The 62,879-nt window shown below is 36.1% G+C and overlaps 1 protein-coding gene across 1 annotated transcript; it reads right to left on the bottom strand.

Moving 5' to 3' along the window:
• Positions 1 to 6,188: 6,188 nt before the first annotated feature.
• On the bottom strand, positions 6,189 to 39,865 carry LOC141429135 (uncharacterized). The gene is made up of 4 exons (XM_074089369.1): positions 39,673 to 39,865; positions 18,708 to 18,815; positions 15,793 to 15,900; positions 6,189 to 9,890 (listed from the first exon to the last, which is right to left on the bottom strand). Exons 2-4 carry the CDS (start codon positions 18,721 to 18,723, stop codon positions 9,745 to 9,747), a joined length of 270 nt encoding a protein of 89 aa, XP_073945470.1. The 5' UTR covers positions 18,724 to 18,815; positions 39,673 to 39,865; the 3' UTR covers positions 6,189 to 9,744.
• Positions 39,866 to 62,879: the final 23,014 nt, after the last annotated feature.

The following is a 62,879-nucleotide window of genomic DNA, read 5'->3' as shown; positions in this document are numbered from 1 at the left end:
TGAAGGTATTATGATAGTGCCATGTGAGCTTGAAAAGAGAATGATCAGATAGTAAGGAAATTGAGGGTCCTAATACTAATATTCTGGTAGTATGATTGGATCATTATTGGTAGTTATAATTGAACACATTACACTTACAACTAGAATTCTGATGGAGGTGTTATGCAGGCCAGAGCAAAAATCAGTTTTGTAGACTGCGTTCAAGTATTTTTAGTACTCTACTAGTGGACAGAACTAAAAATTACACTACACATGCTCCAAGACTAGGAAGTCATTATTGAAGGCTAAAGTCTGGACTGGGAGGCAAATGGATTGGGCATTTTGACCTTCTGGTAAGTGAATAATCGAAAGGAATGCCTGGGCTTAAGAGAGGAATCGTAGTTCTACTAGGACTTGATAGTTAGACCTTGCTATCATGCTTTTATTAGAAGCTGAGATACGATTTACTACTAGAGTTATCTTGCCTCACAACAAGATCTTTCGCAGAGTCTTAGACATTCTGACTGGATTGTAACTGTGTTCAATCTGTGAGTTTTCAACACTGGTTCAAATGTGGCTAGAAATAGTGATAGTCTTAGCTTGGTTAAAAAACACACCACAAAACACATTTCAATTATAAAGACTAATAAAAATTTATTTTAAAATTTAAATATTGACATAAGTGTGATAGACCAATTCGGCGTTAAATTGTATATTAACTACTTCTTAGTCTATCAAGGAAAACCAAAGCTGTAACGGTTCGGATGTGTCACACGACCGTCACTGGGAATAAATTAGTAGAAAATTGTTAGTGGGGCCATCTATGAAGTTTGATGGAAACTCGAAACAAAAACATGTCGACAAAGACAGTTAAATAAGAGTAATTGAGATTAGAATGTCGATGTAATTAAAGCAGGGATAATTTAGCAGTCAATTTAATGAGTAAATGTTAAATTTAATTGGAGATTAGAATTGTGTTGTTCGGGTATAATAATTAATGTAAAAAACGCCATCTATGGTCAATTAAAGGAATTAATGGTAGGCGTCATGGAAAATTAGTGAACTAATGCCGAACTGGGTTTAGCGGCAGATTAACCTGGAGGCTATTTAGTTAGTTTCACGTGGGAATTATAGAGGTCGCTTTTGGTAATGGAAATGTAAATTTTATCTAAAAAACAAGAAATATGGTCACAAATTCATCAAAAATAGACTTGATATAGTAATAGAATCATTAGTATTAGTCTACAGTAGATCTTAGATACATTTGATGTTATAATTATGTTAATTTAAAGAAATATCAAGGAAGCATCATGGAAACGGCAAGTTGTCGAAATTAGCTAAATAAGTTAAGAAAAACCGAAAATGCAAGCATTACGTAATCGTAGTATAGATCATTGGTTCATTATCTATTATAAATTTAAGTTTTCATTCAAAACGGAGTAGTATTAGCAGAGTAATTACACATTTAGTTATGATGAAATTACAAGCACTCTGTCGCACTGACTTAAAGTAGGAACGTGGCGAAATTATAAGCAAATTTTGAGTAGCGTTAATACGACAAAGGGAACTATGAATAGTGGCGCAATTGGGGATACCAGTTTATAATTGTAGGCAAATTAGCTATTTTATAACGAACAATAGAAGTATGTAATTGGCTATTTATATTCAAAGAGTGTAGGGAGTAATAAGTAGAAAATTATCATTAGAAGTAAGATATTGTTAGATAGGTTAAGGAAATTAAAACGTTGAGGTAAAATTGAAGTATTTGACAATACATATAAATATTTATTGAAAATTATTGTTGTAGCACAATATAAAAATGAAACGTATTTACTAGAATAGTTAAGCTAGGATAGTGTCAAGATAAATAGGAAATTTTAGTTCAAGAATAAATTTACGATAAAATTTGGCTATTTTGAGATAAGGATTTGGCAGAAGAAAAAGCGAGAGCTGGCAATGTCAACGTTGTCGACTTTGGTAAGCTTGCGTCGTTTGGTCGCTTGGCGCGAAAATACCAGAGGTCCCGGGAGAGAAGCTATAAATAGAGGTGACACAAAAAGGGCGGGAGCCAGATGGATTAGATTTCGTAAGAGTCAACATCGTTAATTTTGCTAGTCGGGGGGTTTAGTTTCTGTGCGCCATTTTGTTAACAAATTAGAGTCAATAGTATCGGATAATTTTATCATTAATTTTAATTGGGATTTGCTTTTATTTAATTTATAAATTAATTTTAATTTACAAGAAATATGAGTATTTCTTCAGGAAGTAAAGTGTCGGGGTCTTGATCATTAATCTGCGGAATAATGATTAACTCTCTGGTTTTTTAATTATTTGTGAAATATCTAGTGCTGATTTTCATTCGGAAAATCTTTGTGTGAGGGGATCTTTGCGGTCTTGTGGCGGTGAAGTCCCTTATTTGTTCTTGTAGTGTGGAGTGATCGTTTTATAGCGTTTCATTTCAGCCTACGTATATTTTGTACTAACCCATAACTTTTCTGTGTTTTTCCCAACTTAATGGAAATGACTTTGGTTCCTCCATAACGTACCTTGGTTGAGCTTTAAGTCCGTTTATATCGTCTGATACCTAACGGTGACAACAGTAGATGATATAGGCTTCCACTTCCTGAAGCTGTGGCGGCTTCAGCGACAAATACTGTCGTACCAGCCACCAGTGGATTCTGTTTGTCTTTTGTAACGACTAAGTAGCGCTCGTCGAAGTGAATGCGTGTCTTGTTGACGCTTGGTTGTACTTAAGAAACTCAGAATTCCTGTCCCCTATTTATTTACGTATTTATGCACAACGTTAGGTATTCTGCTGTTCCGCGGGGCTCTCCGTCATAGGACTTTCCTTCGGAAAGTGGGAGCTCAGCACCATTTAGGGACCGATAGGGCTTTAGGTATACACACCATCATTGTTGATAGGAGATTAGAAGAAATTCATTGCACCGTGAATTTCTACATTACACTAAATGTACATGTGGATTAATTCTCTAGTTTTGCTAATCACAGACAGAGAGTAGGGGCCTCAGGCAAGCTTAAAGTACAATTGTAGGATTTATTAGGGCTATATATTAGATGTTCATAGGGCTTAGAAAAGAGTAAAGTTTCCTTACACGGGAAAAGGTACTATTTTAACTCACCACGCAATTAGCACCTATTGCCTATTGCGTACGCAAAGCAAATTACTTCGAATTATACTATCTAAATAAGGGAATACGACTTTGCAGGCACAGTGATTTAATATTCCGTTACACATGGTAGGTAAATAACTAAACCGTTATTCCAGGTAGGTACACATTAATTATTAACCTAAGCTTTAAGTCCCTTTACCGTGTATAACTCGTTGATTTACGACAAGTCTTTGAGATACTGCTTAACCGGGGGTCTAAATAATAAATTATAATTAAATTTAAGCGAAGTTTCCTGACTTTACACACATTTTAAAGTTAAACTGGTAGTAGAAATGCGCAGTTTTGGAAATGAAAACAAAGTTACCAAGCGGAAACGATTTAGGAACATTAATGTTCTAATGATGAATTGCCTATCATGTCACGAAGCTATTGTTCTAACATTGTGAGGTTCTGTACAAGAAATGGCAAAAACGGAACCCTTAATAAGCAAGCAGGAGGCAACTGCTAACACTGAGGCACTTCACTGCAATGAGGAACATATTGTACTTTTATTACCTATAAGATTGCTAGCTGTTGCCCGCGACTCCGTCCGCGTATAATTCGTATATCGCTATCCAGCGGGAACTATGCAATTTTCCGATATCATTCAATTTTCCCAATAAAAACTATCCTATATCTTCTCCCCCGGGACTCAAACTATCAGTCGGTATAATACCGAATTTCATCCAAATTGGTTCAATGGTTCGGACGTGATGACGTAACAAACAAACAAACAGACTCACAAACTTTAATATTTATAATATTATTGGGACTAGCTGTTGCCCGCAACTTCGTCTGTGTTATGCGGGAGCTTACAGATAGAGCGCGCGAGTTGAATGCAGACGGGGCCTGAGGTGAAGAGCGGGAGCCTCTCCCCCCGCTGTCCACACGCCTCGCCTCAGTCGCCTTTAGTGTAGTGCTGACCTTGATAGCTTTTGTACACATATTGATCGCGTTAAAACTCATATTGCATCCTGTATTTTTTTTTGTTTTTAATGATGACAGCAGGGCTACTACGAAACTCGAAACTCGAAGTTCGTGTCGTGCGGTCCCTCTGCAGGGCTACTACGAAACTCGAAACTCGAAGTTCGTTTCGTACCGTCTCTCTCGCTCTCGTATTAAATAGTGTAAGTGTCAGAGGGACCGCACAACACGAACTTCGAGTTTCGAGTTTCGGAGTTGGCCTTCTGACACGAACTATTTAATACGAGAGCGAGAGGGACGGTACGATACACAATGTCTCTTATTTTCCTCTCTTCTCTTATTTATGTTTTTACTGTGTTTTTGTTGTGATGTAGTGTGTTTTTCTTGTCAATAAATGTTGTGAGTTTGAGTTTGATACGAACTTCGAGCCTGCTGACCTGAGTCCGTTTCCGTTTTTATTTTTTGTTGACGGTTTAATCAAGTTACATCCATCGTGTTGAGTCACGTTGCGACTATGATGGATGAAATAAATAAAAGGTTAGGTGCTAAGTCCTGTTTATATGTATACATAATTATGTGTTTAAAGCGTGAAAGTTAAAAAAATAACAATAAAACGTGAAAATTAAAATAATATTTATTCTATAAAGTTATCGACATACAGTCACGATCGTTAATTTGGGACCCACTTAAGATCGAATATCTGTCATTTTGTATTTTGTATGACAATTCAAAGGACTTTTCCACGAAATGGGTCCTAAATTAACGATCGTGATCGCCCTTCTGCATGTCGATAAATTCGTCATCATTAATTCTAATAAGGTCGCAACACTATCGCATTCCTGAGCTCTGCATTCAACTCGCACGCTATCTGTAGCTTCCTCTAGAGATTGGTAAATCCGGATCTGAAGATTCAAAAGAGTCAGATCCTAGCGGATCGAACCTATTGACTCCTTTCAAATCTTATCGAGTCCGAGGAGTTACTAACTCCGAACCGACCTATTGGATCGAGCGACTCGCGATCAGCGATTCAGCACTCACTTCACTTTCGTTCAATCACGTCGGATCGGATCGGATATGTGCCGTCCCGCTCACGCTAATAGCATTCATTACAAAGACAGGTAGCTGAATCCAATTCAGAATTCAATTAGAAGCCGTTAGGTTTCGCCAGAGTAAGTATATCCGAAGTACTCAAGATTCAAAAGTTACGGATTCGGACGAATCGGTAGGTTCAATACCTCTAGACGAACCGATCTCGGCCATAGACAAATTAATAATCACTAGAAGAACCGGAGTAAGCAAAGGAGTCGTAGTCAATAAGCATTAGTTAGATAGAGCTATTTAGTAGTCATATCCATTAGGAGGCATTACCATGTCACTTTCCTCAGAACAAACAGCAGTACAAGTTTAGTATAGATAGCGAACGCGAAGTACTTTCCGTTTCACTTGGCAGATACTCTATTACTGTCTGCCCTCCCCTACAGATCACATTTCACTACCGTTTCTCGTGAAATTTTGTGGGCAGGCTTGATGATAATACGATTTTTTTTGTTGATTCCGTTATTGGAAAAAACCATTTGGGCTGTGCACGAAGAACATTTATTCAGTTTTAAGCTATGCAAAGACAAATTTGCGAGTTTCAGCTTGCAGAGCCTTTCGTAAGGAAACTCGAGGCGTTCCGCATTGAATGTTAACATTTAAAATGTTCTTGAATAATGCCACTCTAGGATGGCGTTTCAGTATTAACCATCCAACCGGCGAAGGAAAAATTTACTAGCCAGACTAATCACATCATGGGGTTCTAAGAGTGTCGGATAACAAAGGGTTCCCATAGTTTTTGTTTCTATCTGTCTCCTTTCGTGGAGAGACACAAGCCTTGCGCTGTATACCGTTCATTAGCTAGATTTGCTTTGACAATCCCTTCTAACTAGCTACTCTGTATTTAGCGCCGGCATTATTTTAACTAGGTATAAGATACAGCGGAGAATGTTAATTCATGCCATTTGTTTAAGCCGTGGTTACATAACTACTCGCATGCTAAATTTCAAACCTAAAGATAATTCGCAGAACAAACTGAAGGTAAAATAGTAAACAAACATAAGGTTTCCAATTATTTATTTCTTTCTAGAAAAACAATTCACGATAATACATTGGTCATGATAATACATATTTATTCAATTAATGTTTACCTTGTTATTTAAATACATTCGTTTAATTAGCTTATATAATTTTCATTTATTTGTATAATTTTCAAGGTAAATTTGGCACTGTAATTTTTTACATAGGTAACTTTTTTCTTAGCGGTTGCTTGTTGCAATATTCTCATTAGAGCGGCACACGACACACACGACATCGCAAAGTAATTTCGATAAAATTAAATCTTTTAAAATTTTCTTGTAATATTTCATTCGAACATCAAATTGACTAATGATAACCTAACCTAACCAAAAAGTTGGAAAACCAACGACTTTGACACTTCAAAGTTCAATATCTCAAAAACGGCTAAACCGATTTTGATGAAACATGTCTCAGAGCCATCGCTAGAAAACCTGATTTCAAATAAAAAATACCGCATTCAAATCGGTCCACCCGTTTAAGAGCTACGGTGCCACAGACACACACACACACACACACACACACACACACACACACACACACACACACACACAGACAAACAGACACACATAGCGGTCAAACTTATAACACCCCTCTTTTTGCGTCGGGACACAGAATAGATAATAGGTTAAAAAATTAACACAGCAGGTTATGTTTTTATAGGGTTCATTTTATTCAAAACGCGTGTGGGAATTAATAATAAATATATTATATTCAATTAGTCGTTGAATGTGAGTCTACTTCGTAATCCATAATATCGTTTGTCCTAAAATCAAATGCCGTAACACTTTTGCCATAAACACTTTTGACATATCATACTTTTGCCATAATGATCATTTGCCATAATTACGCATGCCCTAATACTCTAAATCCCTATATTTCTACTAATATATTAAGACATAAAACTCACGAGTACTTAATAATATTATAATCCATAATATTAAATGGCATAACACTTATTAACACTTGTTGGCAAACAGCGACTTGCGAGCCAGAAAAGTAGATTAGTTTAGAACTGCATGAGACCCCAACAGTGACGAACCGGTACCAGAAAAGTAAGTTAGGTTAGGTTAGAACTGCGACTCCTACAGAAACGATCCGCAGCCAGAAAAGTCGGTTAGGTTAGAATTGCGAATAAATATTAGGACAAAAAATATTATTATATTTACATTATGGCAAACGTTAATATGTCAGAAGATCATTATGACAAAAGTTTTGGATTTTTAAACTAGTGTAAATAAGCATTAGGATGTTCAATATTAGGACAAAATATATTATGGCATTTACATTATGGAAAACGTTATTATGGCAAAAGATCATTATGACAAAAGTTGTCATTGATTTTGAAGTTAGGGCTTCATAGGAAATTAGGATCATGGATCATGGATGCCAATAGAGACCCGTTGAATGTGTATATTATGTCATCTTAGTTTTATTGAAAAAAATACAAGTTCCACGGAAGTCGGTGAACTCGAAGTTAAATTAACCCATTGCTAACCATAATCGGTATAAAATAATAAGAAGGTAATTAACTATTATGTATGTACTTAATAGTTGTTGTTTTATAAGTTTACTATTGAATTAGGTATGAAATTGGTTAATCATTCACGAACATGCCGAGGAAAGAAAGAAACGCTGAAAGAGATTCATAATATACTTAGGTAGTGTAAAAATTAGTACCTAAGTGTGAGCATTTCAATAGAGTATGGTAGATTTAAATTTCTTTTGGTTAAAACTATTTCTATACATTTTGTGATTCCTGTATATTGTGAATGCCTCTTTAAGTGTGACGTGGGTATTTATAACAAAGTATTTATGAATAGATTATACTATACTTATTGCTTTCTGAAAAAAAAACATAATAAACATATTAAGTCCGGTAATTATATGACATTCATAAATGGATCGTCAGGTAAAAATTACAATATAAAATTAGAATTAAATAAAGAAAATATAATAACAATAATGAACAATAAGTGAAAATGTAGGTACGTAATTAAAGCTAGGTATTACTTTAACAACGTATTACATTACTTAAATGAGTACAATGTCTCACAATTTTATTGATGAATATTACCTGCTTTTCGCAGTCGGAATATATCAGTTCTAAGGATAAACCAGAACTCGTAATGTGTCTAAATATAGTAATGTTTGTTTACCCATTGTTTAAAAATAATCGAAATCACAGTACCTTTTGTGTCCCACGTCATACAGAATTATATATGTACACACAAACATTGGAGTTAATCCACAAACAACAAAAGTATATGGATACTTTTTGGATTACCAGTTAATAATAGAGGACCCTTTCCAAGTATTATTGTTGGTCAGGCTATTATTCGCGCGTCAGGGGGGCTACTACGAAATTCGAAGATCGGAGATTATATCGTACCGTCCCTCTCACTCTCGTATTAAATAATATTAGCGTCAGTGGGACGGCACGATACGAACTTCGATTTTCTAATTACGTACGTAGTAGCCCCTCTGAGGCGGACTCGGCCAGCAGCCGCGGACCGCCGCTCCCGCTACGCAATATGCCGCCGCCATTATTTTTATCCTCTACTTTTACTCCAGATTACCTATTTGAACAGAATTCAGTGGAGCACTTACTTAGTGAAATAAAAAAATTCGGTATTCTCTATCACAGTTAACAACTCCAACTTACCACAATTTCTGAATTCAATAATTTGTCTGGACAATCCTGAGAACGTTTTAATCGCGTCATACCACTAAACTTTAGTGGAAAGAGACTAGACTAGTTTCTTAAGGCAATTTCTCGTCTAGACATAGTTTCTGTCCGTGACAGATACTAAAGCTACTTGTCAATATTTTAATCAATCTAATCTATCCCAAGATTTTCAATCAGTTCACGTCTAACATTTACTAAATAGGTTGTCAATAATAAATGTTATTTACAGGACATTTGACTTTTATCTACATAATTTGAATCACCTGTTTCGTTAAAATAGTTCCACTTACGCTATACGTAGGTACATAGAGACATCATCAAAATAAATAAATAATCTAATACCCGAGAAGTGTTTACGTCACCAAAATGTACCTAGCATGAGAATAATAAAAACAAGTAGAAAATTGACACTCCTTGTGGAATATCCTTACAGATTGTGACCATTACAATTGTTTATTTGGCTGAAAAGTGTACTAAATATTATAAGTGCTATCGGTAAAAATATTTTTTAAAACTTAAAATGTACACATCACCAGTTCGCCAGTAAAATAAAGGAGTGACAAAATACAATAATATTTATTATTCTCATAACTGTAGGTACGTTAACATTAACATATTATTAAGTACCTACCATTTGGCACAAAATTTCAGACCGAACAATCACGCGTTGATATACACTTCCTCGCTATCTTTGATCGGGTAGTCTTTAGGCGGTAGTTTAAAGCTGTTTCTGAGATAGGAGAATCGGTGGAAGTTGTAGAAGTACTCTTTTCCATCAGGGGAGTACTGAGGGTAGAGAGTGTAAGGGGGAAATTCCAGGTCTGCCAGGGAGTCCGCAAGGGCGTGCCGTGCGAACTCCTGTTTATATCGTCATGACTGCTCCCTGTAGGCTTGCCGCTTCGCACACTTCTCTCGTAAGATGTAGCAAAGGGCAATCCCTATGAGTACTGCTATCGCTATCGCCATGCTTATGCTGATCCAGATAATCTCTTCATTTATACCGCTTGTAGACTTACCTGAAAAATAAAACTAAGATAAGTTATAAAAGATAAATACTTACAGACAAAGTGCACACAGTGTGTATTAGCACCTTGATATAATATTTTGTATGGCTGTAATAAACATTACTAGATAGCAGTATTACGTCAGATAGTTATTTGCAATTTATATTTATTTGATTCAAAACAACTACAAATCTGATATTGCAGTTATCCGAAAATTAATCTAGTTTACCTAACCGGTTGTATTGTTACAATACCTACTAACCGGTTAGGGACAGTACCTAACCGGTTAGTATAACCTATTACCTAATTAATGTTTAATGATGTCAGTATGGGGGAGGCCTATGTCCAACAGTGGACGCCCTATGCTGATATGATGATGATGTTGATGTTGTCAGTCAACCACCTCATTTTTCAGTACCGCGACTCCCTTTACAGGTTGTAATTGTTTTGCGACGCCCTTATGAAAAAAACAGACGTTATTTAGCTCCAGATTCTCGTGCCGAAACCTATGTGTACCAACTATCTCGCGACGTCCCGATGCGGCGTGACGCACAGTTTGGGAGCTCCTGAACTACCTTATTGACAAAATACCGTGCCCTTAGTGTAAGTCTTCGGTTACAAAATACGTCTCGATCGCGTTCGCGTTAAAACCTCAATTTATATGGAAATACGAACAGCGCCTCTAGCGGAACGTTTGCGATGTTCGTGTTTCCATACAAATTTAGATTTTAACGTGAAAGCGATCGTGACGTATTTTGTAATCGAAAACTTACACTAGGAGCACTAATCGAACGACAACATTGTAGAACAAAAACAAATATGAACTGCTACTATCTGGTATCTATTAGAATACATACGACTTAGATCTATCTATTAGACTACATACGATATTAGACGACATACAACTGAAGATTCGGTATTTTTGGTAGGTATTGTACCAATCTAGTAAATACTCCTTAATCACTAGATTGAGAAATCTGTTCTCTAAGCTTTATCAAGGCCTTACTACCCTGTGTACCCTGGGCATACCTTTTTAGTCCTTAACCCTTGCTCAAATGTTTTTGTAGAGGTATTTTTTACTTCGAAATTTTCGCTTGTAACGGCAATCATAAAATTTGTTAACGCTTGCTAAAGCTTTTTTAATGAATGGTATTTAGGGGTTGTTTTTACCGCGCCTGTTAAAATTGAGTAAAATAAAAGTATATTGACTCACGGCTCTATTCCTTCCATTACGAAGGAAGGTTTTTAAATACAAGTACGAAAAAGTAACTATAAATGAAATAAATTAAAGATTCTGTTACTGATGGTTGATGGAGGTAAAGCTAATTTAAATGATAATGGAGCATTTGCAAATGTAATAATGGGAATCACGTTCATTATTTGGTGCTTGTTGAGCTAATTGATTTTCGGTTACGGATTATCATTTTTGTGTATGAATATAACACGTTCATGGTCACTGTATGTATAAGTACTAAAGAGTATCCGAAAAATCAGGCGGCAGGCCCAATATAAAGAGAGGAGAGGAGAGGAGAGGAGGCGGAGGATATGAGGTTGTGATCCCGTTCATTTTACCTAAACAAAAACATGGCCATTATTGATTAGATGTACATACCTACACTAAACCAAATTGATTCCTGGTAAATAATTATGTTTTCACCTCAGCACCTCAAACAGGCAGGTTTTGCTATGAAAAATCTCCGTGAGACAAAGTAGCTTTTTAATTATTATTTTTTAAATGCTGAGGATAGTGCTGGGTCCACTCACTGAATGCCAAATATTTGAACTTGACTTTGATCTGTCACTTTCACTTCAATAGGAAAAAAGCGAGAGTTAGGATCAAATCGATAATAAGTTCGATTTTCAAATTCTGTAGCCCTAAAAAGAAACAAATAAACGTTCGGATACACATATTTCAACCGCAAAATTACAAAACGTCTGTATTAAGTAGGTATATAGAGCATTATTAGAGGGATTTATTATAGCACTTATTGCTCGAAGCTTGTACGGTGCTCTTCTCAAATGAAATGAAAAATGAAATGAAACTACAAAGTTAAATTAGAAAACAAAACGAGCATAAATGAACGAATATCCCGTTCAATTTTACTTTTTTCTTAGTTTTTTTTTTTTACTTTTTAATTAAGAAGCATTAGACCAACCTAATAAAAAAATACTGTGTTGACCTTTAGCATAAAAATATGTCAATAATTAATTAATTATAATAAGGACAAATTAAAGAACAAAAACACGAGCTGAAATTAAAAAAAAACATAGTGAATTATATGACAGCCAAATATTTCCGAAATGTTACAATTTTCCCACTCTTTTAATAAAGTATGCAACCTCGTTGTACGAAAGCCGCTGCTCTTGTTTTTTTTTAATAAATTCGTTCCGTCTACTGCCTATCTCTTAAAGTTGGATCAAATATTTGTCAAATTGAATGAATTTGAAAGTAATCTATATATATTCATGTTTCAAGCAATAAAAATCCAAATAAAATCATATTTAAAGGTTTATTTTTATACTGGATACTTTTTCCTTCCATGTTCAAAACCTGTCTACTTACCGGTGACTTTTGATCGTTGTCTGGCATTATTAAGTGACTTTTTAAAGATATAATGGCGACTGTATGAATCATTTTCGACAAAAAGTTTTAAATATGATTATGTAAGTAGGTACTATATTTATTTCTTAACAATCGAATTATATTTTAAAGTTTTTGATATTTTTTGTCTTCTAAATATATGTGGTTTTGTTTTAACCTTTAATTTAAATGATAAATGTTCTCGCTGCTCAGGTGAAAAGTTTTTTTGCATCTCGTGTGTTTGAAATCCCTCGCTAATCTCATGATTCTAACCTAGAATCACTCGCTATCGCTCGTGATTCAATTGTAGAATCCTTCGCTTACTCGGGATTCAAAATCAACACTCGCACCAAAAAACGACTTTGCTCTCTTGTTGCACAAATAACTATTTCACCTCAGCACCTCAAACAGGCAGGTTTTGCTATGAGAAATCAGTGAGCTAAATCGCATTTTGCTCACTCCGTGAGACAAAGTAACTTTTTTTTTTAATGCTTAGTACAGTGTTGGGTCTACCTACTTACTGAATTCCAAATATTTGAACTTTACTTTGATCTGTCATTTCACTTCAACGCGAAAAAAGCGAGAGATAGGATCAAATTTGTTAATTACAATCTTAAATTAAATTTTTGGTATTAAAAATATATCGAAATATTTCCAAAATGTAAATTTTCCCGATCTTTTAATAAAGTATGCAGCCTCGTTGCACGAAAGCCGCTTCTCTTGTTTTTTTTTTATAAAAGAATTCCGTATACTGCCTCTACAGTTGGAATAAATATTTGTTAAATTTAATGAATTTTTAACAAATCTATTTATGTTTATGTAATAGAAATCTTAATAAAATTCATATTTAAAGGTTTAATAACATTTATAATAAATTATACGTTTATTGTTCAACCTTTTTAATTACCCCAAGATGAGGCTTTTTGCAGTATTAAAAAATAAGTGTGACATCAGGACAAGAAGTTCTCAAATGCACGTTGCATGTTATGAGTATGAGATTTGTATTGTAGCTACTGGACACTTTTTTATGGTTTTAAATGTGATTATTATATTTGATTCTTAATAATCGGATTCTATTTAAAAAAAAAAAGTGTTTGTTTTGTAAACAGGTAGGTATATGTGGTTTTATTCTTATGTTCCATTTAAATTATGTTCTCGCTGCTGAGGTGAAAAATTGTATGTGTCACACGAGACCAAAGTTTTATTGCATCTCGTGTATTTGAATCCCTTGCTGCTCTCAGGATTCTAACCTAGAATCAATCGCTGACGCTCGTGATTATAGAATTCTTCACTTACTCGGGATTCAAAATCAACACTCGCAACAAAAAACAACTTTGCTCTCTTGTTGCACAAATAACTATTGTCTTTAACAAAGGTTATCGAACAACAAGAACAGCATGATGGCAAAGTCACTTCTAGTGTTCTGGGCTTTCTAGAAATCAAATTGGTCAACTGTACATTACATAGGAAGCTCTCACAGTCGTCTCAGCGTAATTCATGAATTAAATATTTCCCAACCAGTGCAAAACCAAGCGAATAACATCTGAGTTGAGTTTAGTAGGTAATCGCTTCGTTAAGCTGTTTTTATTATAGAGCTGCGCTGTGGTCCGAGGATAGGTTTCATTGGTTCCTGAAAAACAAATTCCTCGCATCGCATCCTTGCAAATCTTTGCTGGAAACTCAACCTAATGGTGTAAATTGGTTAATAAATAAAAGGCATTCCTAAAATTTCAATATTGCGTAAAATGTCCGCTTTCATAAAACAAGATCTTAAGGTTTTCGTCCCCGAACTTTGAAATTATAATCTTACATTTTTTTTATCTTCGAAACTGTCCCCAGCTACAAAATTTGCGCTTGAAAAATTACCTCGTTCCGAACTCGTTGGAACACTGATGTTTAATGTTCGAGAAACTTGCGAATTCATATATTCATTTTGTGTAAAAGTGTGTAGTTAGGAAACTAGGCACGTAACCGTGTATACTTAGGGTTTTCCGGTGTACGTACACGTACAGTTTCATATTTTAGCGGTTCAATTTTGCTGAGTGCACGACGGTACAATTTTAGATAGAAAATAAAACTTTGTTTTCGGGAAGTGGTCACACTTGTACTTACACACGTCTTACTTACATTAGGGACAAGGTGTATCCTAGTAACTAGCCTTAGGTACCTACACAATATTTTAAAGGAATACTTATAATGATTTTTTTTTTCTATTTTTAACTCACTTTTATTAGGCTCACTTGTAAAGTTGTAACTATCTATGTATGCATGTATGTATAGCTTTTCTTTATATATATGTAGGTTCGAATCTCTACAGATGTGACGGAATGTTGGAATTAAATTTTCACTCACTTTTTAAGTGTTGTATTGACACTATATTTGGCAATTATGTTTAAGTAGTTCTGATGAGATAATACAATATGATACCATCGTGCTGAACTAGTGACGGAGCGAGCCGGAAGCGCTAGACACTGAAATCCAAGCAACAACAACATAACTTAGCCGTGTTTGAGCTTGTATGTATTTAATAGTCTTAAGGGGACATTTTTGCAGGTGGTAGGACCTTGTGCAAGGTCCGCCCGGATTGCTACCACCATCTTGCTCGTTAATCCTGCCGTGAAGCAGCAGTGCTTGCACTGTTGTGTTTCGGCGTGGAGAGTAAGACAGCCGGTGAAATTACTGGCACTTGAGGTATCCCATCTTAGGCCTCTAGGTTGGCAACGCATCTGCAATACCCCTGGTGTTGCAGATGTTTATGGGCGGTGGTGATCTCTTACCATCAGGAGACCCACTTGCTCGTTTTCCATCCAGTCAAATAAAAATAAATAAAATAAATAAATTCATTTCCTGCTGAGAAACTATTTGAATGTCCGCTTTTTTGGTATCGAACCATACATAACTATCCAGTTACTTGTTAATGGGCTTCTGTCAAACGTAGCATTAGACGTAATGGAGCGCTCCAAGAGAATGGGTGATGGATTTTTCTAGCAAAATCCAATTTCACACTTAGGGTAAGATCCTAGATAACTATTTCCAGTGATGTTTCCAAGTCACATAAAAGATTAAATAAATAAAAATAAATATCATGGAACATTTAACACCAATTGACCTAATTAATATTTTTAATTGATTATTGAATGCATGTACGTTACCAAGATTTCAATTATATATTTATACACATATATATACGTCTTATGCCAGTAGCCATAAGGTTGATATACACATATACATATATATTTGACGCTATAAGGCTAAATTATATAGATATATACCCTCGACTGTATATTAAGGTTTTGAGTTACTTAATTAACACCTCGTATTTATTTCACACACCGCTCATTTTGTTGGAGTAGCCGCCGACCTTGCCGGCCACGCGCGCCGACACACCGGCGCCGCCCGCTACCACCAACACCACCGCGCCCGCTCGCGCGCTCGCGCCGCCTGCCAAAACAAAATCCCTCTCAACATCATCATCATCATCAGCATCATTAGCTGGAAGATGGCCAATGGTAACCAAAGGCCACAGAACGCCACAGTGAACGACAGCCTGCCACCTGTAGCTACTGCTTAAATCATAAAAAAATATTTGGATAAAAACATGGCATCCATTTTGATGCTGGAGAAAATTCGTTTCACGCGCTTTTTTCACAATATGAGATTTAATTTATACACTTATTTAATATGACTTTACTCTTAGTAAAATGGTCGCTCTCTCGCTCGCTTAGGTAACCTAAAAATTTCACTTTTGGTAGGTACTTACGAGTTTTTTTGCTGACTAATCTACTTGCATAGTCATTTAACCTACACTATTTACACTAAATTGCAAGTCAATCCCAATACTCGTTTTGAGTTTAATATGGTTCGTTGTTATAAGTAATTATAACGAAATATTCACAAGATTCGTCTAACTTTGTGCACCTCTAAATTGCTTATAAAATCTCTGGCTACAAAATTTGCACTAAGCACGTTTCACGGTTCACGTAATGTTAAATATATAAAATCTTTAAGTAAGTAGGTAGGTACCTACGTGCTTAAACATTTCAAAATAAAACAAGTAAAAGCTCGTCGAGCTTCCTCACAGAGATTCATGAAATTTTCTTCAAATTTGTGAGAAGACGTTAAGATGAATGTCCATAGTGACGTAAGCAGAAGCTTAGTTTATACACAGGGTAATGTTTGGATCAATTTGTCTTTGGGATAGATTAATGCCTACGTGCGCTTCCGACGAGTAAGCATATAGTATCGTGTCTTAAATTTCATAAGCCGAGAGCTACATATTTCATCGGGTAGGTACCTATGTACTCGTATAGTGCAAATGGGCGTAGCATTGAATAATTCCACCTATTTATCTGACAAATACATATAGCCAATTTCCATTTTTTTCTCCAAATATTTGAAATAAAACCAATATCAAAATGATCAAATAATTCCCTACAAAAGTAAACGTAGTGCAGGCGCCGCGGTATTTACGCATGCGATCAGCAGATTTGCACTATCTATGACGATTTGTTACCGAATTTTGATCATATCCAGTTCTCAACGTATGTCCCATGAGATTTTAGAATAATTTTCTGTAAAAATAATTACAAGACCACCACTTTTCAATTAAACAAGTTTCGAAGTCACGAAGCAATATTCAGTAACTGGCGGGACATGCCCAGAATGTAAGTGGCGTCACGCTCAAACGTTACCCTGTGGCGTCGTAGGGCGCTTCTGTAATCGTTATGGATAGCCATTTACTGATATTACTCAATGCCGATCGGTGGAGGTTTAAGACTGGTTAAATGAAGCTTTTGAGCCGTCTGCTTTTCTTAAGTACCATTTAACCAAGTTACAGTTATGGTGGTGTGGACATTATGCTGTGTCCGTGGATTAAGTGTCTAATTTTACCCTAGAGTAAGACAGCCTGTAAAATTGTTGGTCTAATTTTACCCTATAGGCTACTGCACTCCTAATAAAATATACTCAAACATAAGGGGCTGTTACACCATAATACTGGCATTCTAACCATCAATTTGGGTGGTGAAAAGCGGTAATCTATTATAATGAATATAGTATTTAATTTACTCTAGTTTGCATGCTACAATAGTGTGCACTATTTCTGCAAATAAATGACTTATGGATCCTCTGTTGTAGGTGCCCGTCGGTGGTGTGCTTTCTTACCATTAGGCGTTTGCAAATTCAAATTCCAAATGATTTATTCAGTAGGCCGCAATGGCACTTTTACACGAGCGCTTTCGGAAAGACATCATTGCCAAGAAGAATGCGCCGCAGAAACTTGGCAGAAAGTCATTTTTTCATAAAAAATAATTACAAATAATACTTAAAAACTATATTACACAATTAAGAAAAAAAAATTAATAATATTGCAACCCTATGTAGTGAAAAAATCGTCTTCAATACCTACCCACTTTCTATTTATATTTTTAAACAGGTACTCAAACATTAAGGGGCTGTTTCACCATCCATTAATTAGTGTTAACTGACGGTTAAATGAGACGGCATCACATATAACCGTCACTTAACACTAATTAATGGGTGGTGAAACAGCCCCTAAATCTATTATAATTAGTGATATAATCGGTATTGTACAAAAGTTCCTAACTTTCCACTTACTTTCCCACTAATATTATAAATGCGAAAGTTTGTGTCTGTTTATTTGTTTGTTACTTCATCACGTCTGAACCATAGAACCGATTTAGATGAAATTCGGTATACAGATAGTTTGAGTCCCGGAGAAGGACATAGGGTAGTTTAATCCCGGAAAATTGCATGGTTCCCGCGGGATAGCGATAAGTAAACGAGTTCTACGCAGACGTAGTCGCGGGTAACGGCCAGTGTATAGTATAGTACCTATACCTTATATGTAGAAGCTTTAAATCCAAAGATTCAGGGCCAAACAACAACAACTATTGTACAAATGAGGCAGCTAAGCTTATTTCCGTCAGGACAAGACTTTGGCCGAAGTCTGAAGGCACCAAATTCCAACTCAACGTTAGAAAATTGAGCAGGCAATTTCTTTGAAAGTTTGAGTTGCTGAGAAAAGATAATAAATAATATGCTGTTAAATTTTAATATATTAAATCCTCGGTAGATCTAGGTAACCAGATAGGTATGCTGGTAAAATTCTTGTTCTGTTTAAAACTATGTATCAACCATTTTTCCTCAGGAAAAGGAAGATTGATATCTTTATAATTTATAACATTAAATAAACAAATAAATACATACTTACTACAAAAACTACTTACTTATTACGATCCTCATCTTGAAAAATATTGGTCACTTCTTTAAAACCAAGTGTTCGACGAATCTGTCCTTCATACGCTGTCCAGTATTTTCTTTCTCATGACTGCCATCTGTAACAAAATATAATTACGATTCCAAGTACTGATTCGAGTAAAGAGCAAAATAAAACGAAACCCTGTACATTTACGAATTCATCTTTATGTTATGTCATCATAAAATGAAATTGAACACTGGAAAAGTACACGTTTCCGGGATAACGTAGGTATTTTTTAGCAACCGTAACGTGATCCGGAAATACAAATATAATAAAGGAGAGCTCAACCTTTGTCATAAATTACACAGTTACTGTGAAATCTCATATTTTGCAGGCAAAAGAAGCATGAGATCGCAATTCACGCTTTACCAGATTTTCGCTTGAACATGATAAGTACGTGTTGAGAATATATGGGTTAAAGTTGCTTCGTGAAGTGAAGGCTAATGTTTTATAGACTCAAGGTAGCTGAGCATAACTATATTTTCTGGTAAATTGAAAAGTAAAATACAGAAATTACCTAGCCGTTCCTTAATTAAATTTAAAATTGACTTTTAAACGCAATACAATAAAGTCGACGTGAAATTTTAGCTAGGTACCGTATTATTCGATCGTGAAAACTTCTGAAACTCGTTTCAAATTACTTTACTCCTACACGAACGGCAATCTTTTAGGAGCAAATTCACTGTCGCTCTTTGATCGCTCACACGTAAAATTTGTGAACTGAATATTACGAATACTTATAATGAAGCATTAAAAAGTGTTCAAATGAACGACTTGCGACATAATATCTAATTCGCTATTGCTTTTATTTATCTTTTAAAAGATATTGTAACATTTAATATCGTTACCTAATTGTAATATTTCTACTTGTTAAATACATGTAAGATACCTTCAAATATTTTAGCTTTACGTAAATTAAAAAACTCTCAATCAGGAAGTCTATAAAATCAAAGAAGTAACCTACGTTGGAAATACATAACTGCTAAAATCATAACTCGTCCTTTTCACTTTGCCCTTGTTGAATAAAACAAGCATTGTTTAACTCCGCCACTGTTTTGCCTATACCCACCCATGTCATGACAAAAATATAATATCGAATCTCATTTTTTGTTACTTTATTTATGTACAGCTATTGCTCGACGTACCACTTTCAGATTCTGTTAGAGCATTACGATGTTGCCTATTTTTTTCCATCTAATGTATTTTTATGTGTAAATAAATGTTTTTTCTTTCTTTCTCTCTCTCTCTCTCTCTCTCTCTCTCTCTCTATTGTAATGCTGTGGATATTCCCGTTCATTCATTGTTAGATTTGTTTATTCGTCGAAAAAAGGGAAGCTAAGGCAAAATACATTCTTTGACTGCGTCCATTTATTTTCCTCGAATACTAAATTAAGATTGGTTTTTGGAGTTGAAGTAAAAAATACAAAAAGACTCCAAAAACAAATCTTAATTTGATTGCTTTAACGACATCTCTTGTCCGGCTGAGCGGTTAGTTCCAATGGAGTGCTGAAAGTTTCTCGATGAGGGCTACAGCATAGATGTCACTAGTGTTGCTGCTTAAGTGACTAAATAAGAACCAAACAAGCTGAGATATGTGGTGCATAGGAGAAATTCGAGTCTGTATTCCTGTCCAGTAGTGGTGTAGCGGTATAGCACGCGGCACGGAATGCCGAGGGCCTGGATTCGATTCCCAGCGCTGGTCTCTTTTTCTGTTTTTTTTGTGTATCAATGTTTCAGTTTGTGTTTTCGATTCGAATACTAAAATCTGGCAATCGCTGGGACAATGGCGGATGAGGATTTGCTAAGCAAACGACACATCGTCATTTTACCAGTGCTTCATCACTCCTTACAATAAAATAGTACTTCGTATTTCCTCACCGCTTTGTTAATACTTAGTGATTTTATTTTTTGTGGTAGTTGGCACCCGAAAATGTTCTCTATGACTGCAAATAACACCGTTGGCGGTGTGTCGGCCAGGTGTCTTAAAATAACCGCAATTTATAAAAAAACATAGTCAAACTAGCCCAACCATCTGCTGATTTATTCCGGAATAATTTGAAGACATCCTACATAGTGGCTGTCAAACGCGAGTGTCGAATTTGTTCATATAACATTCTACTACTCATTTCTCATTGGGCTGGTTACCCATCCGTAAATCAGCTTAAATGTTATAGATGTCTATGGGCAGCGGTGATTGTTTTCCAACAGGTGACCCGCCTGCTCGTTCATCCCATATCATATAAAAATATCTACTCTCTCTTCTGTTCTATTTCATTTACCCATTCTATATACATATATATATATTATACCTACTCGTATTACTGGCTGAGATAAATCTACATAACTATAATTTGTGATTTTACTTTCAGTAGCATATCTAAAATGTCAAACCTAAAAATCAAAAACATAGACCTGATAGGTACTGCACAAACCTCCCATCTTTTAACAAGAACTGAATGGAGTGAATAATCAAACAAATGGCAAGCATTACTAACAGGAAAGCCAAGCCAGATTAACCGCTGTACAATTGATCTCTAAAGCAATAAAAATGAAATCAGGTGGGAATCGGCATTAAGTCGGCCTACAGCCGACCTGATTTTCAACAAAGGTTCTGCCTATGTTTATGTAGCGAGGTAGCTCCCAACGTTAGTCCCTTGCAAATTGGTTGAACATTTTTTGTCATTGATATTCAGTAGGTTACGCCTGAAGAAAATAAACAAACGCGGCTTATAAGACTCTTTCTTATTCGCCTAGCCAATATTGTAGATACCAAGCACGCAAGCAAGCACTTATTTATCCTACTAATATTATAAATGTGAAAGTTTGTGAGTGAGTGAGTATGTTTGTTACTTTTTCACGCTTAAACGGCTGGACGGATTTGAATGAAATTTGGCGGAAAGTTAGTTTATAACCTGGATTAAAACATAGGATACTTTTTATCCCGATATTCCCACGGGATAGGGATAAAATCTCGAAATAACACCGCTAGGCTTAGAGTCATGAAATTTGGTATGTAGGTAGTTGGAAGTCTGGAATAAACATAGGTGACTTTTTGACCGATATTCTTACGGGATACCTAGGGATAAAATCTTGAAATAACAACCGCTGAGCTTTGAGCAATGAAATTTAGTATTGTAGGTAGCTGGACCTCTGGAATAACACATAGGCTACTTTTTATTCCGATATTCCCACGGGATAGGGATAAAATCTCGAAATAACAACCGCTGGGTTTAGAATCATGAACATTGGTATGTAGGTAACTGGACATCTGGAATAACACTTAAGTGACTTTTTGACCCGATATTCCCACGGGATAACAAGGGATAAAATCTCGAAATAACAACCACTGGGCTTAGAGCCATGAATTTTTGGTATATAGGTAGCTGGACCTCTGGAATAACACATAGGCTATTTTTTATTCCGATATTCCCACGGGATAGGGATAAAATCTCGAAATAACAACCGCTGGGCTTAGAGGCATGAAATTTGGTATGTAGGTAGCCGGACGTCTGGAATAACACATACGCTACTTTTTATCCCGATATTTTCACGGGATAGTTTTGTAACCAAGGGACCCCATACATCCGTGTATTATTGTTATTATTATTTTGTAATTTTTTCTTGAATTGTATACTTACTGTAGTTTTTAAGTATTTTATTTGTACTTATTTTATTTTGAAAAAATGACTTTCTGCCAAGCTTCTTGCGGCGCATTCTTCTTGGCAATGATGGTCTTTCCAAAGTGCTGGTATTTAAAAAATCACGTGTAAAAGTGCCCATTGCGGCCTATTTACTGAATAAATTATATGAATTTGAATTTGGATAGGGAAAATTTTGAAATTTTAGCACTGGGTTTAGAGTCTTGAATTTTTGTACAGTTATTCACAACACAACCTCAATGAAGACCACGATATATATTTGGAATTTCCAGGGGAATTTTGTAAAATCCCGAAAATTTCAATTGCAACTACCAGACCGAATAGTTTACGCGTGCGAAGCCGCGGGTAAAAGCTAGTTTTGTATAAAAGTATTTGCTTACGGGAGGGACACAAAATTAAAACAAACTACTATCCACATATTTTCGAGCTTATTTATACGATAACAAATAGAAAAAAAAACGTGCATACAGTACAGTCACTAGCACCAATTTCTGACACAACAAGCGTGCATAAATATCAGATACGACTCATTTCTTGGGTCGGAAGAACGTGTCAGATATTTTTACACGCTCTGCTGTGGCAGATATTAATACTGGTGACTGTACCTGGCGATAAAGATTGCACATCGGTCTTCGGAAAAAGACAATTGGCTGTTCACGGCGATTTCCGAACACTGGCAACCGTCCATCAAGCATCGTATTTATTAAGTGACGTTTTATATCAAATAAATACTGCTCCTTTATGGACTTAATTAGTTTACGTCAAATTAGCTGCTACTAGAAAAAGGATATTTCCTTTTTTTTCCTAAAGATGCCATCGTACAATTTAAAGTTTTGGAGAGTTTCAACAACTCTTCATTACATATATTTATATGCAAATGCGCCCGTACTCTATTGCACCTGTACAACGACTAACAAGCGTCACGTAAGTAGTATGTGACAACGCTCTACGAAGCCGAAAATAGCAGAGTCTCTTTCCAAAGACCGATGTGCAATCTTTGGTGTACTGCCTTTTCGGCGAAATATGTTTCCAAATATGGCAAACCATTCGTTGGCATAACTTTACTTCGCATTTTTCATATTTCGCAACATTTTTATATTGCAAAATTTTACTTCATCACACTTTTATGTGGCAAATAATTATGTAGCAAATGATTGGCTTAGGCAAATAACAAATTGTCAAATAACATTTGGCCAATTTTTATATTGCAAAGTTTGACTTCAAAATTTGAGCGAGCGAGCGAAGCGAGCGAGCAAGACGGTTCGAAGCAGAAGCGACTTGGATAGTTTAGGTTCAGAAGGCTCAGGCCGGAGCGAAGCGGATCGTAGCTCCCGCCTTAGCCTTCGATGTTAGGTTTTTTTTTATAGCAGCCAGGATAACTGCCACTAGGAAAGTAGGTTGGATGCCATTCAATATGTTGCTAAGTTAAGGTATGCCAACCAAATACATTTGACCAAAACATAAATGACATCTTAAAAAACCCCAGTTAATAATTTGCATAATAATAATTTATCAAATGATTAGTTGGGAAATGACATCAGTGCGAAATGTTAAGTTGGGAAATAATATTTCGCCTAAATAAAAATATGGGACAAATAGTTTGGGAGCTAATAATTTGCTAAATAATTTTCGCCGAAACATTAGTAAACCGCAATCTTTATGGCCGGGTACTGTACCTATGGGTTGCCTATCACTAAGTGATCCTGATCGTAATCACCGCTGCTTAAATAAGTAGACAAACGCAATACAACATAATAAGTAATAGTACGCAATACCAAAAGTTCACCAAATGCGTTGTCCACCTAGTTAGGAAGATTAAATATTTTTGCTTTGAATGTCTTCTAAGCTTAAGAGATATTTACCACTTCACCACAGATAAAAAGTAAATTAATGCTGTTGCTCAACATATAGATCAAATAATTCATTTTTCTATACTAAAAAAAAACTAACTAAAAATTATTTCTGTGCATCCATGTCTCAGTTTGTATTTTCGATAACTAAAAATTAAAAACATTGGTAGTTTAAAAACAAAGCAAAAATAAAATCCTTGGTTTTTTTTTCAGACAATCTCAATTATAAGCAAGAAACTCTCCTGGTTGATCAGATTCAACCGGCTAAAACGGGGCGGAGGTGCGTGGGCGAGTGACTGACGCAAAACCACGCACCGTAATGGGCCAGTCACGTAGCAATCAGCATGTTTTTACACAGTAGGGTTGGATAATGGAAGCCATTCAGTTTATATGGACCCTAGGGACCCTAGGATGTTGCGATGAGATGGCATAATTTCTATTTTTAGGGTACCTATCCTTAGTACTGACACAGAGTACATATATAATGCACATATATAAGGTACTGATAACATAAATCAATTAAAGACGCAAGTGTTTGCAAGAACAGTACCCAGAGCAGAGCGATGTATCTACGTACAGTCACCAGCATTAATATCTGCCACAGCGGAGCGTGCAAAAATATCTGACACGTCCTTCCGGCCCTAGAAATAGAGTCGTATCAGATATTTATGCACACTTGTTGCGTCAGATATTGGTGCTGGTGACTGTACGAGTATTAGGAGAAACAAATATTTTCGTGGTATTTATCCAGGAAGAAAAGTTTTATATGCGTAAAATTGGATAATATATAAGCAAGCTAGAAATAAAATCACCATCCCAGTCTACATACGGCCCACTGCTGGGCACAGGCCTAGCAAAAAATATAACTTAGGTATTCATTGATAAATAAAAATAAAAGGTTATTTAAATTATCATTAAATAGCTAAGTTTAAATGATCTAAGACCTGAGTTATTAGTTAGTTCATTATTTTGAAAGTGCCGAAAAGCGCGAACGAGGGTTAAAATCAACATGGTCACTGCTCCTATTTTTAGTATGATTATTTTACTTCAATTGCACCGAACGAATGTAACATAATGTACACACACACACACACACACACACACACACACACACAGTCGGCAAAAGTGGAACCATTATTCTTATATCACATACGTACCTACTGTCTCGTCAAAGAACCATTAGATTAAGAGCAAAGAAGTTAATTTAATTTTAAATCTCCAGATTTCATAAAGATATAATAAAGTGACAAATGGACCTTTACACTCGTCACTTCTCAGAGAAAATATTATTTACTCACCTTAAGAAAACTTTCTGATAAAATGGAATTCTAACCGTGTGCCCGTAAATCTTGAATTTATCTTCCTTTAAATACGGGAAACAAACGAAAATGTTTTGATAGATTGCCGTATACATTATATTCTGAGAGTTTCAAGATATTTTGCCTCAAATATCTTATCTAAAATATAAACCAGTTCTCAGAATTTAATGTAATTTGGAGTAGTATTTAGAGAACGGCCCTATTTCACTGTGTTTGCCTGTTAAACTGTTTTTCTTGGTTTTTGCAATTCAATGCCATTAGAAGAAGATGCTGTTATTTTGTAAAACATGCAGATTCCTACAAATAACATCATCACAATGACAAGAAGCGAATAAAAGAAGCAATGAAATAGCAAGAGTAAATAGAAATCAAGAGCTGTTCCTAAAGTTTCACAGGCTCGATGGGGCCATTACCGCAAGGACGCAGCGACCCCGACTGTGCAAAAACGGCACTACGAGTATTAGACAGATTAACAATGTTACGAAGCTATATTTTGTGGATTCTAATCTACGACGCTTGTGTCATACATATTCATATTTGTATGAAGATTGACGTATGGTCGACCAAGAAAGTGCTTTATCAATTTTAATGACAGTACCTACTTCAGAAATAAAAAAACAGCTCCTGGCATATAAACATTATTATACTTGGCAGCCCTCATGTAAAATATTTAGGCAACTTGTGGGAGTGGAATTTAATTTCATGTTATTAAAGAAGTCTAATGTAGATTAATGGAACTCATAAAGGTTGCTTCGGAGACTAGGCCGCTCGCCCACGGCGACTTTTTGTAGCGATGCAGTAGAGATGCTGTCGCGCGTTCGCATAGATACAGTCGCGATGCGGTCGCTAGCTGTGTACCCTCGCCCACATAACCACGATTCAGTCGCGATTCAAACGCGCAACTGTCGCGCTTCACCCTCCCTCCCTTCACACCCTCCCTCCGATCTCTCCACGATGTCGTCCGAAACCGTCGCGCGTTTGCATCGATACAGTCGCGATGCTGTAGCGCATTAGTAGCGCGTTGGCATCGCTTCTGTAGCGCGTTGCCAATGCGACTAACGCGCGTCAGCATCGCTAGTGCTACAAAAAGTCGCCGTGGGCGAGGGCCCTAAAACCTATAAGCAAATGCAATGGTTATTACAATTACTTACTTAGTTTACTCGTGATAAAAACTTCTCAAAAATATTAATTAATGTGCTTAAATCAAACTGTACGATTTTATGAACGAAGTTCAATCGGCATTGCTACAGTTATAACAACCTCATAAAAATTTCCTTATTTGCAAACTATTCGGGAAAATATCGAAAGAAGATTTTTCTGTGTAATTTGATTTGAAAAACCGTGGGTGTGCCGACTAATTAAATTATTGTTACTTGATCGCTCGGAAAGCTTAGTGCTGGCTTAGTGGCCCTGAATATAAAGGCATTAGGTATCTACTAGAAGTTATTTGTTTGGGTTATCTGCAAAAGTTTGTGTGTACATTTCCTTGTTGGTATTTTACATATCTATCATAATTCCCAAGATAGCTCAGACTAAGTATTATAATTAAATTGTCTCAATAACTAGCAGGATAAATATAAATTCTTTAAAATAAGTTCTAGGAATTAAGTGTGAAGTTAATAATTAAGAGCACGTCCTACGTAACATTAGCACACACACAACGATCCAATTACGAAAGACTTCGTAGTCATCAAAATGATATTACGACATTCCATACTTACTTAATTTAATTGAGCGCGGTCCAATTTAGTACGTGACGGTTTTAACAATAACGTCTCCGTAAAAATTTGATATAAAATGAAAAATGAAACAAGACAGAGCTTTTCATTTAGTCTCACGAGCTTGGTGGAAATATTAATAGCTTTTTGAATCGCAATTGCAGTAGTATGAGCTAGCAGCGAATACAAAATGTACTAAAGAGTCGAGAGCGTATCGCTACAAGTCCTAGTTAAGAATAGCTCAAACATTATAAGGCCTTATTTTTACTTACTCCATGTTTTCTCGATAAAAAAAGTTACCTATGTAAAAATTTCCCAAGTTTTCCTGTGACACCACTATGGCACTGACTGTTAGTAGTTCAATTCGTATTATAAATAAATAAATATCATGGGACACTTGACACCAATTGACCTAGTCCCAAACTAAGCAAAGCTTGTACTATGGATACTAGGCAACAGATAAACATACTTATATAGATAAATACCTACATACTTAAATAAATATTAAACATCCAAGACCCTAGAACAAACATTCGTATTATTCATACAAATATCTGCCCCGGCCGGGAATCTAACCCGGGACCTCAAGCTTCGTAGTCAGGTCTCAAACCACTTGGCCATCCGGTCTTCGACCTCTACACGTATTAAAAGTACAGACCCGTCTTTACATTCATACTTTTAATTTATGATCTAATATCTAGGTATTGGAGTGCTTTCCTCACGTTTTGCACATTCAACTAATTTGAGCGCGTTGATCTACAAATAAGTTCTCTACCTTGCCAGGCGACTTTGACTTAAACTATATTTGAATTAAAAATACCGTGAAGTACAGATGTAATTATTAAAATCAGACACAGGTTACTCATGTATAAATAGTCGAGGTATGTCCGACATGTTTCGGGTCTTGAATAATCCATCAAATCTCATAGTCCGGTAGCCCCGCAATATCTAGCTTCTCGGATGATTTGACTTGTATTGTGATGGTTTTCACGCTTAAGCTCGCTTTCACGAGTTGTTTGGTTAACCAGCCGGCCCTCTCCATTATCTCAGCACTTTGTGGTTTTCCTAATAGAAATACTCTTTTAAATCTCGCCCAAGTATTATCATGGTCCACAATAATATTCAGTACAGAAAAAAAAACCATTCGTTTATGCCTGTTTACTAAGTACCTATTGTACATTGATTCTCAACTTTTTGAACCGTATTCACTTGAAAGTTATTTGAGACGTACAGTCACCAGCACCAATATCTGATACATACAACAAGCGTGCATAAATATCTGATACGACTCCATTTCTAGGGCCGGAAGGACGTGTGAGATATTTTTGCACGCTCCGCTGTGGCAGATATTAATGCTGGTGATTGTACCTACTTTGCTATTGATTTTCATAAAACAAAGTACCTATTATCAAAAGAGAGTTTAAGGGGCATGGTATAGGAATATTGAAATCCAACCCAAATGAATGAATGAATGATTTATTTGTATAACATAGGTAAGTTACAAAGATTTTTAAGATTTAAGGATTCTCTATGTTTTGCCGTTAGGCGTACAAATATTTGCTTATTTAACAACATTATAAAATATACTTAAATTAACTTGTTATCTCCAGGAATTCAAATTTAATATCGAGAAATAAATTAACCTATTAATCCTTAATCCAAATTAGTCCAAAACAATAGCAAGACAATATACATTATTTTCAAATCTATGCATCATCAATAAAATTTAATAATTATAAATTCAATTATTAATTTATTATAAATTAGAAATAATTATTATAAAATTAGGAAACAATAAATAAAATTAAAAAAACTAATTTATATGTCATCATTTAAAAACTATTCCACGGTATAATAACATTTATCTAATAATAAAGATGTCAATTTCTTCTTAAACTGATTAAGATTCAGTTCTTTAATATTAGCGGGAATTTTATTAAATATGTGTGGTGCCATTCCTAGTAAACTTTTTCGCATCAGCGCAGTTTTGCATCCTATATGCCTTAGGGTATTATGATACTGTGACAATAGACAATAGTCACACACAGTTGAACTATCTTACAGTTTGGAAGGCCCTTTGATGTCGGACGCTACTGCCGTCTGTGTAGGTATTTACACAATGAGTCGCAAATTTATGGGCATTTCTATCTACCGTTGTACCCGTTGTGTCCGTTTTGATACGAAAAATATAAAGAAAAATTCGTAACAAAACGGACACATCCATACAATAATTTGGGAACACATCTGGAGACTCTTTTTTTACAGATCAGAATCATGGACTGTCTTCCTCCAAAAGTTTACTTTTACTAATCCGTACCATCCGTTTAAAAATAAAATGTTGATTGGATTTAGGAAGGTAAACAATATATTACTTGAAACAATAGGTAGATTGCAATTTTTATCTACTTATCTTTGAAAAAGCTCAGTGTGGATTTGTATAATTTTGATTTAACAGACCTGGATTCTGGATTTGAAAAAAAAAACGGCCATGTGGATTTATCTGATTTTGAAAACATTTTTTGATTTTTAGCTGTATTTTTCTCAAAAACCACACAGAATTATACTTAACCGATAAAATTGTAGCAAAACTAGTTTTTAACCTTTTATTTAAAATCTTAAAAAATGACAGAATTGAATTTACTCGAGCTTGAAGTTAAGTGACTATATTCAAAATTAATTTATCTACGTAACACCAGGCGCGGCGCACTCCGCGATATAGGTAAGATTCTGTAAGTATCAAAACACCCCACGCCGGCGTGGGTTAACTCACTAGGGCTATGAGCACCGCCCGGCACGCACGCTCGCAGTCTCTCGCTCGAACTAGTTGCGTCGCGTAACGCTACGTGTAGCTGTGTGATTTTCGTGAAACTGGTTCACGATGAGTGCAAAAAAATATTGCATTCATATTTATTTTATTTATATATTCATATTCTGTACATAACATTACACTGACTAACCCAATTCTGTTTGAAACCATATCAAGTGCGACTGCGACAAAAGAACAGATAGGTAATTCGCGATTTACCAATGCCCACTGCGGCCGTTCAAAACCTTTCAGGCAGCCGACGACGCATTCGGCACGCGACCTTGTACAATTATCCATTTTGTGGCCGTCGGAGATCGTAGGCACGTCAATTTAAAAATGCTAGAAGACTAAGTATTTGTCAGAATTTACTCTTAAGTTATATGTGAGTATTTTTTTTTTTTGATTTACAACCCTATCCTAAACCAAAACGTTGGTGCTGAATAATAACGACTTTCGCGCGCAGCACTAGAGTTCAATGTTGCTTGATGGTGCGCGGTAATTTTGCTAATAAAAATTACGTAGGCATATAAAATGGCGGCTTTCGTCAATATCAAAAGAGAGAACCTTCTGTACTTGTACTATTACTTATTCTGTGGTAACACGCACATGTTTGGGCAAAAAAAAAACAGATTTTTAATGAATCGGTCCAGTAGATTCGGAACAGACTGACTCTGAAAAAACGGGCATACGTATGAGTAATCTTAAACGAATTCCGTTATTTTTTCGAAGCACGGAACCTTAAGCCTATAATTATTTTATCTCCTCCACCGAAGGGGACCGAAACTTTTATCTTGTCGGTCGCCACTAGAACATAAATAACGATGGAACGTGACATAACGTTGATTAAAAATAAGTAAGCTCAGCATTATTATTTATTACAGAAATTAGCAGATAAAATACTGAAAAACTCTTAGAATAGAGGTGCTACAAACTGAGTCCCATTATCATCCCTCGTCGCAACCAATAACAGAAATACAAGCTGATATTTAAAAGAAACGATTACAGAAATATGAACAGTGACTTCCCTATCTTAGAATGCTATTCCACGTTCACTATTCATCATTGGAAAATTCTGTTCATAAACTGCATGTGTCTTATAATATTAATTACAAATTTAGATTATGAGTTTTTGGGATGTTTTCTCTTTTTAACCGACTTCAAAAAAAAGGAGGAGGTTATCAATTCGGTTGTTTTTTTTTTAATGTTTGTTACCTCAGAACTCCGTCATTTATGAACCGATTTGAAATTTTTTTTTTTAGTTTGTCTAGGAATGCTTTCAATTAGGCCCCATAAGCAGCAAATTAGGATCTGATGATCGGATCTTAAGGAAATCGAGGGAACTCTTCAAATATTGTAAGGACACCTATGGTAATTTGGATATATTTAGCAGTAACTCGTGCATTTGCTCTTGCAAATCATAATTTGGTGAAGTGGAACTGATGATGAAGACCAGATTTGACCAACGGATCTACTACTATCAATCACAAGTATTTCACGGGTTAAATTTAAATTATCATGATTAATATACTTACCTAGATAAGCGACTAAGAAGAAGCTTTAAGTTAATGATTCTTTCGAACTGATCTGATGCTGAAGCCAGAAGGTAGGCAACGGAACTCTGTTATAAAACAACGTAACTAAGTCGTGTTTGGGCTTAATGGAATCGTTGTGAGATGTTCTTTGGCTACGAATCACTAAAAAGTGAGAAATAAAGAAATTTTTTAACAAAAAAGTAAAACCGACTCCAAAAAAATAAAAAAATAACAAAAATGGAACCGACTACAAAACCCTTGAAAATATTTTTCTAGGTAAGTAGGTAGGTACGTACTAGCTCGAAGTCGGTGACTCAGCACGACCCAGCAGGAGGGATTAAAACCCATAGTATGTAGGTGAGGTAGTAGTAATTGTCCCACTCCTGCTGGCTCGTGCTGAGGCACCGACTTCGAGCTAGTACGTACCTACTTACCTAGAAAAATATTTTCAAGGGTTTTGTAGTCGGTTCCATTTTTTGTTATTTTTTTGGAGTCGGTTTTACTTTTTTGTTAAAAGTTTTTAGAACATTATAATGAACAATGTGCTTTCAAAGAATCTTTCAAATTAAATCGGTGTACACCAAGTGTACACTGAAATAACGATAACTATAAAAAATAACTTCTTCAAAAGCTGTTTAATAATAAACAGCCAAATATTTTAAATTTATTCTCTAAATTAAAAGATACAAAAACATTCGCGTACGGAAAATGAAAACTCATTCCTTTTTCAACAATCGTATACTTCTCAAAAGCCCCTTTCCGTTTGATTTCGTAATACGCTGATTGTGATGAAATTGCCTATTACCATTGTTATCGTTATGTAGGTACCTACCGGAAAGTCCGGAAATACATAAGAATAACAATAGGAACTAATACCGCCCTTATTACCGCCAACACTGCCGAGCCGCATTTCCAATTTCGAGTCGATGCTTTGTTATTTATTCGAGCGTCATTTGTTATCGAAAGGATTCCTTCCGTGCCTAATCAATGGCAATTTATCTGGAATTCAAGACCAAAAAATCTACGACAATGTTGCCACTGAAATAAAATGTGTGTACAATAGTACATTCCTTTTACTTAAAACACACAATAGAATATTCTTTTTATTAGTAATTTCGATTCTATAATTTAAAGAAGTAATTTTGTTTACTTACTTTTTCATAAATACTAGACGCCTGAATAAAAACTTCATTATTTCGTAATTTTTGGTTGAAAAACTGGTATTGTGCTTGTATTTCTTCAGGTATTCATAACATTTGGTGCAATAATTTACAATTAAGATAAATTCAAACTAATATTTGATTTAATTTTTTACATACATTTAGCTAATCAACAAAACTGCAGAGTAATAGTGTGTAGCGCGCTTTATGGGGTTTATGGTGGCTAAACATGGTGGTTAAAACTGTTAAAAAAAATCATTTAACCTTTTCAAATTCCTTTCCTGTGATTTAATACGAGGCCTATTACTAAGACTCAGTTGTCCGTCTGTTACTAGGCTGTACTGTATCTCATAACATAAACCATGGCAGTTTAATTTTTCACAAATAATGTATTCTGTTGCAGTCTTAACAACAAATACGAAAAAACGGAATAAAATCAATATTCAGGACTAAACTGTGGTAGAACAACGCATCCTTAGAATAAAGTTGAAAATATATTTTTTCACAAAATCCTTATTTAATAACAATACAAGGAATCATATTAAAAAAGGTTATTATTATTCCCCTCAGTGGCGGCCTTAAGGCTTAGGCCAATGTCAGTTAAATAAAAGATAAATATATTCTTCTTCTTCTTCACGTTGTACGGTGATTTTAGTTTTTGCAACTTTATAGCAAAATTCCAGAAACCAAGCGGAGACAACTTGCGCATTAAAAATGTCAGACACGAGAGCAATATAGAATTTTGTGGTCACTGTTAAAAAAGGTTGGCGAAACCTGAAAAGTTTATTTGACAGTGACAGAAGTGACATTGAGAGATTTAACAGTGATATATCTGTCGTAGATTTTTTGGTCTTGAATTCCAGTTTTTAGTATACGAAGAAGAAGCCAGTGGGGTATTTTTGTGTTTTTTTTTGTCCAGCGGCAATAATTAGAAAATATATTATTGTTTAGTTGTATACTTTAGAAGGAACAGGGGGAACTTTGTTTACGTAAGCGAGATTCCAGGGCAATTGCATTTTTTTTTATTGTGTTTTTAAGGTACCATCAGCCAAATATGTGGTCTACCACCCTAAAGTTGATAATCGTTTGCATGTCATAAAACAATAATGCCAATGGACGTGTCTGTCTAGTTGAAAGTTCGACTTTACCGACATTATTATTTTGATAGGAACTTGTTTAAAAATCGAGAGACCACTTATTTGGCTGACTATTTAAGTTCAACCTTCTACGCGTAGGTATAAGTTACAAATAAATTGCTGCCTTTTTCCTCGGTATAAATATGTAGTATAAATATAAGCTGTTGCCCGCGGCTTCGCCCCCATCGTGTTTTTTCTGTATTTTCTTCCATAAAAACCTTCTCCTGACAGTAACGAACACAACAAAAAAATAATTAGCGAAATCGGACCAGTCGTTCCCGATTTTTGCGCTTAGCAACACACTTTACGATTTATTTATATTTATATAGAAGATAGATAGAAGATATAGAAGATAAAAGTTTGCTTTGATCGCAGGGCGTTAAGTCAACGCGCTATATATGGCGATTCCCATCACCACAGGGCGGACACGCATACAAAATACGCGTTCTGGAATCTACATAGGCACGACGATGTCTGTACACGCGTCAATGTGTGCGTAAGACACACAGGCTGACTATCGCAAACCCTAGTACTATAGGGTATGTAGGTATGGCTAATGTGTAAATAAATGTAATCGTTAATCATATATTTTTATTTAAACCTACTTAAAATGTGGCTGTCTATGTATTTAAGCATTATTATTTTACATTACAATAAATATATGACTACAAACTTGAACTAATTATTCGGTACCTAATTAGTTATTTCATGTCGTATTAATCGCGATACTTTTAGAAAGCATTATTATTAAGAAAAGGAAGTAGGCAGGGTAGGAACCTCAATTTCTCGCGCGCCACTGACAAGTTGGCGCTTGCTCGCGGACTCACGGCCACCGAGCCGAGCAATGAACTCCTTTTCTTATCTTTGGCTGTTGACAAACACCCATACAATGCACAGTATATCACCATTTCGCAAAGTTATTGCTCCGAACTTAGTGCCGTGCGACGGTGCGGCCGACATACATCGCGTTGCGCGCCCGACTGCTTTCCTACGGTTTTCCTACAATCTGCGCTTGAGGGGGGTAACTCGAACCGGTGCGGGGCGGAGCGTGTCCATTCTGTATGCCAGTACTATTATATATTCTGTGCCATCACGCCTCAGTAATCTTTTATTCTGACGTATACTAACATATTTCACTGTGTGTGTAACTCCTAGCAAAAAAAAACATTTTTATATTTTAAAGCACTTTACGCCTTTTTCATTTAAAAATTCTAAACATAAAAAAAAAACACATAAATATGTGAAATACTAAATATTTTACGTAAAGTCTACTCAACGTCAATACTGAAGTTGCTGTATATTTAGCTAATGACATTTCTTTCCAAAGATATCTCATTGAAAACTCAAACTATTTCAATTCCAGCGAAGTTTAAAACAAAAGTATCTACAAGTATAAGTATAAGTGGCTACCCGGTCCGAGTAAATTAGCCTACGCTACGTGAGGAGAAAAGAATTCTGAAAGTTCTTCCACAAGTTTCCGAAATCACCTCAGTTCTTTACTCTTTCTCAGTGTATTTAAGCGTACTTTGGTAACTACCGTGTATAGGTTTATCTTGTTTAGCGGGAAGTCTATACATATTAATGAACTTAGCTACATACCTATACATATTTATTTAGTTATCGGCTGTTTTATCCGTTAATAATCTGAGTATTCTCCGACTTATAGAATTGAAAATATAAGACATTTTGTTATTCTCAGTTTCGCAAACTGCTCATTAATGTCTAATGAAATGACTACCAAGGTATTAAGTAAATCTGTATTTTCAGTTGCTTGTCTTGTCTCTTTTATTACCTTTAAAGGCTTTTGAGGAATAATTAACCCTTTGCCGAGATTCATAAACAAAACTGTGATAAAATTCTGCAAAGCTGGATGGGTGGGTATAGTTAGTATACCCATTCGTACAACGCCTATATGCCTATATCTCAATATACTACTCGTACACTTTACGCAGTTCTTCTCTACCATCGGTTATATAGTCTAATTTCAGGCTATGCTATACTAATACCACACTTGATTTACCTTTGAAGAACTTACCTACCTAACTGTAATGTACCAAAATCATTATGTGACGATATTATTCTATTCTTACGATGACGTAGCTATACCGTAACGTGATGGCGTGTCACCTATACGATGGAAAACTGCAGACTACACGGTACTAATTATTTAAGTGCACCTTACAGAGCGCTCCAGAAATGTATACCTATTGTTTTTAACTTACCACTAAGAACCCCTGCCACTGTTTTTACTTCCTACTTTTGTGAAATTGTCTGATTGGAAAAACAAAAGCACGAATAAATAATTATACTTACACTGATTGGGCTCTCAAATCATGCTGAAATCAGTACAAGTACCTAATTAAAAAGAAAATAGAAAATGTAGTCATATTATTAATGATATTTGCTGCAATAAATGAAGGAAATGTACTCTGAAATAAGAGTGATGTAGTATTGCTGTATATACGCCACCGGTTAATTTGAAGGCATGGTTCTCCATCAGCGTCATTAATCATCAATTACGCAGCGACTTGACGTACATAATGAACGTATACGTGACACGATGGAAGATAATTACCACGCGATACAGCAATAACCCGCTAAATTAAACACCCTGTAGGTACGTATTACAGTTGCTGCGAACCTGTTTTGTTTTATTTTTATTTACAGAGGAACCAGGGTTATTTTGTTTAAATGATTATTAAATTAACACGCCTTTAAGGGTTCCGCAAAAGTGTAAATTAGAAGCTGCCATGTTTCTATTTATAGATAGGTAGGTACTAATATAATAATAAGTTACGTCACATCAATTTTAATAAATTAAGACCATTCTGTCCTGTCACACTTACGAAAATCGTTTTTTTTGTTTTTAACAAATAAATGCCCATACTCCCTTAATTATATTATTATGTTATTGTTGCTTTTAGTTTATGGGTGACCCACCAAGGTAACCATGTTGGCCCTACTAAAAAAATCTTAGTTATATCTTGACATGTTTAAAATGACAGTTTTTAGATAGGTAGGTATACAATAACATATTTTAAACTCATGTTCAACGGTTGTCTAAGAGTTTATGGTAACATGTTATGTTTTTTTGTGTATAGACATAGGGAACCTTTGCAAGTTCTAGACCGGTTTTAATTTTTTTACACTACTAGTTGCCCGGAAAAGTGGAAAGTTCCAACGAGACAAAGACAAAGCTGTTTGCAACAACTAAATAGTTGATTAAAAATGATGGATGATTGAAAGTGGAACTACCAAATACACTTATCTAACCACTTCTTAAAGGTCAGTCAGGATAGGTTAGATCCTCGGTAATTATTCAAGAAAAATAACGCAAATAGATATGGAAATCAAATGGATTCTACGAAGTTCGTTATTTTGCCCAAAATCCTGCGAATCTAAGTATACTTTACTTGCTGCTTTTGTTTGAATGCGAATGAAGCGGGCACCATTTTCTTTGATGTTGGCTGATTGCTTGCCATCAATTAGCTGTTAGTTATCCGACTTGTAACTGAAAATAAAAGCAATCAAATCAAAAGATCAAAGTTACTGATGTAATTTCCAAATTCATTAAGATGTACAAGTAAATTGCTCGGAATATGTTTGCAATTTTTTATTTTCTGTTTTTATATGATAGGGGGAAAACGAGCAAGTGGGTCGTGATGGATATCATGGCCGCCCATGGACATCCGTAACATAATTGCATAACTTTTGCCTTCGCTCTTTGACTTCGTCTTCGTCTGAATAGTGTTTGTTTTTAATGCCCTACGGTAACGTTAACTCTCGCACAAGGACATGGTTTACATTTGTACAATTTTAGTTATTGACACTGAGATAGACAAAGCTATTTATTATCTTTAAGTAGGTACGTAAATACATTTTAAACGTTTTTTCGTTTTCCTAAAACGTGCAGATGGTTCCTTAAGATACTTAAGCAAATCGTCACGATTCGTGATAATTAAAGTCTCAAATGCTTCTGGAAGTTTCTGTCAGCAATTATTTAAAGCCCCGGGGTTCTTTTTACACTTTTATTTTTCTTTTAACTTCCTAAGTTTATTTCCATGCATTGCTAATGGGTATTTTCATTGGTGTTAATTAATAACTCAAAACCTGAAAGGAATTTGTTCAAAATTGAGAGGATGATCGATTACACAGTGCTTTAAACCAGAGGCCTTATTATCTAAGACACTTGGAATTACAATCGTTTTCAGCACTTCTTTCCATCACACGGTATAAGACGAGGGTAGTAAGAAATAGACGGTGCATGAACGCGATCGCGAATGTCAGTGCGTTACACAATACTGTTTGCGTTTTTTAAATCCCTCTTTTATTGTGCTCATGTGATTTCAGAAATAGTTGATTGGTCTCCTGAACACTAAAACCTAACCAACAAAAAGTTGAAAAAGCCCTGACTTTGTCACTTCAAAGGCTAAACCGATTTTGATAAAACATGTCTAAGAACCATAGCTAGAAAATTTGGTTTCAAATAAAAAAACCGCATTCAAATCGGTCCACCCATATAGACACACAGACACACATAGCGGTCAAACTTATAACACCCCTCTTTTTACGTCAGGGGTTAAAAATGGAATACAAGGGCACCACACTACTCAGTGGCGTAGCTGGGCGTGGGCGGAGTGGGCCCTCGCCCACGGCCTCGCACTTAAAAGGGCCTCTCGGGCCCTGTTTAAATGCGATGCGACCATAGAAAAGGGGGCTCGCTGATACGACTTCGCCCACGTTTACATTAGTCCACGCTACGCCACTGACACTACACATACTTCGAAAGCCCTGTCTTTTTACTTAAACCATGTTTATTATACGGTGTGGCTTGTTATACCAGCAAATAATTAAAACATAGATCGTGCTCTTCAACCTGAACAACATTAGTTCAGCGACTTTTATACTAGTATACTTGTTACACATAAAATGTTAAAGGTAAAACTATTGAAAATGTAAAAAATTACACTTAATTCTAATTGTGACCAATGTTCTTGTGCTGTATTATTTTTAATTAAAGTGCGCGATCTCCCGTTGACCCGGATAATCCCGCAGGATTTGTCAGCACTGATCCTTGTGCACTCGCCCTGGTTTAATTAATAAATGCTAATTCGGCATTGCACTATAATCCTAGCTAAAATTTATTGCGATTGTGGAAATCATTTGACATTTATATTAGGAATAATGATACCACCAATCAACTCACGCACTTTTTATGAGCTGTGTTAGATGATTCTCCCGGTAGCTTTTGAATGGCAATAGCTAATATTGACGTAACTTATTTGCCAATTCAATCGACTAACCATATGACTGAACGTACGTTCAATTGAAAAATAATCTGGTTTTCAGGGCAAAAACCTATATGTATATCTACTCGTAAAAAAATTGAAAATTATGTTATGTATATCTTTGTTCTACCTAGGTACCTAGAATTGTACAGTCGCCATCAGTAATTAACATCGGAGCTATTGAAATGCTCAATATATCTGATCATCATTGTTTGTTAGTTATGTACTTAAGTGCGTGTTCAGATATTGTTGTATACTTAGGTACTAATCTTATAAAAGGTACAATTTGTCAACTGAATCATACCAAATTTGAAACAAAACAATTTTCGTATCATTATCATGAGCCTAAAAACGTCCCGTCCAGATATTCGTAAATGATTACGTTTCTATTAAATAAGTAAAAATATTTGGTTAGGGTCCATCAAGATAATAACTTATTCCAAAAATACAATAAATCCAACTTGCATTTTAATCCGATAGCAAATCCAGTCCGCAGTTGCTCGCAGAAATAATCCAAAACACTGACAGGCAATACTTTCAAAGCCGTTGAAGCTCACTGAACTCAAGAAGCGATAACGTTCGTTCCCATTGTGAGAATTCGTGATAAGTTGCGGGGTCGGTTGGTCGGGCGGTCGGGACCGGTGTGAACGTTTCGCGAGCCGGGAGGGCACTGAGTCCGCCCGGGAGTGCCGCGCCCAGACCGCGCCGACTATACTTCTAACCGTGCTTTCGCTTCACGGCGTTCTGTGACATGATTAAACGGATTTTAAACAGTTTGCAGCGCTGAGTAAGATATTCGGTGTGAAGAACACGATCATCCGTTTAAGGTGCTCATTACACTGTTAGGCTCGCGAGAAATTTTACACAAGGTTAGAATTCCTTTTTGTATGGAAAATTTGCCGTATGAATGCAGCCCTGTTCGGGTATTTAAACAGAGGGTAAGTGGGGCTCTACAAGGGAATGTCCACTAAAAGTCACGCTCACACAAGTTCCCTCGTTGCTAATGTAGAACGCCACGCCACGGCGGGAGCATAGAGTGACACCGTGCAATTTAGGCTTAGTTGCCCATCCCCCCCTGCTGGTGCCGATTATTTATACAGTTTTACTCCTCGTAGCCACCGAGGCGGCCTGCTTTCCGGCCAGCCAGCCAGCCGGGGTTACCTACGAGGCCTCACGTTGGCTCTATATAAAAACCTTCAACTCACCCCTTCGTTTTTTTTGTGGCAATAAATGATTTGTTTCTTTCATTCTTTCTTTCCTTATGCCCTTATGTCCTACTCTGAAAGCAGAGCGATACTGAGGACATGATCGCTTCCGCCCGAATGAGGCTCACCCTTACCTTTTTCTGATCAGTTCACCCTTAACCGAAGTCACGGGTTCATGTTTCCACCAACTCCAACTCTCAACCATTCCACAAATAAATTAGCCTGTTGTTGCCCAGAATGCACCAGGCCCAGGCTGTACACTTCCCCGCCCCATAAGTGCTTTCCTAGATAGAAAGAAGTTACAACGCCCGAGCATTCGGGGAGGATTTCGACGTTGTATCTCGAGGTTAGGATTCCTGGTCTACTAGTTGTTAAGGCTTCTTATTCATTTTTACGAAGTTTGGCATGGACTTTACATCAAAAACTAGAACAAAACAGACTTCTAAAGGTAGAACAGCAAATGTGCAAAACAAATTAGATAAAGGCTTCTCTACTAAAAAAATAATATTCTATTAAAAACTACACTTATTTACATAATATAATAACTATATAAGTATTAGTAGTGATCGTTTGGAGACCACAATAACTCACGATGTTCGGTAAGAAAGATTTCTACTTAATAAAAATCGTTGAGTGTAATGAGCCCTAGAGTTGCGTAATGATAAATGTTTCTTTGTTTAAAAATGAAAAGGATTATAATCGTGTTTTATATATCGATACCAACTCTGTTAATATTTGGAAATTCAAATATTTCAAATAAGGTTCTACGGTGACATACAATACTATCCTATTGTCTGTGTTGAAGATCATCACTATAATTGCTAGTGGCGTTTTTGACCTGGATTCATTACTTACAAATATAAATACAAAATTTGAAAATATTTTCGTCACAAAATGGGCTAAATCATCGAAGTGACAGAAACTAAAATGAAAAAACATCTTTTATTTTTTAGGAAACATATTTAGGGATGATGTTTTGAAGTGCAACATTTTTACCTTGCTTCTTTATTAGCAACTGTACTACAGCTACGTGTTGTGCGAAAAATATATATGTTAACATACATACATGTTACACAGGCACAACTATCACAAACACGACACAAAAGGCTAATGCGATTCTAATTTAACTCTCTACAGTTCATTAGCAAAGCTATAATAGTGGCTATAATACAAACACCCGAGCACACATCTGTTGCCAAACAAAACGAAACTCAACGACGAACGAAATCATAAAATAACATAATATTTCATCACGTTTAAAAACTATATTTCTGTAGTGATATTAAATATCTCGTTCTATCCCAAAGACCTACTTTGTTCTTCATCTGCCAGGAATGTGGATCAAACGTGGGAGCTTCAAAGGTGGCTTGATACCGCTTGACGTGCACACGTCGACTCTCGGGGCTCAATTAAAGTCAAAGCCAGGTGCTTGAGAACTGTAACTTTACCTCAGACCTATTATCCGCAGGCCACCGAACGACTTCCTTAAAAGCCGTTTTCGTCCAACTTTTAATTGTAGCATTCGTCGAATCCGGACTTTTTGTCGACCGTAACAATTTCTTAATCCAGGATTGTATTATAAGTACCTACTGTAAACGTCTTAAAAACTTAACGAAACAAATGTAAGACTCTATTTTAACTTATATATCGGGAGTTAATTATGATTACTATTTGCCAAAATTACATCGACGTTTCGACCACATTACAGCCGCCGTAGCTACGCCGTGATCACAGATATCGTGGTCACAGATATTTATGTATGTATACTTAGATGAGTGAGAATCGCGAAAGTTTAAAAAATATATTAAGTATGTTTATACGTTACGGACTCTAATTCAGCTTATGTCCCGTTCCATATCCCATATAAATAAATGAATAAATATCATGGGACAATTTGACACCAATTGACCTAGTCCCACAAACTAAGCAAAGGTTCTACTATGGGTACTAGGCAATGGATAAACATACTTATATAGATAAATACATACTTAAATACATATTAAACATCCAAGATCCGAGAACAAACATTCGTATTATTCATACAAATATCTGCCCCGACCGGGAAGCGAACCCGAGACCTCAAGCTTCATAGTCAGGTTCTCTAACCACATGGCTATCCGGTATAGTCAAGTGCAAAAATTATCACGTCGGAATAAGAGTCGGTGATACATATTTTTGAAACGTTGAATAAGTTTTACACTTTGCATACCTATTTGCTGAACGAAGCATAAACTACATCAATAAGTAAGTACATTTTTTATTAAGTACCTACGTGAATAATGTGTTGACATACATATTAACAATATTAGCAATGCCCAAATAATACTACACAACTTGCCGAAAACTGGAAAGTGGCCACCTGTACATGTTAAGTAAACCTGTAAAAATATTCCACGAAAACCACTGATTTATTCAATCACTTTATGACAATGTACTTACAAGGACCACTGGATTTATGATCAAAGTAGAGTGAAGCATAAAAACAAAACACGTAAACACTAAACATGTGGATCATAAAAGCCCATTCTTACATTACCTACGAATGATAAGTACAACTCCAGCTTTTATTATTTTGTACAATTTAATGCTTACTCGATGTATCTTGGTTATCATTTTAGTTGTGTTAATGCAGCAGAACCAGAAATTGATAATTTCTAACAGTATAGTGAACAAAAAATCCCTTGATAGAGAACATTTCCAACACTAAAAAAATTCGAATTAAGAGGGGTTTATACCACGACAAAAAAACTAACCTACAATATACCTACCAACTGATTTCAATGATCTATTGGTGAAAACTTTAAGCCCTAGCAAGTAATCAATATCGCTTGTATTGTATATATTTCTAACTGACTGGTACCTACTAGCTTGTCTGTAATATTACTTTTTACACGGCCGATCGAGGCATATTCTTCAATCACTTCAAATACGGTCTTAACTTGGAGCAGTCCATTTTCTTCGGTCCATTTCGAATTCATGAAAATTTTATGACTCAATCCATGCAGGCTAGCCTCTAAGCTCTCAGTAAATACTGCTGGAATCTGATCCACGGATTTCAAGTGAATGGCGCTTACAATAAATCAATCCTTGTTGAATCGCTCTCGATATTGCCCTTCAGTATTAGGATACACCTGCTGCGCATTGTTAATGAATAATATTTGGATTAGGTTATGATTGAATACGAGTAAATAAAATATGGCCAATATTGGCAATTGTATTTTATTCATAGGTTAGTTTCATTTGTTCAATTAAAAATATATATTCTTTTACCCTATGCTTTGATCTTAATACGTCATAGTGTTGATCGGTCATATTTTTATTCAATAACTTATTTACAGGAACCCTGATTAAAATAAACTCTTTGATTATTTATTTTTTCCTGGAAGATGTCTTTATATTTGTGTGAGAAATTTGAGTGATTTATACATAATATTATGTTGTAGGTGGAAGCCGTTGGAGCGTTTCAAAATGACACTATTTAGCGGCCCGAATAATACCAACATGGAAATACCGACCCGATTTTTCGTGTTATCCGTTATCAGTTTTGAGTAATCAACTAAAAAATTCCGTCTTCGTCGTGGTCATGAAGCAGTATTAAATTTCTCCGAGAATAGCGAATACGTGATACTGAAAAAGTGTCCTAATAACGAAATTTCGCTGCCGTCTCGGTCGCAAGCAGGCTTTGTCATATTTTTTACTATTCCTTTGAATTGTTATTCATTATCCTTCCATTATTTTTATTGGACATCGTATTTTAAAGGTTTGTGCTTCTCAGAACGCTAAAAGATTTCACTAACGAGCCGTGGTAACCCGGTAGTTTCACCACCTTTCTAACAGGGGATCGTGAGTTCAAACCTATCTGGATTACAATAATTTCACTACTAACTAGATTATTGTATAATCACCTGATTTACGGAGACGGATACTTTTGTATACCAATTATATCCCAATTGGATACGAGGAAGTAGTCGAAAATTAGTTTGCTAATATATCATTTCAAAAAGACCAAAGCGTATTTGAAGCACACCAATATTGAACTGATGTCCCTCTGCCATACAACCCAGACCTTATACTGTGTTATTTCATTTTATTTCTGATAAACAAAGATAAACTCAGAGGTTTAAGATTTACTAACCCGGTAGCAGCCGTGAATACGTTCCACGAAGCTATAGAAGAGGTCCTTGCGGAAGACTAGACCCACTGTTTTTCACAGTGATTCGAAAAAATGTTCCAAAGTGACTAGGAAAACTATTGCAGTCGCTAAATGAAAAACTGACGAGTACGCGAAAGCATCACGTTTGACCCGTATTGGATTTAATATCATCTTTAACTTGCTGTCCTTTGAAGGCTAGAAAAACAGAATGGGGGCGCAATATTCTACGCAAACATTATATTTCAGACTTAAACATAGCGAACAAGAATGAACGCTGTGTTTATCTTACGGATACTCTTTTGGAAGCAATTATTTTTGGTACATTCCAAAGGCAGAAATAATAAGGTATATTCGTATACTTATACCTATTACGTGTAATACACGAACGAACACATATTTCTTCTAAGTTTTTCAGTACCTTCTGCGACGAACGGATGCTGCAAACCTCATTTGCGGGAAATGAGGCCACAGATTAACCCGCAGTAATGTGCGAGTGCGATGCGATGTCGAACTAAAAGCCTATTCCGCTATCCTTCCGCCATCTCACGTGTGACGGTACGGAATCGCTGTGACGTATGCGTACCGTTTTTATTGTATGCTATCCACACCGCTGCTTAAAATACGGAATCGCAGTGACGTGCCGTAAACGTCAGGACTTTACCGAACAAAAGTCGTGACGTTTACGGCACGTCACTGCGATTCCGTATTTTAAGCAGCGGTGTGGAGTGCATGCGATAAAAACGGTGCGCATAACTACGACGCGTCACTGCGATTTCGTACCGTCGCCACAGAATAACCTACTACCGTCCTGCACCGTTTTTTAAGCAGCGGTGTGGCCGCTCCTTTTGGAACGTGTGTTTAACACGTGTCGGTACTCGGTGTTCCAGGTAAACTGCCTTTTTGGGCGTAAGTATCTAAGGTGTGTCTAAGTTTTTATGGTAATGTCATTGAAATATTCATCAAGAAAATAAAATAGTTCCCAAATTATGATTTTGATAGAAAATACTCATCATAGGTATACAAGGTGTTAGGTTAATAATGCATAATCCCTATGAGCTGCGGGTAAAGGATACTCAGAATGTTCTAAATTAATTGGATGTAGTTTAGCAAAAATTATCCAACCCTCAACAATTAATTTTTAATTTTGGATCTACTATCAGTGGGAATAAAAGCGAATTTTAAGAATAACATGATGATGCTTTGAATCATTTTTGCTAAGCTACGTCCGGTTAAGTATGTGTCACAATTTTCATAACGTTTGATGTTTTTTTTCTGAAAAAATTACACCCTTCTTTAAGTTTTTGTCTGTATTTTTTATTTTGTTATGTATTTTTCCTTATTTATGTATATTTTTCTTCATATTTTATATATATGTGCTACCTATCAGATAGCAGCACCACTTTCCTGCAACTACCATGAGTAGGTATGTAAAAAATGTAATCGCAAACTTTATTTTTGTTTGCGATGAAAGGCGATGCAATCAATGGTGGTTAACCTCTGCAATAAGTACATATTTGCACATAGAGTATTTTGCAAAGACTGTTTGTGCTCATACTCGTGCGAGAAAGAAAGGGGCGAGAAATAGACGTTGTTTAATCTGTACCTACTGAACAAATATATGAAAGATTTAGAAAACCCAAACTCAAAATTATAAGACAGCTTCTAGTGAAGAAGATCTAGAATCTAGTGATAATATTTGTACCGTTTGTAAAAAATATCAAAACTGCACGTCATCGGGCACCGGGTGATCTCAATTTGTATGGAAACACGAACAGCGCCTCTAGCGGAACGTTTGCGATGTTCGTGTTTCCATAAAAATTGAGATTTTAACGCGAACGCGATCGAGACGTATTTTGTAACCGAAAACTTACACTAAGGGTAAAGAAGCTTTAAACTTAAGCTTAGTTTAGGTATACAACGTGAAAATGTGTCAGGGTTTAATAAAGATAAGATAATTGTTTTATTATAAGCTCGATTTCGTTGACTTGAAACTTCAATATTGTGAATTATTGAAAAGAAGTACGATCTAGCTAGAGTTTTAGGTAAGTATATCGTATGGAAAAATGTTTTCAAAGATGCAAAATTGGATGAAAATATAAATCTAGTCAAACTTTTGATTCTATAAAAGTACGCGACCAAATATTTTGACTTATTCTTTTGAATAAAATTCTCATATTTATTCATATCTTTATAAAGTTGGATTACGTCTTTGAAATAAATGAGATTGCCATGACGAAGCCATATCGTAAGATGCCAAGCCAACAACTTAATCCGTTATGAGCACAACGCGGTCGCTGTTATTCGATATTCACTCTAGAACTTATCAATTTATTAAGTTATCCGTAACAGCTCACTTAACGCATTTACTGTTGGTATTATTTTCGGAACTTGACCTTCACCCAGTGCTCTATTCTATTATTTGATCTGAAGTTGCTTTGTTGCCAAGAAAGAGTATTCATGAGTTCAAAACGATCACCAGTCACGCGCGATAGAGACAATCTGTGTATTTTAAAGCAATCCCTGTAAAATAAGTTTTCAAGAATAATAATGCCGAATATAATTCCCAGTCAGAACGAAGAACATGATTTTGTACCATAATATTTGTACGTGCTCTTTATCCCCGTTTCGCTTTCTTTATTCGTTGCAATATAATCACTCCAAATGATAACGTTTCTCGTTAGTTTATTAACCAGTTTTATGAGTATTGCAATTCATGCTACGCAGTAAAAGCTGTGCAGAAGTTCAAATATGCTTGAAATAACGCTTATACGTATAAGCGTTCAGTAGTGCGTTTAGTAGTATTATACGTGTTGCAAATTCTGCACATTACGACTTGTCACCGTCATCATCATCATCATATCAGCCGTAAGACGTGCACTGTTGGACATAGGCCTACCCCATGTAGCAAAATAAAATATTTAATTTCATTCATGTCACTGAGCGAAGTTTTTAAAATGTATAAACTCTTACATGCGTTCAAAGCACTGAATGCTGTAATTGGTTCGGCTTCATATGAAAAATGTTTTAAGTAGGTCGAGCCATCCCGGCAAGACGGGCAATGGGCCCGGAATCCGCCGAATGCGGGAAGCTTCTGGCCGTCCCGCCGGGAGCTCGACAACTATGTGGCCCCGTTTTCATTAACGCTGTGTTTCTTCCGTCAACATTTCATTTCAGCCAGACAAATATAACGCAGCACATATTTATATGCATGCCAAAGAATTTTAATAAATTACACTGCTACGTGTAATATTTATCCTACCACGCAGCACTTATAGCTAGGTCCTGACTGTCACTGGTCAAATTTTTGCTTTGCTACGCTTACTAATTAATCGTTACAAACAGTGTATAGTCCATAAGCCACGCATTGGTATCTAGCGTTATTTTTCAGGGGGGGGGGCGTGGGGGTGGATTTTTATTTGAAGATATCTGTATCCTCCTAACGCCCAAGTCAAATTTTTGTTATATGAACATCAAACTTTATGTCATTTATGATAGAGTTTGAAGTTCAAATTACAATAAGTCCTTTAGGACTCTGGGCGTTAGGAGGATAATAGAATTTTGAATCGGTAGTCCAACACCCTGTGAGGTGGGTACTAGGCCATACTGGGGTGGGCAGAGGGCACGGCCCACTCGCCCCCCCTCTATATATGCCTATGGAACCACGTTAATTTCGTCTATCATTTTCTCTAGCACTCATAAAATGGTTCAGACAGTTGCATCATTAAGCCTCTTGAGCGTCAGCGGTGGCCTCCACGCATGTAGACAAAAAACAATTTAATAATTTCCACTCGATCGAGAATTTATCAAGTTATATCCATTAAATTAGTCCCCAAATCGTATTGTATAATATATTCTTCTTGTATCGTGTGTTGTGACGTTTAAATAAATAAAGAGTTCTTTTAATGTGACGGTTGAACGGTAGACCCGTATTCATAAAAATTCCACGCGGCCAGACATAAAAGTGAAATAAAGCACTAGGTCAACACCTTGATGGCGGCATTTACGAGTTTTCAAACGAAGGTTTCCCGACGAGTAAAATAAATTATGGAGGTATGAGGGAGTGTAGTCAAAATTTGTGAAGTGCGCGGCGAAACGGCAACGAGTCAATCTCGGACGGGGAGATTTATAAGTGGCGGTTTGATTCCCTTAATTCGAGTTATCTTCCACTCCGAAATAGGACGTCTTGAGCGGAAACCAAGAAAGCTCACGGATAAATACGGCTAAGTAGCTCTAAGTCTATTTTAGTGCTGCGACATTTGAACTACATGAAATTACGAAATAATTCAGTTATCGATTTAGCACCAACGTCATTATCTCCGCCCAAATTAGCTATTAACATGTAAATAACGAATATAATTAATTTAATACAGACGAAAACGTTTCCTCAAGCATGGCTGAAGTTTTTGATAAATTGTTCGATAACTCTCACGTGGCTAGTATTTCGCGCAGATTATTGCGAGCATATAATTTGAAACATGCGCGCGGCAAAAAGCGGGAACTATAACGTCACGTAGTAGTTTTGACAAGGTATGGTTGTCGATGACGTAGTGGTAGCGGCACGTATAAGTTTGTAGAAGTATACAGGGTGTTATTAATTCAAAACGTGTCACCTCCCGAGGCTCGTTGACAAGGGTTCGACCCTAGTTCGACCTCACTACGTCAAGCTCCGAACAGTACAGCACGTGTCGTTGCGAGCGTAACAAGATACCCGTCGGCTCCCATTTATTTAAGTGAAATAGAATTGGCGCTGATTCGATAAACTGATAAAATATCAAAGGGCTAAATTGAAACGGTAATTTGATTCTAATGTGTTGACTACCTACTACATATACTTAAGATCCAGTTTATTTAATGAATATAAATAAACATGCTTACAATTCCATACGATCGGAACCATTATTAAAACGACTTTTTGGAAGAGACATTCTTCGAAAAATTAGTATCGATATATCCAAGTGATTGGTGTAGGTACAGTCACCAGGTGCCAATATCTGACACAACAAAGCGTGCATAAATATCTGATACAATACGATATCTATTTCTAGGGCCAGTAGGACATTTCAGATATTTTAACGCTCAGCTGTGGCAGATATTAATGCAGGTACATGTAAAGGTACGTCTGCAGAAGGCCAAGTCGTAGATGGCGGGATGACTTGAAACTTGGCAGATGACCGGGGGAGAGGTTGAGTGTGACAAAAAGAAGTAGTTTATTCGATTATAATTCCCAGTGCGTTAGTCAATACGACCTCGACACAAACAACCAACAAAGTGAACAATAAAGTTTGTTTGTTTGTTTTTTATGCTGTACAAAAAGGAAATACAAAAATGTTATACGTACGATAAGCATACAATAAAAAGTAAGTGTTGGTTGATGAAGAAATTAATTTTTTTTTATTGCTAACATTTTTACTGTTGTCATAATTAACATAGGAGCTCTCTAGGTGTTCTAATATAAAAATATCTGAAAACGACTGTATTGTCAATCGCATTTAAACTCGAGTTCAAATAATTATGAGCACCTAGACAACTTCGATGGTGACTGTACTTATAATTATTAAGATTTATAATCAAATCTAAATTTGTATTTACTTACAGTTCCCGTTATTCCGAGCATCAGTCTTGGAAACACGCAATAATTTGGATCGTTATGCTTAACTGCCAGTTATAATCGACTTCGAAATATCAAAGTTCTGTTGGCCTTTTGGAGGCAAATAAAGCCTGTAAAGGGCGGAACGTGAAGCAGATTTATGTTGGAACTTAACGGGGTCATTTGTCGATTTCGGTTCAAGCCTTGTTATTGTAAGTTAGTGGGTAAGAAGTTTTATTAAAGATCTCGAGAATGCTTATCATAGGAAATCATTAGTTTACAATTGATAAATTTCGTGTTGCGGGTCAATCAACTTTTTCTGGTCATGGAGGACAAATATTTTTTAAATTGTATTTGTTTTAGTACAGTCGAGTTCATAAACATGTGAGCAAAAATTTGATCAAAAATCACGCTTCTTACGCCGTTAACAATAGAGTCGTGTTAAAATAGGTCCCACTGAAAAACAGCGTTGCGGCTTGACGTAACATTATGCTATTCTTTCCATCTAATGTATTTTTCTGTGTATCTGTCGGCGGCCGATCGTAAAATCCGCCAGATCACGAAATTCCTAGGCATATCGTGAAACGCCGCCATTTCATGATATGCCTAAACGTTGGCCAGGCATATCACGATGTGCCTGAGAAATAATACGGCAGATCGATTAGAGCAACGCATTCGTCGATATTCCTAGCTCTATACCGGGCACATCGTAAAATAGTTTCTTTTATGGCCACTGGTGGCGCTGCGTATGCAATGGCGGCCGCGTGCAGCTGACCGGTCGTGTTTGTTTAGCGCGTGAAAAATGTAGGCGTCGCAACAAAATGATTTTTAAACCGAAACTAGTGATTGAATTCAAAATAGAAGTGCAAAAGAAGCTTTTGAACATCAGCTCCGTTCTTTTATGTGAATCAAACGTATTCTGTGCTCAATGTGAAAAAACCATGGACGTCTGCCCGTATTTTAGAGGTTAGTATTTTGTTGATAAATAAAGTATTCACTAGTTGTTACTTATTTATATAGAAAAAATTAGGTACGACGAGCGAAGCGAGGAGTGGTTAGTTTTAATTGTGATCACGACGCACGAGCCGAGCGAGCGAAGCGAGCGTGCCGCGGCAGCGGCCGGCGAAGTGCCAGAACCGATTTGGCGGCGTTTCATGATATGCCTAGGAATTTCATGATCTGCCTAAACTGGCCAAATCATGAAATGGCGGCGCTTCATGATATGCCTAGGAATTTCATGATCTGCCTAAACGTCACTAGGCAAATCGTTAAACGGTGAGATTTGAACGATATGGCGGATGTCCCTTAGCCAATTCATGAAATGGCGGCATTTCACGATATGCCTAGGAATTTCGTGATCTGGCGGATTTTACGATCGGCCGCCGACATATCGAATATGTGTAAATAAAAGTTTCTCCCTCTCTCTCTCTCAGATAGATATTTTTGATAAAATTTTTGCTCACAAGTTTATGAACTAGACTATGTACATTTTAAGTAGTACAGACTAAAATTTGGCTTGCCGTGATATAGCGTGCAGTCAAGATAAAACGCAGAATGTTGATTATTAATATTATTATTTTACCTAAATATCAAATTTTAAATAATGAACTATATATATAAACTTTCATAACATTTTTTATGGCTCATAACTGATTGCGCTTTGTTTTAACCGATTTCGGTGTGCGTGTAGTATAACTGTTATTTTGGAGTATAGGACCGTTGGAAATGAGGCGCGGGTATTTGCTAAACGAGCTATATTCCGACTGACTGAAAGCCGGGTGCAACCGGCTTGTATCTTATAACAATAACTAAGTACCCACTTATCGCAATAATAACAATAACATAACATTGCTACAGCGTGATTGAAAGTTTTTATATATTAAATAAAAAATATTGCGATCTTAAGGGTAAAAAAGTTAAGTAGTTCGAAAACTGCTTACCACAATCTTTCTACCATAATATTTGCTGAACGTAGCACTCATTATTTAATTGGTATCGCAAGCTCGGAAATATTATAATGATATATTGATAAACATAGTCGTGAGCAGACTATATAAATGATGAATAAATAATTGATTGAACGTTGTATTGCGGAAGTCCATATCAATGAAGTTACAAACTTTTATCTTTCCACTCCGTCATCATACATGCATGATAACTGCGCCCGTGCCACACATTAGTGTTTTCTTTCCCAGTCCCGCCCTCCTTTGCATAAATTATGTAGACAACCCATGAAAAATACTGGCAGATCGAACAACTTAAATTTTTAAAAAATAACAAAAAAGTAAAACCGACTCCAAAAAAATAAAAAAATAACAAAAAATGGAACCGACTATAAAACCCTTGAAAATATTTTTCTAGCACTAGGTATCTACTAGCTTGAAGTCGGTGCCTCAGCACGAGCCAACAGGAATGGAACAATAGTCGTCTACCTCACCTACATACTATGGGTTTCATTCCATTCTGCTGGGTCGTGCTTAGGCACCGACTTCGAGCTAGTAGGTACCTAGTGCTAGAAAAATGTTTTCAAGGGTTTTATAGTCGGTTCCATTTTTTGTTATTTTTTTGGAGTCGGTTTTACTTTTTTGGTAAAAATGTTCTTTATTTATCACTTTTTAGTGATTTGTAGCCAAAGTACATCTCACAACGATTCCATGAAGCCCAAACACGGCTTAGTTACCTTGTTTTATAACAGAGTTCCGTTGCCTACCTTTCGGCTTCAGCATCAGATCAGTTCGAAAGAATCATTAACTTAAAGCTCCTTCTTAGTCGCTTATGTAGGTATATTCATAATGATCGTTTATAGACGAGCGAGCATTACTTAGCTTTGACGAGTTCCATTGGTCATCTATGGTCTTCTGCATCAGGTCCAAACCAACCACCAAAATGATACCAAATGATACTTTCTGAATGTAAATGCTTATCTTAATGCTAATAAAAATGCCAAAATCGCCATAGGTGTGCCTATAAAATTTGAGGTTTGCCCTCGTTTTTCCTAGGATCCCATCATCAGAACTTGACTTGGTGACAATGGAACCACCTTTCGAATAAAAAAATTATTTTGAAAATCGGTCTACAATTGACTGAGTAATCGGCGAACATACATAAAAATAAATAAATACAAACATTGGAACATAGAACCTCCTCCTTTTTTGAAGTCGGTTAAAAAGCGATATCAGAAACTAGATTGCGCTCTTAGTAAAATTGAGCCGGAGTTGGAAACTTATCGAAAGCACCTTTACTTGTTAAGTCGGCGAGCAGATAAAAAATCTGGGGCACATTTACGCTTTGAGATGCACATTGCTAGTTACGCAAAGCTGGGGAAATATTGTTGTGTTTTAAAGTTAGTTTTATGCTTCGGGAGCTATTTTTCGAAATAGTTATATATTAAACCTAGGATTGGCTGAGTGGCAGAAAACCCACAGCCTAAACTACCGGAGCTAGAGACTTGAAATTAGGCTGATATATTCCATGATCATAGAGCCATTAAGGATAAAAATTTTGAAATTTCCATTGGATAGTAATCATAATTATTTATTTGCATAAAAACATGAATTCTGATTGGTGACACGTATATGGAAAATTATGTTTCGCACTTTTTTGTCATCATTTTACATGCATATTAAATTTTGTTACACTTTTAAATTATTTGTAGTATTTTTTGCTGATTGTTCACGTCTCCGCTGTCTCCTCTTCAGTAAAAATGCACCATTATATGGTTTAAGTTCTATCCATCGACTGTAAAAAAAAAACGCCTAATTGTAATTTTTACACTTCACGTAATTTGCATCACGGTAAAAATTTAGTTTAAAACATACAACATGAAGATATCGCTAAGTAACGCCTTCATGTACATACCTACTTTATGAAATTTTAAATACCTTACATATTACCTTAGAATAGTGTACGCGGAAAGCAGGTCAAAATACTAGCGAAACCCATAAAACGACTAACACGGTATCTTACTTACAGCATGACGAATGACGCAAACAAAGCCAATTGGTTGCGTCTCGTTCGCTCATTCAGCGAGTGAAAAAGATAGCTATATAAGTTATGGACGTCGAAACTACTCATGGTAAGGGTTTAATGCAAGCAACTATTCAGCGCAGGAAGTTGTATACAAAGGCCTTTGCAGCGAGTTGTAACATTTTGCTGAATGCTGCGAGTTTTGCAGTAATGAAATATTTACTAAGGCTTGATTTTTATTTGCATGTAGGAGTGTGTAGTTGGGTACCATTGGAGTTGTGCTTCAGAGTTCTACTTATTCATAACAATGTGACTTTATTTTCAAAAATCAATGTAATTTTGTAAATAAGTAGATATTTACCATTCAATAAAACTGTTAAGTATAGTTGATTATTAGATAATAGGTAAGTAGATATTAATTATATTATATAATGGCAACGACCAAATTGTGAAAACTACAACATTTGATTCACCTTTTTTGTTGACGGTAATTGATTATTATAATCTCTTCGGAATTCAAGAAGAAAAAAAGTTTCTAGTCAATCGCACCATTGGAAATGAAGAAGGAAGTTTTGTTTATATGTATGATTGTATGTATAATTCACACATACCTACTGTTAAAGCTACCTAGTGTTAAAATACTGATAAAAACGAGGCTAGAATGTGACAGTGATATCTTTGTATTTTGTAGATCAAATAACGTTCAAATCATTTCCCTGTCATAGCTTAAAAGTTTCAGCTATATGTATGTATGTTTGTTTAAAAATCACTTTTAATGCTAGCTATTTTCAGAGATCTAACATCCACTACTACGGCGCTGTTTTGCATTTAATTACCAGTCCTATTGTAATGCCGAACGCCGACGGCATGAATTTACCGAGAAAATTAAATTCTCGCGATTTCATTAATCGCTTCTGTAATAATTTGATTGGTATTTATAACATCAAACGATTTTTAAGACAGATTCAAATAAATACTATTAATGCACATTTTCTTCTTTATAAATAAAAATCAATTGGGTGGATTACTGATTACTGGGTAGAAATAAAACTATTTAGTGACTAAATTTTAGTCCGTCAGTTACGTTATCAGAAAATATTGGAGACTTATGTTTTCTTTTTTCAATCGAACACGAAATTACAAAGATGAAGCGCGATAAAGTTCGGGAGTTAGTCTTTAGTAAAGAGTGTACGTAGCCAGGCGCGGCGCACTCCGCGATATAGGTGCGATTCTGTAAGTATCAAAACACCCCACGCCGGCGTGAGTTTAACTCACTAGGGCTATGAGCACCGCCTGGCATGCACGCTCGCAGTTTCGCTCGAACTAGTCGCGCCGCGTAACGCTAAGTGTGATTTTCGTGAGAATATTAGAATATCTATCATGAAATAGCGTGGTGCTTCGATTTTTGGGATGAGGAGTAGGTATATATTTAAATTGTACAATTTGAGCGCTGAAACAGTACATGTATAGCCACACTAAACATTATGGAAATTACATAATGTTATCTGAACATGAATTTTTTTTTTTGGAAATTCATGAAAATTTCATTAATTTCATTAATCTCATAAATTCTTACTATTTTCTATTCTGTACATAACATTACACTAACTAACCCAATTCTGTTCGAAACCATATTAAGTGCGAGTGCGACAAAAGAACAGATAGGTAATTCGCGAATCACCAATGCCCACTGCGGGTGTACAAAACCTTTGAGGTAGCCGACGACGCATTCGGCACGCGACGTTGTACAATTATCCATTTTGTGACCGTCGGAGATCGTAGGCGCGTCAATTTAAAAATGCTAGAAAACTAAGTATTTGTCCGAATTTACTCTTAAGTTATTATGTGAGTATTATTTTTATATTGATTTACAACCCTATCCTAAACCAAAACGTTGGTGCTGAAAAATAACGACCTTCGCGCGCAGCACTAGAGTTCAATGTTGCTTGGTGGTGCGCGGTGATTTTGCTAATAAAAATAACGTTGGCATATAAAATGGCGGCTTTCGCCAACATCAAAAGAAAGAACCTTGTGTACTTGTACTATTACTTATTCTGTGACTTATATATGTACTCTGTGCTGTGACGTAGTTTTTTCATCTGACTCCCGGACTAAGGGAACGCACCTGAGCTAGTTGAACGAACATTATGGATATAGTTTTTTTTATCTATATTTACGGCCTACTGCTGAGCAAAGGCCACTCCTATTATTATTAACTTCCACATAGATATAAACAGGACTGAAAAATTTTCGCTGTACTACTTCCTTAACTTAGCATACGCACAAAAAGCACGTCGCTAGTTTATTACCCACAACTCCATTCCAAGTTCGCGAAGTAGGCAAAGTAATCATTTGTTTGTATGTCAATGATATTTTGATTACACACAATACAAATACCACAACAAATCAAGAAATACAAATGTATAAACAAGAAAGTAAAATATCAATTTATACAATTTGCACGTATCGCTTCTCATTACTGGGAAAAGGTAAATGTATTCCAGATACTCAGATCACGAAAATTCACGAAATAATTTCCATGTATGTACATATTCATAGCACAACACACCGAACCTTGATTATCGGTTTGCGTCTTTCTCTATCTTATTGCTTGAGGCAGAGACGTAAATATGTCATACCAGCCGTTAATACGAGAATTTCCGACTCGTTGTGCATCTCTTTCTAACATATCGTGTAAAAAAGAGACGCATTGTGCGACAAGATGATACTAGCAACCGTGCCAGCGCTGTAGCTAAACAGTTAAACCTCAAAAGGGATTACCCGGCGGATGTAGAGGCGTAGACAGCTACGGTGCTACGCCGTAGCCGGGCTCGTAGCTCGCGTAGCATTGTTGATTCCGTTTCCCGTTCAAGCGCGCGGCGGATTTAGCTGACGTGCTTATTCAGATTGCGGATACGCCCAAAACAGGTTGTTTTCAACCGACTTCAAAAAAGGAGGAGGTTCTCAATTGGTCTGTATGCTTTTTTTTGTATGTTTGCTACGCGATAACTCCGCCAATTGTGGGCCGAGTTTTAATTTTTTTTTTGTTTTAAAGGACATGCTTCCGGGGTGGCCCCATTGTCACCAGGTCATGATCTGATGATGGGATCTTAGAGAAAGCGAGGGCAACCCTCAAATTTTAAAAGCACACCTTGTAGTTTCAACACCAAGTCAATTATTTACATTCAAAAAGTATCATTTTGTGAACTGGACCTAATGACCGAAGATACCGGTATTCTGTTATAATATAGTATAACTTTACCGTGTTTGGGCTTAATGGAATCGTTGTAAGATTCACTTTGGCTGCAAATCACTAAAAACCATGAAAAAAAAATGGAACAGACTTAAAATAAAACTGAAAATAATTTTAGTTAATAGTAATAATTTTTAGTTTGAAGTCGGTGTCCCAGCACGAGTCAGCAGGGGTGATTGAAGCCTTGTAGGTTGAGGTAGATGATTATCGGTCCACTCCTGCTGGCTCGTGCTGAGGCACCGACTTCAAAGTAATAGAAAATTATTTTCAAGGTTTTTGTAGACCGTTCCATGGTGTTGTTAAAAAAAAATTGCGTAGGTACTCGTATGCATGAAGAAACAATAGAAAATGTTAGGGGTACACTGATTTTAACAAGTCAGTTTGTACGTAATTGAAAGCCACGCAGATAAACGATGTCTGTATTATAACTGATATAAAAAGTGATACTGTTTCCGTTCTTGAGAAGGGTTTGAGAAATTACATTGATTTATTTAAATAGGTAGAAGTATTTTTATGGATTGCCATAAAATTATGATGAATAGTTTTTACTCCAGGTCCAGGACTAATCTGTTTATTTTTGGGATACCTTAACAGTCATCGATAAATTAAATTTACGAAGTGTGCGTTAAACTGGTGTGCAAAGAGTTCCGTATCACAAGACAATTGCCATTATTAAGATCGACAGAAATTTCTTCACGTACGATCCCGATCCCTTAATTTAAATCTTGGTCACGCTGTAATATGAACCGACACTCAATCAAGGCACAACTGTTCCCAATTCACGTAGTTGGATTCGTGCTATGGATTTATTTCACTGAATAAGTAATATTTATTTATCTTCCTTATCGATATTGGCCGTGTTTACCCACACGGAACTTTGTGCAAAAGAACTTTATTCAGCTGCCGGGAAGATTGCAGAATTGATTCCCTCTGGTTCTATGTTGTATTTTAGTTCAACGAATAACTAACCCTTTGTCTAGAATTTTAAGGTTCGCTTTTGAGCATATGGATGTCTCCCTGATGTTTGCCAAAATTAAGGCTGTCGAAAACGTCAGTGTGGCGATCGGTTGATTCGGGTTCACCCACACCGTTTTCTTTTTCATTGGGGTTACGAGCATCCGACATTTTCTTTTGACTTTTACCTGATGTCCCTTTATTCCTTTTTTCATCAGCCTCATACTTTCATATTGAACATTTTTAGAAGGGATTATATTCTATTCAAGTCCTGCAACTATTCTATTTGATTAAAAAAATCATTATTTTGACGCTTTTTTTTTCGCTGCCACGTCTAAGCTCGAAACGAAAAGAATCAAGTCGCTAGCACATGCACACCATTACGTAAGTTTAAATTAAGACAAACTTTACACAACGTGAGTTACACACGTACAGCCTCAAAAATAGCCGCACACCTTAGATATTTTGCGATTTTCCAATAATACATTTCAAAGTATGTTAATACCTACTGTTGTTTACTGCCGTGGAGCCTTATCATTAATGAAATGCCGAATGAAGTCTGAAAAAAAAAACATTACTACTTCGATGATTTGCGCACTCTCTTTGACCGACGTGCGGTCAAATCTGATGCTAAAGTTATAAATATTTAGTCATTGCAACTCACTTTTAAATAATTTATTGAATCAGGCGTTACTTTGCGGAGGTCCATATCAATGAACTTAAAGAATTTTCTTGCTCACCCGCGACCTTACGATTGCTAAGCTTATGCAAAATATGCGTGTTCATGCAGTTCCTCCACCTCCACACTGTAAGAACACACACAAATCACACAAACCCATCTATCACCACCACCACACAAAAACACAACAACTGCACCTGCTGCTGCTGCTGCTGCTGGAACTGCATGAACACGCATATTTTGCATAAGCTTAGCTATCCTAAGGTCGCGGGTGAGCAAGGAAATTCTTTTAGTTCATTTTAAAACTCACTTTTATTCAATCCCAGTGAAACAAAAATCTTAATAAGACACTCGCAAACAATTTAAATAACTTCTCACAGAACCTGCTTTTTTTCTATATTTCTAAAGCTCAGCTTATTTAACTTTCCTACATTTTAATTTCATGCCTGAATTTCACGATGGTAGACGAGAGTGCACATAGAAAATTGGCTTTTGAAGTTGCTTTAAACAAATCGAGGAAATCGAGTAAATTTAATTGAGTACCAGTTTATGCTTGCTTCCGTTCCATTCGCTGTTAAGTGGGCTACTATAAAACAAAACCGGTCAAGGACGTGTCAGGCCACGCGAAAATAATGTAGGCATATAATAAAAAAAAGAGAATATATTACTCACTAAATAGGCAAACAATATAAACACACAGATGAATATATAGAACGTCTTCCATTTTTAAACGTCGATCATTTCTTGCGATCAACAACGTCAAATTTATTCACTAAAATTAAAAGGTTTTTTTTAGATCAAAAAAACGTGAAATGTTAACCTTGAAACATTCAACACCCCAAGAGTTAAAGGTAATTTATTATACAACTTTACTTTTTTTCTCCTGGTATTTTAATTTTCAACTTATTTACATTTTGCATTCGTAATCAGAGGCGAGCTCGTTCCAATACCTCATATATCTTAATCTTACCTCAATAACTGCTCAAGTTAGTATGTATATCTGGTTGTTCTCGACGAGGTTATCTTATATGTAATAGATTACAATGCAATCTAAAATCTAAGACGGTAGGAATGAATTTTATATTCACGTGATTTATGAAATTCTTCATCATTTGGTTTTCGATATCTTCACTTTTTACAATTTATACTAAGACATACAGAAAACAATGTAAATATTTTGATTGACTTTTACTCGTTAACTTAAAACGGCTAATCACTCTGCCGTGATAGTATTTTCTTTTAAATTAGTCTCAAATATGTCCTTCATTTACGATTTTTCAGATCTTTTCAGCTAATTATCGAACTTGTAGAGAGGAGAGAGGACACTTGACTCTACCAAATTTTTTATATATTATAATTAATTATTTAATATCTTTATATCATTTAAAATTAATTTATCTACCTTTTTCAGTATTGACGTGTCAAGAGATATAAGAAGAAAGTCCGACAGCAAAATCGTAGAATAACAATGCTATTAAGATCTCGGAAGTTCTCGAAAGTTACCTCGCTCCCAAAACTGGGGTGCAGAATGAGGGTGCAGATGTAACAACTTTTAAAATGTCATTAAGGAAAATTCCTAAAATTAATACATAATTTTGGAGGCGCTCAAATTGCCGACATACTTATTTTTAACGAAGACGCCAGAAGCAGTTGTAATGATGCTTATGACTTCTCGGGAGTGGCAAATAGTAATTTAGAATTGTCCATACGTATACCTCGTCGTTTTTTTTACAAGTTTTTATCTGACTTGGAATGTTTGTATGTAAGTTGTCGTCAAAGCTTGCAAGTCGAATTTCACTTCTTGTGATCAAGTCACTTCTTGTGAAAAAAGTACAGTTAGCAAAAAAAAAAAATAGAAACATAATATTTCAAACGCCAAACGTATTTCGACAGTTTTTTAATATTGCAGGAACAATATTGAAGATGTGACCCGGTGGAGCAATGTCTGGTGAAGCGAGAGATCGAGGGTTTAAATTTAACAGCGAAATTGAATTTTCCTCGTATTCGATGGTTGCTATGCTAACTGAGGTTGCAAAATAGTTGTAACTTAACTTTTTCCGTGGTTCCGCTTGCGTGAATCGTAAGGTTTGGCAGTTAAATTTTTTGATCTTTGGGGTACTTTCATTTTCACTGACATGCAGCGAATAAGAGACGTAAAATATTCGATCAATCGAATTAGTTGAAATCTTGTTCAGATTGTCAACTTCAAGGGGTGTGTTGGTTCATTTTATGTAGGTAATTAAATCCTTAATCAAACAAATTCTTTTTTTACACTAGTCTCATATTATAAGTCACGTATACTTATTATGTTTCCATCTACATTGTATCGCTTCGATCCCTGAAACTCATCCGCATGCAGTGCTGTATAGGTACATAAAATATTAAGACCACTCAGAATAAAGCGGTCTGTCTCTAAAATATACGGTTATTTTAGAGAACAGAAGAGATAAAACGATGAAAAATATTAGCAACATAAAACTGGCATTTTAAACCGCGTCCCATCACTCGCCACTTTAATTAAGCCTCGCATAACTCGAAAATAATTTTAACTTTCACCTGCCCTTAATAGGCGCTTGCAGTAAACGTGTTGGCGCTAATCCTACTAATATTATAAATGCGAAAGTTTGTGAGTGAGTGAGTGAGTATGTTTGTTACTCCTTCACGCTAAAACGGCTGGACGGATTTGGATGAAAATTGGTAGATATCTGGAATAAAACATAGGTTACTTTTTATCCCGATATTCCCACGGGATAGGGATAAAATCTCGAAATAACAACCGCTGAGCTTAGAGTAATGAAATTTGGGATGGCTGTTTTAATGCAACATCAATGAAAACCACGATAATTTTCAGGAATTCCCTCGGGAATTTTGTAAAATCCCAGAAATCAATTAAACCGCTGTATCTAACGATTTACACGAGCGAAGTGATCAATATTTAAACTAAATAACTTGCATGCTTGCTTTGCTTACATTATTGCTTGCACCTTTGGGAGTATGCTTGCTTGATCTTTTGATTGCATGCTTGCTTGCATGCCTGGTTGCATGCTTGCTGGCATGCTTGCTGGCATTCTTGCTCGCATGCTTGCTTGCATGATTGCTTGCATTCTTGCTTGCATACTTGCTTGCATGCTTGCATACTTTCTTGCATGCTTGTGTGCATGCTTGAATAGAGCCTTGAATGCAGCTTGAATACAGCCTTGCACTAGTTTTTGCACATTTGAGACTAATGCTTGCTTGATTTGTTGTTTGCATGCTTGCATGCATGTATGCCTATATATTTGCTTGCATTCTTGAATTCATGCTTGCTTGCAAGTTTGCTTAGATGCTTGCTTGCATTCTGGCTTGCATGTTTGCCTATATGCTTGCTTGCATGCTTGCTTACATGCTTGAATGAATGTTTGCTTTGATACTACTACACTATTTTTACTACACTATTTTGTCACATTTGAGACTATACTTGCCTGATTTTTTGTTTGCACGCTTCCTTACATGCCTGCTTGCTTACATGCTTGCTTGCATGCTTGCTTGCATGCTTGCTTACATGCTCACTTGCATGCTTGCTTACATGCTCACTTGCATGCTTGCTCGATTGCTTGCTTCTTTGAAATGTTTATGGTTCACGCGAGCGAAGCATGCTCACTTGCAAGTTTGCTTAGATGTTTGCTTGCATTGCATGCTTGCATTGCATGCTTGCTTGCGTGCTTGCCTGCGTGCTTGCTTGCGTGCTTGCTTACATGCTCACTTGCATGCTTGCTCGATTGCTTGCTTCTTTGAAATGTTTATGGTTCACGCGAGCGAAGCATGCTCACTTGCAAGTTTGCTTAGATGTTTGCTTGCATTGCATGCTTGCTTGCGTGCTTGCCTGCGTGCTTGCT

The sequence above is a fragment of the Choristoneura fumiferana genome, chromosome 6, assembly GCF_025370935.1.
Source record: "Choristoneura fumiferana chromosome 6, NRCan_CFum_1, whole genome shotgun sequence".
NCBI lineage: Eukaryota > Metazoa > Arthropoda > Insecta > Lepidoptera > Tortricidae > Choristoneura > Choristoneura fumiferana.
The sequence above is the reverse complement of the archived record's forward strand: the minus strand, read 5'-3'. Positions and strand labels throughout refer to the sequence as shown.

Coding starts and splice junctions, on each gene's coding strand:
- LOC141429135 (XM_074089369.1), bottom strand. Junction 9,891..15,792: donor CTACTCCAACAAAATGAGCG/GTGTGTGAAATA, acceptor TTTATTTTTCAG/GTAAGTCTACAAGCGGTATA.